This window comes from Lolium perenne, chromosome 7, assembly GCF_019359855.2.
Source record: "Lolium perenne isolate Kyuss_39 chromosome 7, Kyuss_2.0, whole genome shotgun sequence".
NCBI lineage: Eukaryota > Viridiplantae > Streptophyta > Magnoliopsida > Poales > Poaceae > Lolium > Lolium perenne.
Window position 1 is genome coordinate 220,638,616 of NC_067250.2, and position 70,497 is coordinate 220,709,112.

Consider the following 70,497-nt stretch of genomic DNA (forward strand, 5'->3'; position numbering starts at 1 on the left):
AATTGATAACAAAATCACCAGCTATTTTAACACAACAATTTTGGAATAGTCTTGGCTAGTACAACATGATTAGAAGACAAAAAATGGCTAGCTAGTAGTACTAGTACACGGAAGCTTATACTACTCATGGCCGCCCACGGTTGGAAAAGTCAAAAAGCCATATGACTACACGGACCACTCCACGCGGAAGCACTGACGCGACGTAGCAAAGCTAGGTACTAGCAGCAGTAGGGCCGGAAGGGAGCGACTGAGCGAGTCACAGAGTCATTTGCATGCGCAAGCGGCGACCACAGGAAAGAAAGGCGTGCCGGACAGGCGATCGATCTTTGGCGCTCGATCGGTCGGCTGATTTCAAGCATTTTCCTTAATACAACCAGCTCTAGTACGCCAAGGTTTAACCGGCTCCGGTGATAGAAGGATGGCGATGGCATCGTATTTTAGTGCTTGTAGTTATCGCTAGATGGTCCAATGTATTATTTACATATTTTATTACTTACAATGAGAGATGACATGCAGCAAAAAAATTTAAAAAATCAAAGTCGGAAGATAGGTAGGTAGATCTGGGAGTAATATATTTGTTCTTCATGTCGATACAAAATCACGTCCTTGGACTGTAAACATATCACCACCCACTCAACTCATTCTGTCTAACACAAGTGTACTACTACTACTACTACTATAGACTGGCAGCATGGATCCATCGCATCTTGATGGGCTATTACCGACTCTAGCTTAATTAACATGGAAAATTATTGTAATCTTCGTTGGACTCCTACGTGTACGCGTACACGTGTAGCCCGCCGATACAACCATCCATCCGAACAGATACGCAACTGATCATTCCGAGTGATCGATCTTCTCTGATCACACGGGCACCGTCCTGGCGTGCGCCGGCGCCGTCGTCTCGTCGTCGTTCTCGCCGGAGAGCTCCTCGAGCGAGATGCCGTTGGACTCGGGCGCGAGGAAGGTGAAGCCCATGCCCAGAAAGTTGCAGGCCGCGAGGATGAAGAGCGAGTTCCTGACCCCGATCCCGGCCTTGTAGCCATGGTCCACGAGCTTCTGGTCCTGGTTCTGCGCGAGGTAGAGGAACCCGAAGGAGCCGATGATGGCGCCGAGCTTGCCCGCGGCGGCGGAGATCCCGTGGCACGTGGAGCGGAGCCTGGCCGGGAAGATCTCGGCCGGCACGATGAAGGTGGTGGAGTTGGGCCCGAAGTTGGCGAAGAAGAAGGTGAGGCCGTAGAGGACGACGAAGCCGATGTGGTTGCCCGGGGTGGTCCAGTGGTGGTACGGGAAGGCGAGGCCGAGCATAAAGACGGCCATGAAGAAGAAGCCACCGAGCTGGATCCAGAAGCGGCCGATCCGGTCGATGAGCGCCACCGTGAACCAGTACCCCGGCACGGTGCCGCAGAGCGCGATGAGGGTCTGCGCGCGCGCGATGCGGTGGACCTCCTCGAGGGCGCTCATGGTCTTGGCCTTGGGGATCCAGTTGATGGCCGTGAAGATGTCCTTCTGGAAGAGGTTCTGCGAGTAGAAGGCGATGTCGAGGAGGAACCAGCAGGTGGCGGTGCCGAGCAGGTGGAGGCCGTGTCGGTGCAGGAACTCGCTCGAGAAGAGGCCGAACGAGTTGCGGTCCGGGCCGCCATCGTCGGCGGGGTCCTTGGAGTCGGCGGCGATGTCGACCTGGAGGACCTTGGACATGTCGGCGGCGGCCTGCTTGGCGTTCTTGGCCACAAGTGCCGTGTAGCGCGCCGTCTCGGGCATCTTCATCCGCCAGTAGTAGGTGAGCAGCGCCGGGATGGCGCCGAACATGAGGATGATGCGCCACACGTAGTCGGCCTGCGGCGGGGTGGATGCCACGGCGCCGTCCTGGTACGCGGGCGCGTCGAACGCGGCGCGGAAGGCGGCGGAGACGATGAGGGTGACCACCCCGCCCGTGAGGATCCCGAACCCCTGCATGGCGAACACCGCGGCGATGAAGGCGCCGCGGGTCTTCTTGTTGGCGTACTCGGACATGATGGTGGCGGAGAGCGGGTAGTCGCCGCCGATGCCGAAGCCGAGCCAGAAGCGGAAGAAGCAGAGCGTGGCCATGACGCTGGAGGGGGTGGACCCGAAGGATAGCCCCGAGGCGAGGGAGCAGAGCACCATGCACATGAGCGTCATGCCGTAGACCTTCTTGCGTCCCATCCGGTCGCCGAGCCAGCCGAAGAAGAGCTGGCCGGAGAGCGTGCCGCAGAAGGCGACCCCGTTGACGGCGGCGGCGACGTTGGGCGGGAGGGAGCCCGGGTCGAGGGAGCCGGCGCGGTAGTAGTAGACGCGGCCGAGGAGCTTGGTGACGAGGGAGATGCAGAAGAGGTCGTAGGCGTCGGTGAAGAAGCCCATGCCGGCGATCACGATCGCCGTGAAGTGGTACCACTGCGTCTTGGCCGTGTCCAGGGCCGACAGCACCTCCAGCTGCTCCCGCGCCATGGCTGCCGGCGGCCGGGTGTCGTCCCGAGATCGGTCGAGAGCTCCTACTGGTGGTTTCTGTTGAGAGGAGAGGAGGGTTAAAGATGAGATTTTGTTTGGGGTAGCCCGATGGATCGAGGCTTGAGTTGAGAGGCAGGATAAATAGGCTCCAGGTTGTTGACTGCTCATGGAGAAAGGAGAATAAACCGTTTACATCTTTGAAAGAAGAAGAGAATAAACCGTTTACTAGTACTACGTATTTGTTCCGATTTAATGGCAAGGTTTAAAAGGTGCCAGCTTTTTTTTCGTTTACATTGCGTGGAGATAGAAAATATTCCGGCAGGATATTCTTTTGTATTCATAATTTCGAGTAATAGTGCCTTGAAAATATTTCCACACTCTTAAAAATATTCCGAGAGGATATTCTTTTGAGTAGTTTGTTACGCATACGATTCAATCGTGATTTCGGAAAAATCTTGTGCAGTTATTGTTGAGTAAAACGAGGAGAGAATTCAAAAAAAAAAAAGTTGTAAAACGAGGAAACAAAGGTGTCATCATCAAGGAGACACGCAGGTCTCCGTTAGTTGGGGAGGCGACAGTGACAATGTAGTCAAGACCTCCCAAAAGAAAACAAAAAAGCTCCATGGAAATCGAGTTCCGTGATTTTCTTTTTTCGCGAAACAGTTCCGTGATGCTTGGCGATGGTGGGGACAGATGCGACTTGTTACATGAGGAGAGGATGGGTGAAGAAATCAAAATCATAGGTTTCGTCGATCTGATGCGCCTTTTTTAGTTTGGGATACTGCCTCCACTCACACAAACTCCTATAGCTATAGAGAAAGGCTAAATTTGGAAGATTCTTTTGGATTGGCCTGGCCATCTGGCTCGTCATGTGATGCCATTTAGTACAAATCAAATGGGACCCCTGGTGTGAATTCTCCCCACCTTGGTGAACTTGGTATATATAAAAATTTGAAAATTCAAACGATTCTGAAATAAGTTTTGTGGACACATGCACATGTTCTCTAAATGTTTGCCTAGTTTCGCTAAATAATACATTACTAATTTTTTTTGCTACACGGAGATCACAAAATTGTGGCTGGGAAAAGGGAAAAAAAGTCTATTTTGCTTTAAATATTTGTCTTTTTATTCATATACCACATATAAATATATTTTGATGTAAATTTGGTTGTACATACCAGACAATGGTTTTTCAGATTTTTTTTGAGATAAATAACGTTTTTTTGAATTTCAGAAATAACAACCTTACCGCAGCTCCGGAGCCAAAAACACTTTCCGTCTTGTGGGTAAATGGTGAGTAATAGTACTGCATGACTGGTTGATGAGTAATTATCATATAAATACGCTATCGCGAAAGAGGAAAGCTGATCGGCCGCAAAGCATACACCAACGGGTAATTATTGAAATCCATATCATGATTTGCATGGAGATTTGCAAAAGTAAACGTCAAATATTGAGAGATAAAACATTAAGTCTATTGAGGACTCACCAAGCGGGAGAAAAGCTAGTAGTAGCTTGCATGAAGGGAGCAATGGATAAGAAGAGCTTTGTTAGGAGTTGCAGCGAGCTAGAGGAAGAAGAAGACTATGATCATGCTACTCCGGATTGCTATGAGGATGCTGCTGGCGGGAAGCCTCTATTTATCTTAAGAGAAGGAGAGCAAGTAGAGGAGCTACATGGCCCACATCGCGTATGATAGGAGTAGTTGAAGTACACTGTCACATGTACACGTATAACGGAATATTCGCTCGCTATTCCCGTTGTATTAGCAGTCAACTACGACGACGACGACGATGACTAGCTAGGTAGCTTCCTAGGCGCCGTACGTGGCCGGAAATTTGGTCCCGGCTACCAATTAATAAGGCTCTCTCGAGTCCACTCCTCCGGTCACCGGCGTCCATTCTTCAACTCCTGTCCCGTCTCTATCAAATGGTTCAAGATACTCGCCTCTATATTGAGATTATGAACACATCATTTTTAACTACTTCTTCCCTTGCATATTTGATATTTAATTCGTTCTAAAATAAGTGTCTCAGTTTTTAGAACGGACATATATACTCCTTTACTTAACAAATATTTTCGATAAAGGATGCTTTCATTACTTTTATAAGCAATTACATCCAGCATCTGCATAACCAGGATGCACACAGCCGTTTATGTTGTCACAGGTTCGAAAATGATAAAAGCAAAAACTAGGCGAGATACATATCAAGATGAAACATATAACGCCTAAGAAGTAGGTGGAGCATCTATCCGTAGACTATGCTGCCACCCATGTTGGGAAAAAATATCCCTCGCCGTAGCCTCCAACCGTGTATAGACCTCCGTAAACAGGTCTCGGTTCTCCACTCGCTGAAGAGGTAACCACGAACGGAGAATACCTGTACATCTGTAGATGACCTGCAACAAAGAGCAATTTATATCATTAAAAATCTTGTCATTTCTATATAGCCAAAGCGCCCAGATAACTGCTAGGTCCCCACCCTAAGAAGCAACTTAAACCTTGAGTCGACACCATGAAGCCAATTACCAAAGACATTGGCAACACTAGTCGGAGGATACAGGGTAGACGCTACTTGGATGACTGACCATATAGATCTCGCGAACTGGCACTGGAAGAATAAGTGCTTGATTGTTTCGTCCTGATGACAGAAAACACATCGAGTACTCCCATGCCAATTACGCTTAACAAGATTGTCTTTGGTGAGGATTACCCCTCGACGAAGTTACCATCCAAAAATTTTAATTTTTAATGGTATCTTCATCTTCCAAATCTTTTTATTATTATCAACTGGTAAATCAGAAAGAAGGATCGCGTTGTAGAAAGATTTCACAGAGAAAGCACCATTGGCATGAAGGTTCCATCTAAATTCGTCCGGTTCGTCCGATAATTGAATATCCCCGAGCCGTTGAATTAAGGTATTCCATGCCGCAAGTCTTTGTCCAAGTAAAACCCGTCTGAACGTCACATTCGGGGGTGAGGTAGCCATTACGGTAGCAATGGTATCACCTTGACGACGAGCAATCCTATAAAGAGCTGGATACTGTTCACTTAGGGGTGCATTGTCAAGCCAAGCATCTTCCCAGAAACATATTTGTGCTCCATTTCTGATTGAGAAAGTGCCATGGCGAAAAAATTCATTTTTTGTCGCCATTAGCCCGGCCCAGAAGTGAGAATCCCCTGGTTTCCAAACCATTTGGGATAGTGTCTTCGAACCGATATACTTTCGCCGAAGGATAGTCTGCCAAGTCCCATCCTCAGTGAGGAGCTTAAACAGCCATTTTCCCAATAGGGCCGAATTCTTGACTGCCAAATCATGAACTCCAAGCCCACCTTGGTCTTTGGGACTACAAACTATACTCCACTTAACCAGTCGATATTTCTTTTTCTCGCTGTCCCCTTGCCAAAAGAATCTGGATCGATAATAATCGAGTTTATGCAGAATTCCTTTTGGTAGGATGAAAAATGATAACATATACAGTACCATATTTGTGAGTACTGAATTAATGAGTACCAATCTTCCACCTAGGGACAGCAACTTGCCTTTCCAACTACTAAGGCGTTTTTGTAGTCTTTCTCCCACTAATTTCCATTCCGCGATTGTAAGTCTCCGATAATGAATCGGAATACCCAAATAACGAATCGGAAATTGGCCTTGCCCACAACCAAACAACTCTGTGTACAGAGTCATATCATTTTGGGCATCACCGAAACAGAACAATTCACTTTTATGGAAATTGATTTTCAATCCCGACAATTGCTCAAAAGCCGCCAAGATTAATTTCAAATTTTAAGCTTTTTCAAGATCATGATCCATAAATAGAATTGTATCATCGGCGTATTGAAGTATAGATAAGACACCATCAACTAGATGTGGAATCACTCCTTCAATCTGGCCATCAGCCTTAGCCCGCTCTATGAGTATAGCCAGAATATCCGCTACGATGTTAAACAACATCGGTGATAACGGATCCCCTTGGCGTAACCCTTTTCGTGTTTGGAAATAGTGGCCGGTGTCATCATTAACCCGGATTGCGACACTACCTCCATACACAAAATCATTTATCAGAGCGCGCCACTCTAGAGAAAAATTTCATCCTGAGTGTTTGCTGTAGAAACGACCACTTAACTTTATCATACGCCTTTTCAAAATCTAGTTTTAAAATAACCCCATTTAATTTCTTAGAATGCATCTCATGTACCGTCTCATGCAAGACCGCCACTCCATCAAGGATGTTTCTTCCTTGCATAAAGGCCGTCTGTGATGGCTGGACAACATGATCCGCAACCGTATTAAGTCTAATGGTGGCCACTTTCGTGAAAATCTTGAAACTTACATTTAAAAGGCAGATAGGTCTAAATTGTTGAATCCTTTCTGCCTCATTAACTTTCGGTAACTAGATTACTTCACCAAAATTTAGACAAAATAATTCTAGTTGTCCAGAGTGTAGGTCACTGAACAAATCTAGAAGGTCCGATTTAATCGTATCCCAGAAAGTTTGATAAAACTCAGCTGGGAAACCATTAGGACCCGGTGCTTTGTTGCATTCCATTTGGAAAACTGCCTTCTGAACCTCTTCCTCAGTATAAGGTGCGGTTAGTAGACCATTTTCCTCAACGGAAACTTGGGGTATATCGGCCGTTAAATCCTCATTAAGAGAGAAAGTACTTTCCTCCGGAGGACCAAACAAGCCTTTATAATAATTAGTAATGTAAGATTTGAGCTGCTCATGGCCTTCAATCACCCCTTCATCTTGTGTAAGAGAATGAATACGTTTTTTCCGATGCCTCCCATTGGCTAAAGCATGGAAATATCGCGTATTTGAATCTCCTTCCAAAATGAACTGGGCTTTGGATCGCTGGTACCATTTGAGTTCCTCCTCACGAAGAAGACTCGCCATCTGCGCATTTGATTGATTTTTGAGTTCAATCTCCTGCGTCGACAACGGTCTAACCTCCGCAAAAGCCTCAAGCTCATCAATAACATTTGATAAGCGAGCCTTCTCTTTTTTAAGGATACCAGCCGTGTGGGCAGCCCAACCACAGAGATGTTTGCGCATTGACCGCATCTTATTGTTCCATCTCAGAATTGGAGAGCTGCCTCCGACCGGTCTCTCCCAAACCTTCTTAACCATATCATGAAAACCCTCTCGATGTAACCAACCAAGTTCAAATTTGAACGGCCGCTTACACACAGGACGGGGATTCCCAGTGGTTAGGAGGATGGGGGCATGGTCAGACAGATTTACAATACGTTCTAGTGCACGGACAGACACCATAGGGTATATATTTTCTCATTCGGTGTCCATCAACACGCGATCTAGTTTCTCGTAAGTGGGTTCAGGCAAGCTGTTGGCCCAAGTAAACTGCCGACCAGACATGAACACCTCCCTTAAATCAAGGCTGTCAATGACAGCGTTGAACAGAAAAGGCCAATGTCCATCAAAGTGGCCTTTACTTTTCTCGTGAGGAAATCTCAACAAATTAAAATCGCCTCCGATTAAAATCGGATAGGGATTATCTTTTGTAAGATTTACCAATTCACGTAAAAAGTCAGCCTTAAACGCATCCTGAGCGGCACCATACACAGCGACCAGACTCCACTTGAACCCGTCTGCTTTATTCTGAATGTCGAGCTTAATGTGATACTCTCCATCAGAACTAGCTAAGACAGTCATGGTATCAATACGGACGCCAAGTAAAATGCCACCGGATCTACCACGAGGTGGGCGAGAAAATCACTGAAAGTTAATTCCGCCTGATAATCGGTCGAGAAAACTTTGTGTGAAATTTCGCCTACCCGTCTCCGATATAGCAATGAAATCTAAATCATAATCTCTACAACCATCGGCAATGTGAGAATGCTTAGCCAAGTCACCAAGACCTCTGCTATTCCGAAACATGCCGTTCATCGAGAAACTATTTTGGATTTAGACTTTTTGCCATATCTACGAGATTTCTTTCCAGCCGATGATCTAGAACCACGTTCAGAGGCAGAGAGGTCATAAACTGAACTAAGCTCTGAGTGGTCTAAATCAACTTCTGTCACACTTCCAACTAAAGCCGAGAGAATATGACCATCTAGGATGCCATCATCTTCGTCATCGTCAATAATGGAAGTAGCCAGCTCAGTGGATCCATTTGGAGCAACCGTTAAACGGTCAAGCTCCGTCTGTCTCAACACATGAGCTGAAGCTAAAATCTCATCCGAACCTCTACCCAAAGAAATACCTACACTACTCAAATTCGAAGAAATTCTAGTATCAGAAAAAGAAGTGAAGGACTTGGATGAAAACCTAGTACCTGCCGTGTCGAGGTTCTTTTCCGCCTTGCGCCGCATAGCCCTCTGCATCACGTCTTCATCCGTAGCCTCCACGCCATCCTCCGTCGTAGCGAACCTCCCACTCCTCCTCACCGGCGGCTGCGCAACTGGTGGAGGAATAGTGGGGAGAGGTTGCAAGACGGCTGGTGGCGGAGGCGGAGACAAGCGCGGTGAAGATGACGGTCCAGACGCTGGTGAAGAAGATTTCGATGCAGGGGTAGATGGCGATGAAGCCCCCTGCACCGAACCCTACCGCGACGCCGAAGCCCCCCTAGGCGGAGAGGGCGCCGGGGACCGGCTGGGGCGCCTGATGTCTACGTTCCCCCTCCTTTCCTGTAGACAGTGTTGGGCCTCCAAGAGCAGAGGTTTGTAGAACAGCAGCAAGTTTTCCCTTAAGTGGATCACCCAAGGTTTATCGAACTCAGGGAGGAAGAGGTCAAAGATATCCCTCTCATGCAACCCTGCAACCACAAAGCAAGAAGTCTCTTGTGTCCCCAGCACACCTAATAGGTGCACTAGTTCAGCGAAGAGATAGTGAAATACAGGTGGTATGAATAAGTATGAGCAGTAGCAACGGTGCCAGAAAATAGCTTGCTGGCGTGTAGTTGATGGTGGTAGTATTGCAGCAGAGTAACGCAAAGAAAACAAGAAACAAGCAGTAGTAACGCAGCAGTATTTAGGAACAAGGCCTAGGGATTACACTTTCACTAGTGGACACTCTCAACATTGATCACATAACAGAATAGATAAATGCATACTCTACACTTTTGTTGGATGATGAACACATTGCGTAGGATTACACGAACCCTCAATGCCGGAGTTAACAAGCTCCACAATAATGCTCATATTTAAGTAACCTTATAGTGTAAGATAGATCAACAGACTAAACCAAGTACTAACATAGCATGCACACTGTCACCTTCATGCATATGTAGGAGGAATAGATCACATCAATATTATCATAGCAATAGTTAACTTCGCAATCTACAAGAGATCATGATCATAGCATAAACCAAGTACTAACACGGTGCACACACTGTCACCTTTACACACGTGCAGGAGGAATAGAACTACTTTAATAACTTTGCTAGAGTAGCACATAGATAAATTGTGATACAAACTCATATGAATCTCAATCATGTAAAGCAGCTCATGAGATTATTGTATTGAGGTACATGGGAGAGAGATGAACCACATAGCTACAGCGGAGCCCTCAGCCTCGTGGGTGGATTACTCCCTCCTCATCATGGAGGCAGCGATGGAGGTGAAGATGGCGGTGAAGACGGCGGTGGAGATGGCTCCGGGGGCAATTCCCCGTCCGGCAGGTGCCGGAACAGAGTTCTGTCCCCGAATTGGAGTTTCGCGACGGTGGCGGCGCCCGGAGTCTTTCTCGGAGTTTCGTCAATTGGTACTGCGTTTTTAGGTCGAAAGGGCTTTTATAGGCGAAGAGGCGGCGCAGGGGGCACACAGGGCGCCACACCCTAGGCCGGCACGGCCTAGGCCTGGCCCGCGCCGCCATGTGGTGTGGTGGCCCCCGGCCCCTCTCCGACTCTTCTTCGGTGTTCGACGCTTCCGGGAAAAATAGGAGGTTTGGCGTTGATTTCGTCCAATTCCGAGAATATTGCCCGAACAGCCTTTCTGGAACCAAAACAGCAGAAACAGAACTGCACCGTGGCATCTTGTTAATAGGTTAGTTCCGGAAAATGCATGAAAATGATATAAAGTGTGAACAAAACATGTTGGTATTGTCATAAAACAAGCATGGAACATCGGAAATTATAGATACGTTGGAGACGTATCAGCATCCCCAAGCTTAGTTCCTACTCGTCCTCGAGTAGGTAAACGATAAAAGATAATTTACGAGGTGACATGCTACCAACATAATCTTAATCATACCATTGTAAAGCATATGAGATGAATGCAGCGATTCGAAACAATGTAAATGCAATGAGTAAACAAGTGAATCATATAGCAAAGACTTTTCATGAATAGTACTTTCGAGACAAGCATCAATAAGTCTTGCATAAGAGTTACTCATAAAGCAATAAATTCATAGTAGAGACATTGAAGCAACACAATGGAAGATTAAGTTTCAGCGGTTGCTTTCAACTTGTAACATGTATATCTCATGGATAGTTGTCAATGCAAAGCAATATAACAAATGCAATAAGCAAGTATATAAGAATCAATGCACAGTTCACACAAATGTTTGCTTCTTGAGGTGGAGAAAGATAGGTGAACTGACTCAACAATAAAAGTAAAAGAATGGTCCTTCAAAGAGGAAAGCATCGATTGCTATATTTGTGCTAGAGCTTTTATTTTGAAAACATGAAACAATTTTGTCAACGGTAGTAATAAAGCATATGTATCATGTAAATTATATCTTACAAGTTGCAAGCCTCATGCATAGTATACTAATAGTGCCCGCACCTTGTCCTAATTAGCTTGGACTACCGGATCATCACAATGCACATGTTTTAACCAAGTGTCACAAAGGGGTACCTCTATGCCGCCTGTACAAAGGTCTAAGGAGAAAGCTCGCATTGGATTTCTCGCTATTGATTATTCTCAACTTAGACATCCATACCGGGACAACATAGACAACAGATAATGGACTCCTCTTTTATGCATAAGCATGTAACAACAATTAATAATTTTCTCATATGAGATTGAGGATATATGTCCAAAACTGAAACTTCCACCATGGATCATGGCTTTAGTTAGCGGCCCAATGTTCTTCTCTAACAATATGCATGCTTAACCATAGGGTGGTAGATCTCTCTTACTTCAGACAAGACGGACATGCATAGCAACTCACATGAAATTCAACAATGAATAGTTGATGGCATCCCCAGTGAACATGGTTATCGCACAACAAGCAACTTAATAAGAGATAAAGTGCATAATTACATATTCAATACCACAATAGTTTTTAAGCTATTTGTCCCATGAGCTATATATTGCAAAGGTGAATGATGGAATTTTAAAGGTAGCACTCAAGCAATTTACTTTGGAATGGCGGAAAATACCATGTAGTAGGTAGGTATGGTGGACACAAATGGCATAGTGTTGTTTGGCTCAAGGATTTGGATGCATGAGAAGTATTCCCTCTCGATACAAGGTTTAGGCTAGCAAGGTTGTTTGAAGCAAACACAAGCACGAACTAGTACAGCAAAACTCACATAAAAGACATATTACAAGCATTATAAAACTATACATCATCTTCCTTGTTGTTCAAACATCTTACTAGAAAATATCTAGACTCTAGAGAAACCACTCATGCAAACCCAAATTTTAACAAGCTCTATGTATTTCCTCATTAATGGGTGCAAGGTATATGATGCAAGAGCTTAAACAAGATCACAACAATTGCCAAGTATCACATTAGTCAAGACATCACACCAATTTCTACATGTAGCATTTTCCAATTCCAACCATATAATAATTTAACGAAGCAGTTTCAACCTTCGCCATGAATATTATGAGCTAAGAACACATGTGTTCATACGAACCAGCGGAGCGTGTCTCTCTCCCACACAAGCATTTATTCAAACACAAACAAAAACAAAAGCATACAGACGCTCCAAGTAAAGCACATAAGATGTGACCGAATAAAAATATAGTTTCAAGAGAAGGAACCTGATAATTTGTCGATGAAGAAGGGGATGCCTTGGGCATCCCCAAGCTTAGACGCTTGAGTCTTCTTGAAATATGCAGGGATGAACCACCGGGGCATCCCCAAGCTTAGAGCTTTCACTCTTCTTGATCATAGTATATCATCCTCCTTTCTTGACCCTTGAAAACTTCCTCCACACCAAACTCGAAACAACTCATTAGAGGGTTAGTGCACAATAAAAATTAACATATTCAGAGGTGACACAATCATTCTTAACACTTCTGGACATTGCATAATGCTACTGGACATTAGTGGATCAAAGAAATTCATCCAACATAGCAAAAGAGGCAATGCGAAATAAAAGGCAGAATCTGTCAAAACAGAACAGTTCGTATTGACGAATTTTAAAATGGTACCAGACTTGCTCAAATGAAAATGCTCAAATTGAATGAAAGTTGCGTACATATCTGAGGATCATGCACGTAAATTGGCTTAATTTTCTGAGCTACCTACAGGGAGGTGGACCCAGATTCGTGACAGCAAAGAAATCTGGAACTGCGCAGTAATCCAAATCTAGTACTTACTTTTCTATCAACGGCTTTACTTGGCACAACAAAACACAAAACTAAGATAAGGAGAGGTTGCTACAGTGGTAAACAACTTCCAAGACACAAAATAAAAACAAATTACTGTAGCAAAATAACACATGGGTTATCTCCCAAGAAGTTCTTTCTTTATAGCCATTAAGATGGGCTCAGCAGTTTTAATAATCCATTCGCGGGAAATAGTATTTGAAGCAAAAGAGAGCTTCAAGAGGCAAATTCAAAACAAATTTAAGTCTAACATGCTTCCTATGAAGAGGAATCTTGTACACAAATGAATTCATGAAGAACAAAGTGACAAGCATAAGAGGATAAAACACGAGTAACTTCAAGATTCTCAACATAAAGAGGGGAAACTTAATATTATTAAGATGCATATAACCATATTTCCCTCTCTCATAATAACTTTCAGTAGCATCATTGATGAAATCCACAATATACCCATCACTTAAAACATTCTTATCATGGTTCATATGCATAGAAGTATCATTAAATTTGGCATAAGAAGAGTTATTCTCATTAATAGTAATTGGAGCAAGATTATTATCAAGAATTTGAACATGGTAAATAAGTTGCCTATTAAGGGAATTGTTTTTGGTAACCCAATCATGACTATGACAAGTTTCATAAGGATAGTTAGAACCTATATCATAGCATTCTTTGTAATAATCATCAGAGATCGGAGGCACAGTGTCATCATAGGAAATAGAATAGTTATCTTTCACAGTCGGTTTATCTGTGCCCACACCATCATTGTTATTAGAAGGAGATGTATCAAGAACATAATGACCAGTAGCTAAAGGATTTTCAAACACCTCTTCCCCAAGCTTAGAGCTTTCTATATCATTATGGGAGGAAGCATGGATAGCACTGACACTATGGCAATTATTATCATCATCATTTTCAGAATTAATTTCCCAGAGATTTGCAATATCAAAAGTAGTGTGCTCATTCAAATCATGATTTCTAATGTATGTAAAGGGCATAGGAAGATCATCATATTCAGATTCATTATCACAATAATCATTAGGAGCAACATACTTACGGTTACCTAGCGTTATCTCATTCACGCGGGGATACGCCGTTACCTCTTTCTTTTTATTCTCCTTCTTCTTCTCCTTCTTCTTCTTTCCCTTCTTCTTCTTCTTCTCTTCCTTCTCCTCGTTCCCTTCTTCAGGAGGAAGAGGCTTGAAGGGTGGCTTGTCCGCATAACCTGATTTACTTTCAGAAACAATAGAAGAAACTTGGGAGGATCCCTCCTTTTCATTAATTAGTTGAAAACACACAGCGGTCCTATCATATTTTGGCAAGGTGTCATCTTCTAAAATATTTTGTATGTAAGTATTTGTATGGCTATTATCAATGCAATAAGAAAAACACCCATGCAGGACATCATCAATATCAAGATCACTCATATGTAACAAAGAGATTTTTCTCGACAGTTCTTCACACCCCAAAAATAAAGTAAGTTCATCATGCTGATTAGGAGTAATTTCATCATCACAATACAAATTTGCAGCACTCATTGGGTTCAAATTATCATTGGAGGAGCATTGAAAATTAAAATGACCCACTTCATGGCAAACTTCACAAATAAAAGGATAGAGGGCGCAAACTTTTTTACCAAGATCATCTAGAGCCCTAAACCACTTTCTAGTTTTTTCATTAGCATGATGGATACAATATTCATCTTTGATTTGATTAATTCCACAAGGTCTATGTATTCCACAAAAATTAACATGCTTATAGGAAATGGCATTCTTAGGAGTTTGAGCATGCTTATTGCAATAATTAACAACAATTTCATTCTTCATGCAAGCCTCTTTAAAAGGTTCATGATACTTATCAAAATTATTTTTAGGCAATTCAAAATGAGAAGCAAAGGCTTTATAAAGATTTGCAGCAACTTGAGAGTCAAGACCATAAGTAGCACTCATATTTCGATATTTATTTCCAGATTCATAAAAGCTTCAATGCATTCATAATCATAATTTATACCGACTCTTTACCTTTGTCGTTCTCCCATCCTTCAACGATGTCCTCAATCCGATCAAGAAGATCCCACCTAGCTTCAACCTCCTTGCTTGTGAAAGATCCCTCCGAACACGCGTCCGTATAGTCCTTGTGTTGTCCTGAAAGCCTCGCATAAAAATTGTTAACAATAACATTACGGGGAGCTCATGAATGGGACATTTGAGCATTAGTGACTTCAGTCTCCCCACGCTTGAGAAATACTCTCTCCATCACGAGGATAAAAGTTATAAATATAATTCCTATCAATATGCACTTCATGAGGAGGATAAAATTTAGAATAAAAGAGAGATGCAATTTCCTCCCAACCAAGAGAATGTCTATTCTCCAACAATTTATACCAATGCGCCGCTTTACCAGACAAATAAACAGAGAATATCTTCTTCCTCACTTCATCCATAGAGATACCTGCACACTTGAATAACCCGCATAATTCGTGCAAAAACAGTAAATGATCTCTAGGATGGACAGTTCCATCCCCTTTATAGTGGTTGTCCATAACACATTCGATAATTTTCATAGGTATTTTATACGGAATACTTTCAGCAGGTGGATTTAAAATATCGTAAACATCATTAGAGTTATCGCATATGGGAGATAAAGCATTATCGTAGCAAAATATTTCTTCCAAAGCTGAGGAGCAAAAAGATTATTCTTATATAAACTAGCTTCCCCAAGCTTAGACTTATCCATAGTATTAGCAGTAATTGCATTCATACTAATAACATCGCTACTAGCATGCAAATAAGGTTCCATAGGTTTTTTAATTTTCGCATCAAACAATTCTAAATCAGGAAAAAGATTAAAAAGCTCACCAATTTTTTTGTTGTTTTCCATTATGCCTAACTAGTGTAAACAAGAAACAAAAAGATGCAATTGCAGGATCTAAAGGAAATAGCTTCGAGCACAAACACAATGGCGCCGTAAAAGTACTTTACCTGGAACCGAAGTATGAGTGCCTTTTACCTTTCCTCCCCCAACGGCGCCTTGAAAAGTGCTTGATGTCTACGTTCCCCCTCCTTTCTCAGAGACAGTGTTGGGCCTCCAAGAGCAGAGGTTTGTAGAACAGCAGCAAGTTTTCCCTTAAGTGGATCACCCAAGGTTTATCGAACTCAGGGAGGAAGAGGTCAAAGATATCCCTCTCATGCAACCCTGCAACCACAAAGCAAGAAGTCTCTTGTGTCCCCAACACACCTAATAGGTGCACTAGTTCGGCGAAGAGATAGTGAAATACAGGTGGTATGAATAAGTATGAGCAGTAGCAACGGTGCCAGAAAATAGCTTGCTGGCGTGTAGTTGATGGTGGTAGTATTGCAGCGGTAACGCAAAGAAAACAATAAACAAGCAGTAGTAACGCAGCAGTATTTAGGAACAAGGCCTAGGGATTACACTTTCACTAGTGGACACTCTCAACATTGATCACATAACAGAATAGATAAATGCATACTCTACACTTTTGTTGGATGATGAACACATTGCGTAGGATTACACGAACCCTCAATGCCGGAGTTAACAAGCTCCACAATAATGCTCATATTTAAGTAACCTTATAGTGTAAGATAGATCAACAGACTAAACCAAGTACTAACATAGCATGCACACTTTCACCTTCATGCATATGTAGGAGGAATAGATCACATCAATATTATCATAGCAATAGTTAACTTCGCAATCTACAAGAGATCATGATCATAGCATAAACCAAGTACTAACACGGTGCACACACTGTCACCTTTACACACGTGCAGGAGGAATAGAACTACTTTAATAACTTTGCTAGAGTAGCACATAGATAAATTGTGATACAAACTCATATGAATCTCAATCATGTAAAGCAGCTCATGAGATTATTGTATTGAGGTACATGGGAGAGAGATGAACCACATAGCTACAGCGGAGCCCTCAGCCTCGGAGGTGGATTACTCCCTCCTCATCATGGAGGCAGCGATGGCGGTGAAGATGGCGGTGAAGACGGCGGTGGAGATGGCTCCGGGGGCAATTCCCCGTCCGGCAGGGTGCCGGAACAGAGAGTTCTGTCCCCCGAATTGGAGTTTCGCGACGGTGGCGGCGCCCCTGGAGTCTTTCTGGAGTTTCGTCAATTGGTACTGCGTTTTTAGGTCGAAAGGGCTTTTATAGGCGAAGAGGCGGCGCAGGGGGGCACCTGGGGGCGCCACACCCTAGGCCGGCACGGCCTAGGCCTGGCCCGCGCCGCCATGTGGTGTGGTGGCCCCCTGGCCCCTCTCCGACTCTTCTTCGGTGTTCTGGACGCTTCCGGGAAAAATAGGAGGTTTGGCGTTGATTTCGTCCAATTCCGAGAATATTGCCCGAACAGCCTTTCGGAACCAAAAACAGCAGAAACAGAACTGCACCGTGGCATCTTGTTAATAGGTTAGTTCCGGAAAATGCATGAAAATGATATAAAGTGTGAACAAAACATGTTGGTATTGTCATAAAACAAGCATGGAACATCGGAAATTATAGATACGTTGGAGACGTATCAGCGCCTCACAGGGGACCGGCTGGGGCGCCTCCCCAACCTGTCCTGCTCCTCCACCTGCGGCGCACGCGGCGAAGACGGCGCCGCCCCAGGCCCTCCGCACGGCGACGAAGCACCCTGGCCATAGGCCGGCTGCTGCACAGGCGCGCCAGGGGCTGTGCGCCGACCCTCCTCGCCTGTGGCCGGCTGCTGCAGCGCCATCGGGACAGAGGGCGGTGGCTGCTGCACCTCCGTGCCGACGACCTGCTGCTGTGCCGCTAGGCCCCCGTCCAGCTGCTGAAGCCCCACCGGACCATGGGCCGGCTGCTGCGTCGCCGCATCAGCGGCAGAGAGCTGCGGCAGTGCCGAGCCCAAGGCCGGCTGCTGCTGCTCCACCACCACCGCGGCGTGGCACTGCATCCCCGAGTCCGACGAGCCAACCGCCGAAGAAGAAGCCCTCTGAAGCCCCCTCTCCGTCTGAGTCGAGGTAGAAGACGGAGTGGGAGCAACGAAAGGACCACCGAGAGGAGTAGAAGACGAAGACACCGGGCGAGTCCTTCCCTGCATAAAAGTCCGAACACGCGACGGAGGCGGAGTTGCCACCAAGTGTGGCGACACCGTCAAAGCTCTAGCCACAATCGCCTTGCCCCTGTCTGTCGTCGGCGAGTGGTTAAACGGGGTCATGGCGACCTGAGTAACCGGTACCGAAGCTGTGCCAGAAGGAGGCAAAGATGCATGGCCATCAACGTCCATATGTGAGGCCCCTGGTGCCCCCTCTGCCGCGGCATCATCAAAACCATCATCGTCACCATGAGCCGCATCGTCCTCATCTTCACCCTTCCAAAAGAAAGGACGAAACCTAGGGTCTGGCTTGTACTCAGAAGACTCACGGCGAAATCTGAATCTGTATCCATTAAGCTGTAAGCGAGCCAGCACCTCTAAGCATGGTGGTCCGTGTTTAGCCTTATCTTTCTCCAGAACAGAAGTATCTCTCATGGCCACCTGAATACGAACTAACCCTTGACTCCTCAAGGTATACAAATCCACATCAATGGTAGTACCAATAAAAGTACCAACAGCCCATAGACCAAGGAAGTGACGTAGAGCATTCGGAACACCCTCGACATGCACCCAAACAGGCTCCATCACAAACTCTGGCATAACATCCTGCTGAGTCCAAGAAGAAACCATGGCCTGTGCATTAATCTTCGGCACGCTCATCTGCATACTGTCAATCCTCAACAAGTCCTCAGCGGTAGGGATCCCAATCAGGAAAGCATTATTACCATGAGGCTGCGCCTCCCACTTCCAAGTGGGGTTCCCCGGACACATGCGAGCCATGAGATTCTGAATATCTGCCGCTGCAACAGTCCCCTCCCCTGACACCTGTACCAAAGCTGTAGGTCTCCGCTGGATAACATTTGTGGCTTATAAACTGAGTCAGGAACCTGGAGATCTAGCGTGGCATCATTACCGCAACCCACAAAAAAACTCATAGGTCTCGGGGTCTTCAGCACAGGACAGCGAATAGTCGGGTGTGCCCCAGAGTCACAAACTAAGCAGTAATGAGGAACCTTACAATCTTTAGAAGCATGCGTGTTGACCGCGCACTTCCAACAATGACCCGCTGATACGCGTACAGCACACGACCGTTGGGAACCCCAAGAGGAAGGTGTGATGCGTACAGCGGCAAGTTTTCCCTCAGTATGAAACCAAGGTTTAATCGAACCAGTAGGAGCCAAGAAGCACGTTGAAGGTTGATGGCGGCGAGATGTAGTGCGGCGCAACACCAGGGATTCCGGCGCCAACGTGGAACCTGCACAACACAAACCAAGTACTTTGCCCCAACGAAACAGCGAGGTTGTCAATCTCACCGGCTTGCTGTAACAAAGGATTAGATGTATAGTGTGGAAGATGATTGTTTGCAGAAAACAGTAGAACAAGATTGCGATGATTGTATTTCAGTATAGAGAATTGGACCGGGGTCCACAGTTCACTAGAGGTGTCTCTCCCATAAGATAAACAGCATGTTGGGTGAACAAATTACAGTTGGGCAATTGACAAATAAAGAGGGCATGGCCATGCACATACATATTATGATGACTATAGTGAGATTTAATTGGGCATTACGACAAAGTACATAGACCGCTATCCAGCATGCATCTATGCCTAAAAAGTCCACCTTCAGGTTATCATCCGAACCCCTTCCAGTATTAAGTTGCTAACAACAGACAATTGCATTAAGTATTGCGCGTAATGTAATCAGTAACTACATCCTCGAACATAGCACCAATGTTTTATCCCTAGTGGCAACAACACATCCATAATCTTAGAGATTTCTGTCACTTCCCCAGATTCACGGAGACATGAACCCACTATCGAGCATAAATACTCCCTCTTGGAGTTAAGAGTAAAAACTTGGCCAGAGCCTCTACTAATAACGGAGAGCATGCAAGATCATAAACAACACATAGATATAAATTGATAATCAACATAACATAGTATTCTCTATTCATCGGATCCCAACAAACACAACATATAGAATTACAGATAGATGATCTTGATCATGTTCGGCAGCTCACAAGACCCGACAATTAAGCACAATGAGGAGAAGACAACCATCTAGCTACTGCTATGGACCCATAGTCCAGGGGTAGACTACTCACACATCACTCCGGAGGCGACCATGGCGGCGTAGAGTCCTCCGGGAGATGATTCCCCTCTCCGGCAGGGTGCCGGAGGCGATCTCCTGAATCCCCCGAGATGGGATTGGCGGCGGCGGCGTCTATGGAAGGTTTTCCGTATCGTGGCTCTCGGTACTGGGGGTTTCGCGACGAAGGCTTTAAGTAGGCGGAAGGGTAGGTCAGGGGGCGACGCGAGGGGCCCAGGAGACAGGGCGGCGCGGCCAAGGGTGGGGCCGTGCCGCCTGCCCTCCTGGCCACCTCGTGGCCCCACTCCGTTGACTCTTCGGTCTTCTGGAAGCTTCGTGGCAAAATAGGACCCTGGGCGTTGATTTCGTCCAATTCCGAGAATATTTCCTTACTAGGATTTCTGAAACCAAAAACAGCAGAAAACAACAACTGGCACTTCGGCATCTTGTTAATAGGTTAGTTCCAGAAAATGCACGAATATGACATAAAGTGTGCATAAAACATGTAGATATCATCAATAATGTGGCATGGAACATAAGAAATTATCGATACGTCGGAGACGTATCAGCATCCCCAAGCTTAGTTTCTGCTCGTCTCGAGCAGGTAAACGATAAAAATGATAATTTCTGGAGTGACATGCCATCATAACCTTGATCATACTATTTTAAAGCATATGTAATGAATGCAGCGATCAAAACAATGTAAATGACATGAGTAAACAAATGAATCATATAGCAAAGATTTTTCATGAATAGTACTTCAAGACAAGCATCAATAAGTCTTGCATAAGAGTTAACTCATAAAGCAATAATTCATAGTAGAGGTATTGAAGCAACACAAAGGAAGATGAAGTTTCAGCGGTTGTTTTCAACTTGTAACATGTATATCTCATGGATATTGTCAACATAGAGTAATATAACAAGTGCAATATGCAAGTATGTAGGAATCAATGCAAAGTTCACACAAGTGTTTGCTTCTTGAGGTGGAGAGAGATAGGTGAACTGACTCAACATAAAAGTAAAAGAATGGTCCTTCAAAGAGGAAAGCATCGATTGCTATATTTGTGCTAGAGCTTTGGTTTTGAAAACAAGAAACAATTTTGTCAACGGTAGTAATAAAGCATATGTATCATGTAAATTATATCTTACAAGTTGCAAGCCTCATGCATAGTATACTAATAGTGCCCGCACCATGGCCTAATTAGCTTGGACTACCGGGATTATCGCAATGCACATGTTTTAACCAAGTGTCACAAAGGGGTACCTCTATGCCGCCTGTACAAAGGTCTATGGAGAAAGCTCGCATTGGATTTCTCGCTATTGATTATTCTCAACTTAGACATCCATACCGGGACAACATAGACAACAGATAATGGACTCCTCTTTTATGCATAAGCATGTAGCAACAATTAATTTTCTCATATGAGATTGAGGATATATGTCCAAAACTGAAACTTCCACCATGGATCATGGCTTTAGTTAGCGGCCCAATGTTCTTCTCTAACAATATGCACGCTCTAACCATAAGGTGGTAGATCGCCCTTACTTCAGACAAGATGAACATGCATAGCAACTCACATGATATTCAACAAAGAGTAGTTGATGGCGTCCCCAGGAACATGGTTATCGCACAACGAGCAACTTAATAAGAGATAAAGTGCATAAGTACATATTCAATACCACAATAGTTTTTAAGCTATTTGTCCCATGAGCTATATATTGTAAAGGTAGAGGATAGAAATTTAAAGGTAGCACTCAAGCAATTTACTTTGGAATGGCGGAGAAATACCATGTAGTGGGTAGATATGGTGGACACAAATGGCATAGTGGTTGGCTCAAGTATTTTGGATGCATGAGAAGTATTCCCTCTCGATACAAGGTTTAGGCTAGCAAGGTTATTTGAAACAAACACAAGGATGAAGAGGTGCAGCAAAACTCACATAAAAGACATATTGAAAACATTATAAGACTCTACACCGTCTTCTTTGTTGTTCAAACTCAATACTAGAAATTATCTAGACCTTAGAGAGACCAAATATGCAAACCAAATTTTAGCATGCTCTATGTATTTCTTCATTAATAGGTGCAAAGCATATGATGCAAGAGCTTAAACATGAGCACAACAATTGCCAAGTATCACATTATCCAAGACATTATAGCAATTTACTACATGTATCATTTTCCAATTCCAACCATATAACAATTTAACGAAGAAGAAACTTCGCCATGAATATTATGAGTAGAGCCTAAGGACATACTTGTCCATATGCTATAGCGGAGCGTGTCTCTCTCCCACACAAAGAATGCTAGGATCCATTTTATTCAAACAAAACAAAAACAAAAACAAACCGACGCTCCAAGCAAAGCACATAAGATATGATGGAATAAAAATATAGTTTCAGGGGAGGAACCTGATAATGTTGTCGATGAAGAAGGGGATGCCCAAGGCATCCCCAAGCTTAGACGCTTGAGTCTTCTTGATATATGCAGGGGTGAACCACCGGGGCATCCCCAAGCTTAGAGCTTTCACTCTCCTTGATCATGTTGTATCATCTTCCTCTCTTGATCCTTGAAAACTTCCTCCACACCAAACTCAAAACAACTCATTAGAGAGTTAGTGCACAATCAAAATATACATGTTCAGAGGTGACATAATCATTATTAACACTTCTGGACATTGCAAAAAGCTACTGAAAGTCAATGGAATCGAAATATCCATCGAACATAACAAAACAGGCAATGCGAAATAAAAGGCAGAATCTGTCAAAACAGAACAGTTAGTATTGACGAATTTTATTGAGGCACCAGACTTGCTCAAATGAAAATGCTCAAATTGAATGAAAGTTGCGTACATATCTGAGGATCACTCACGTAAATTGGCATAATTTTCTGAGTTACCTACAGAGAATTTTGCCCAGATTCGTGACAGCAAAGAAATCTATTTCTGCGCAGTAATCCAAATCTAGTATGAACTTTACTATCAACGACTTTACTTGGCACAACAAAACACTAAACTAAGATAAGGAGAGGTTGCTACAGTAGTAAACAACTTCCAAGACACAAAATAAAAACAAAGTACTGTAGTAAAAACATGGGTTGTCTCCCATAAGCGCTTTTCTTTAACGCCTTTCAGCTAGGCGCAGAAAGTGTGTATCAAGTGTTATCAAGAGACGAAGCATCGTTATCATAAGCTCCCCCATCCGTAGTGGTACTAAGGGCTTTGTCAATTTTAGGCCTATAATAATACTTCTTTGGTTTAGGCACTTTAGAGACATACATAAACTTTTGCTCCTTACCCACATAAGCTTTCTCCTTATATTTAAGAGAAGAAAAAGTTGAACTCAAGGTTCCCATAGCTTTTTCAAGTTCGTCAATCCTATTGGTTTGATTATCATGGACAACACAAGTCCCTAGGACACTAATTCTTTCATCAATTCCTCCTAAGGATTTATCAAGTTCATCAGTTTTATCAAGTAACATTTCCAATTTAGTTTCAATACTTGGAAAAAAATTCTCTATGGTTTCCAATTTTTTCATAACATCTTCAAGAGAGATTTCAGTTTTAACTTCATCAACAGGGGGTATTCCAAATAGACTCTCAATAATGCAGCTAGCTTCTAATGCAGGAGTACTTAGGAAATTACCTTTTGCGAGACAATCAAGAACATACCTATTCCAGCTAGAGACACCAACATAAAAATTCCTGAGTAAGATAGTGGTGGAGTGTTTCTTAGTGCACCTATTATGGGCATCACTAATTCTATACCAAGCATCTCTTAAACATTCTCCCCTCGTTGCTTAAACGTACGAACTTCAACTTCAGGATTACTCATTTTAGCAGTAGTAAATAAAATAAACTAGATAAAGTAAATGCAAGTAACTAATTTTTTTTGTGTTTTTGATATACAGTGCAAAACAGTAAATAAAGTAAAACTAGCAACTAATTTTTTTTGTATTTTGATTTAGTGCAGCAAACAAAGTAGTAAATAAAATAAAGCAAGACAAAAACAAAGTAAAGAGATTGGGATGTGGAGACTCCCCTTGCAGCGTGTCTTGATCTCCCCGGCAACGGCGCCAGAAAACAGTTGCTGGCGCAAAGTTGACGTGGGAGTTAGAGATCCCTGTGATATAACTTTTCTTCAGGTCCCCGGCAACGGCGCCAGAAAACAGTCTTGATACCCGTACAACACGCGACCGTTGGGAATCCCAAGAGGAAGGTGTGATGCGTACAGCGGCAAGTTTTCCCTCAGTATGAAACCAAGGTTTAATCGAACCAGTAGGAGCCAAGAAGCACGTTGAAGGTTGATGGCGGCGAGATGTAGTGCGGCGCAACACCAGGGATTCCGGCGCCAACGTGGAACCTGCACAACACAAACCAAGTACTTTGCCCCAACGAAACAGCGAGGTTGTCAATCTCACCGGCTTGCTGTAACAAAGGATTAGATGTATAGTGTGGAAGATGATTGTTTGCAGAAAACAGTAGAACAGTATTGCAGTAGATTGTATTTTAGTATAGAGAATTGGACCGGGGTCCACAGTTCACTAGAGGTGTCTCTCCCATAAGATAAACAACATGTTGGGTGAACAAATTACAGTTGGGCAATTGATAAATAAAGAGGGCATGACCATGCACATACATATTATGATGAGTATAGTGAGATTTAATTGGGCATTACGACAAAGTACATAGACCGCTATCCAGCATGCATCTATGCCTAAAAATTCCACCTTCAGGTTATCATCCGAACCCCTTCCCGGTATTAAGTTGCTAACAACAGACAATTGCATTAAGTATTGCGCGTAATGTAATCAGTAACTACATCCTCGAACATAGCACCAATGTTTTATCCCTAGTGGCAACAACACATCCATAATCTTAGAGATTTCTGTCACTTCCCCAGATTCACGGAGACATGAACCCACTATCGAGCATAAATACTCCCTCTTGGAGTTAAGAGTAAAAACTTGGCCAGAGCCTCTACTAATAACGGAGAGCATGCAAGATCATAAACAACACATAGATATAAATTGATAATCAACATAACATAGTATTCTCTATTCATCGGATCCCAACAAACACAACATATAGAATTACAGATAGATGATCTTGATCATGTTCGGCAGCTCACAAGACCCGACAATTAAGCACAATGAGGAGAAGACAACCATCTAGCTACTGCTATGGACCCATAGTCCAGGGGTAGACTACTCACACATCACTCCGGAGGCGACCATGGCGGCGTAGAGTCCTCCGGGAGATGATTCCCCTCTCCGGCAGGGTGCCGGAGGCGATCTCCTGAATCCCCCGAGATGGGATTGGCGGCGGCGGCGTCTCTGGAAGGTTTTCCGTATCGTGGCTCTCGGTACTGGGGGTTTCGCGACGAAGGCTTTAAGTAGGCGGAAGGGTAGGTCAGGGGGCGACGCGAGGGGCCCAGGAGACAGGGCGGCGCGGCCAAGGGTGAGGCCGCGCCGCCTGCCCTCCTGGCCACCTCGTGGCCCCACTCCGTTGACTCTTCGGTCTTCTGGAAGCTTCGTGGCAAAATAGGACCCTGGGCGTTGATTTCATCCAATTCCGAGAATATTTCCTTACTAGGATTTCTGAAACCAAAAACAGCAGAAACAAAGAATCGGCACTTCGGCATCTTGTTAATAGGTTAGTTCCAGAAAATGCACGAATATGACATAAAGTGTGCATAAAACATGTAGATATCATCAATAATGTGGCATGGAACATAAGAAATTATCGATACGTCGGAGACGTATCACCCGCCTTCTTCGGCTTCACCATAGGTGCAGTCGCCACAGGTGCAGTAACCACTGGTGGAGCAATCGGCATCGGTAGAGGTGCAGGAACCGCCTCCAACACGGGCGTAGGAATACCCGCCGGTTGCGGGTCCTGCATGAGACCCTGGACCATAGCCGGTGGCACAACATTGCCACCTCCCGCTGTCCCTACCGCTGCGGCAGGTTTCTTCTTCCTCCTCTTCTTCTGCTGTCCAGGCTGCGTCGGCGGGTTAACCTGCTGTGGTAAATGTGACACCACCGGCTGCTGCGCTGGATTAGTAGCGGGGAAAAATTGACCTTGAAACTGAGCATACTGCTGCTGCGGCGGGTACTGAGGGTACTGCTGTTGCGGAGGATACGGCGGCTGTTGATGAGGCATGAAAGGAGCGGTCGGTATGCGCGGCTGCGGCGGGCGGTAACCCACCTGGGGTCGAGGTGGCGCAGCAGGGGCCGGTGGTATGAGGGCCCCCTGCGGCCATCCTTGGAACCCCGGAGGGCCTTGGTATCCCCCGCCGACCGACGCAGCAGCCGCCGCCTGCGGACGAGCCGGCGCCGGAGGAGCAGGCGCCGTCCCCGGAGGAACGGAGCGGGGCGGCCCGGCCATGGGACCAGAGGAGCCCGACGCCACCACGTCGGCGAAGGAACGATGAAGCTGAGCGCGCACAAGGGGAGCAGATGATGGCGAAGGTCTCGGACGTGGGTCAGGAGGGAGGGGCGGCGGCGAAGATGGAAGCGAGGCGGCGGCGACGTGACTGCGTCGCGAGCACGGTCGTGTGATCGTATCTACAACTAAAATGTATCTTTTAGATAAAACTAAGACACTTATTTTAAAACGGATGTTGTAGATACAACGGCCTTGCCCCTGTACTGAGGTTATGAACACACCAATCTTAACCACTCCTTCTGTTACACGTTATCGACGATTTAGTATAAATTTATATTAAATCAGTGACAACCCGATGGAGTACATCACTAGAAAGTCCTTATTTTTCGGAAAGGCCGCTACTATACTAAATCTTGATACAGCATTAGGGAGTTCTTTTTTTTTCTGAAGGTCACCACTATAGAACTCAGCCTCTTGTTGTTGGTTTCGCCCGATTTTCTACATTAAGCATTTTATATTTAATTAATAAATGAGATAAAGCATTTGCCTCCGTTTTTTTCCTAAAAAGAACTATAGAATTCAAGATTAAAAATGCATCAAACAGCGCCTTGCAAACTGTGCACATTTGAGAAGAGCGAATTGCATGCGGAATACATCACTCTTCATCGAGAAACTATGTATCAGGTGAAAATGGACCGATTTAACCCTTTTATGAATCTTCAGCACAAAATGAACTTGTTTTGGAAAAAAAAAAATCACAAACCGACCCCTTTAGCATGATGCCTTGGCATGGGGCACCACGGTTACATTGCATGACGCCATGTTGTAGGGCGTCGCGGTCTGAATCCAGATCTGATACCATGACACTACCTATGGGGTTGTCCAATGTAACGTGGTCGTGCAAAATGATTACATTACCAAAAAGAATCAAAACTTATTTATTTATGTTGAAGTTTTAGAAAAGGGTCAATTTAATCAATTTTCGTGTACATGGCTGATGGTCGACGCAGCGGCTTGTGATCAATAATTGGTACACCAAAAGTATAGAGTCAAGTCAACCATGTCCTTGTCTCCGGCGGGCTTGCCTTTCAAGCTGATCAGCGATAATCAATCGGTCCTGCGACTGCGACTAGCTACCATTTTCCAACGCAGAGTGCAGAGCAGTGCATGCACCGCGTTCACTGCCAGTCGCTCATCAGTCGGTCAAGCACGCGGCATGTGTAGACAAATGGGCCGAGATCTACTTGAATTTCATTTGAGGATCTTGTTAAAAAATATCTGCATCTTCACTACGCATGCTGATTTTCTTCAATCGCATATGTGAAGTCTTTGGTCGCTGTCTTTTCCCCTTTGTCTAGGGCTGTCTCCATCCATGTTATGCATATGGCGGATGGAAAAAAAAGAAAGACATTTTAGCGTGTAAGCTCACTCATTTTGGTCTATATCTAGTTCACTACGAAATGTCTAAAATGTCTTATATTAGTGACTAGAGGAAACAAAAAACAAACATACACCATGTTTCGGTCATCAGTGTGCTAAACACATCGAAATACTCGTAGTTAACAACAGGTCTACCAGATTGTCCAGAAATTTTTCTTTGATTATGTCACAATAAACGATGTCAAAGAGTGCAAAGATAATTCGCTGAAGATGACCATGAAAAGCAGATGCCTACCAGATGCTTAACAGTATGGGAATCTGGTACACGAAGCCACGAACTGATCAAACTACTTTTACAACAACATGCCATTGGCGAAATTCGACAAGCTGCATCAGGAACATAGCGTGTCACTGTACTAATTACAATGCTAACACAGCGACGCATGTGCAAACCATGTCGTCAGATATCCCTGGACAGTCCTCATGTTACACGGCACCGTATGCAGCCACGCTTATCAGTCCTCGTCCATCATATCAAGAGCGGGTATTCGTCTGAAGCGTGCGCCGTGCCTTGGGTCCCCTGATATTGGTGACCTTGCTGCCTCAATCCTTCTCTTCTTAGGTGTAGAATATTCGCTGGTTACTGACTCGAACAGTTCCCCCATACTTGAAATGTTGGGCCTCTTCTTATCAGGCTCCTCTTTCAGGAAACTGAAGACATGCACCCACAGAAATGCTTGCATGTTACATGTCTACGTTCAGATAACTAAGCACTGCTTCACGTAGGCAACAGCTCCACCCAGAAAAAGAAATCGGTTCAAAGGAAAGCAACAGAATGTACCTCTCTCGGATGATCTTAAATGCTGCCATTGTTGCATAAGGCAATCCCGTCTTTGGGTCACGGTATCTACAAAAGGTAAATCCCCAAATAAGACCATCACTTGGAATACACAAATCATTGAAGACATAACAGTCTCCGCCCTAGCACAATGCATCAGTTCTGGTGTACTACCACTGTATGACTATGATCATTTCAAATTTCTCAATCAAGCAAATTTGCTATTTCATCACAACAGAACATGCTGAAAAGATAACAATAGTTCAAACAAGGATGCACACAAACATAATACAAGCAATGCAAATTATAAGGGATTGTCTGAGTATACATAGTTGAGTAGTCTCTAAGCAGCCAACAAAGTACATCCTGATAAAACAAACCACTAAGAACAGACACTCGGCTGTAAAAACATGCAGCTATTAAACAGAAGGAACGTGTATGCATAACTTTAGTTAAGTAAAAAATGTACTTGTATAAACAAGGGTAGAGAGTACATTTTCACATACAAGCAAAATGAACATGGAATAAGGAATGAGTTAATCAGTGTACAGAAAGCATACTTGGCAGGAAGTCCTGTCACAGCACAAACAGGTTTCTCTGGATCTGCAATAACAAAAATTAAAGCAACAGTAATTTGAATTCAAACTGCCACACACGAACACACCTACACTGCTACACATGCAGTTTATGGTAATTGCCAGAGAGAAATAAAATTTACAGCACCAACAAGATTCCAGAGCTTACAAGGAGTCGAAGTTGTACAAAGTTCAGACCCAAATGATGCCCCATTGATAAATTCCAGATGTGAATTCCCTAAATTCAGCATGACCATAATCAGTAATCAACACATGTAGGATTTGGATGATCGCTATAACAGGAACAGGAAGCACAAAAAGAAGTAGCTGCTAAGTTCACTATTTGCACGTAAGCAGATAGGTAGAGGAGTTACCATCTCTTGAGTAAAATCGAAGTGTAGGACCCTCATAAACGGCTTTCTGAACAACAGCCTTTTTCTTCACCTCCTCCTCTCTTGCCAGTACACGTTCAAGATTTCTCATGTTCATGATCTCTACATATACAGACATATGCGATAAACAAAATAGTCGATCAACACTCGCAGGTGCCAGCGATACCATTGAGAAACGGTAGAAAGAAAAACAGGGCATACCTGTTTCAGCTGCTTCTAAAAGCATCTCTTCTTGTGTCATACGTTTTTCTTCTCCCTCTTTTCTCTTCTTAATTGGCTGGAACAGAGTAAGGGCAAACAGTCAATTACTCGATGAACCACAAAATGCCATATGTTGGGTACAAGTTTCAACTGTCCAATTGTCCATGCACACTAATAGTAACATCATACAATGCAATGCAAGAAGTTAAGGGTTTGGTGAATGGATACAAACCTTAGCGGTCGCTTGCTTTTCAGCACGTATTGCTTCTCTTTCAGCTTGTCTCACGACGACAGATGTTCTGGTTGATTTCCTGGTGGTCTTCTCGAACTCCAAGTCATCGGGAAAGTCCGATTGTTTGGATGTAGTAGCCCTATCAGCAGTCTCGTCGATTGCACCTTCATCTTCCACTTTGATGACCTTCTTCATCTTCTTCTTCTTCTTATTGGCTTTCATCTTTTTCATGGTTTTCCCAGGAAAAACTAATCGCTTCTTAATAGGTAATCTGGTCATAGTTGGGGCATGAGTAGAACATATAGTGTGACTACTAGATAGCGGATGATTGCATTCTGATATGCTTATACAGTTATATTAACTAGCATGTGTACCTCTCATGTACTTCATTCTCTGGGTCACCATCAGGTTCAGGTTCCTGGAAAGGAGTTTGATTAGCACCAAGCAGTGAGAGATTTTACTTCGAGCAAAGAGAAGACCAACTAAAGCTACAAAGAAAGAGAGAATGAGTTAAAGAGATTGGAACAGGGATCTCACTTGTTCACTGAAATCACTGTCGAACTCATCGCCAGCATCCTGCTCTTCCTGATAGTTATCATCCTCTTCGTCCTGCGAGAAAGGAAAAGAAAAAAACAGAGCAGTTCAAGAACAATCCTGAAGGGGAAGAAGAAATTGTTCATTTGCAACCGACAGACCTCCTTGAGAGCTGCTTGGCCCCAGAAAGCCTCGTCATGCTCGACCTCCTCTTCAACTAGCTTGGTTATCCTGCAATCGAGGCGAGCAGACAGCGTAAGAACTAGGAAGAGAGGTAGAGGGGCAGGGCGAGGGAGGAGCAGGCAAGCCACCTCTTGCCTCGGGTGGCGCGCGCCGCGCGGTCTAGCAGGACCGGCGGCTCCTCCTCGTCTGGAGCGTTCGCGGCGTGGTCGGCCATGGCGGCTTCACCGGCGGCGAGATGGCGAATTGGGTTCGGTCGCGGCGGCGAGTGGGGATGGGAGGAGAAGCAATGGAGCACGATTGGGGTCGAGTAACGGCCCAAAATTAAGTCGCTGCTACCGGCCCAAATAATACAGCCCAGTTTTCTGTCTCCCCAAATGAGAAATGTTCGACTCTGTAAAAAAAAAAAGAGAGAAAAGTTTGGCTTATAGCCTTAAAAAAACATAGAATTTCATCTAAAAAACACACGATTTGGCCAAAAAAAAACCAAAATTTCTGTGGTTGTGATTAAATGATATTACATTCAAAACAAAATATATGTTGATAGGCTTCATTAAAAAGTTATGACGCGTACAAGGGTGGATGGAAAAGCCAATAAAGGACAAAAAAATTGTTTCCACGATCTCTTGGCAATCACACTTTCGAGAATCATAAGAGTGTTTATTTGTTCAGTACAGGGGTTCGAGCCAAAAGGTTACATGTCGATGATGATGAAGTTCCTTGGTTTGATCACAAGATCATACAACTCTATTACAAGGCGGGGTCTCATAGGATTGATAGATGCACTCGTAGAGATGAGATCTGGCTAGGGTTTACGCCTAATGAAGACTAAGAAGACTTCCGCTTGAATGTCACTTAGGGTTTGGCGGACACCATCTCGAAGGGCCATGGCCCTCACCGTGATTCGTGCAACCGCGGGCTCACTGTCGCATGATGGATGGGTCCATCCTACCGGAGAGGATTTGGCTGGAGTCTTGGCACCACGGTGGCCCCGAACATCGAGTTACTAGGTTTCAGCCTTGGACGAGCCCCCACACGTAGTACATAGGTGGAAGATGGATAAATTAGTTAGACGTTGGTGTGTGAAAGCCTTTTCTATTTGTGACAATATCTATTGGTTCTCCCAAAAAAGGAAAAGTCATGCATGTTGAACTAACCTCGTGTAGCTATGTCCTAGTATATATTTCTCATTTGGGTTCTCATACTATTCATCTATATTTTTCTCTTATATATACAAAATATATTCCAATATAATGCAACAAATTTCCCCAACAAGGCATGTTGTTTATTTAAATTTTATTCCATTCGAGTTATTAGACTATACATCTATTTTTTTTTTGTTCCATACAACAAAATATACTTTGTGCATAAAATGGTGTCAAAATTTTGTCTAAATTTAGATGTATCTAGACACTTTTTAATGTATAGATACTACGAATTTGGAACATCCTTTTATGGATGGAGGGAGTAATCCAAATAATACAACAAGTTTCCCCAACAACACAGGGTATTTGTAGATATTTTATTTCGTTCAAGTTCTCATACTATTCATATCTACTCCGTCCGATCCATATTACTTGCCACTAGTATGGATGAATCTAAAACGAAAATATAGCTAGATACATCTATATTAATATAGCAACTAATATGGATCGGATGGCAACTAATATGGATCGAGGCAGTATTTTTTCTCTCTTTCATACAACAAAAGCTAATTCAATGCAATGCAACAAATTCCCCCAACAACGCGGGGGTATTTGTATAATTCACATAACAAACATCCATTCCAATGTGTCTTTTATGTGCACACTAATGAGTTGAGAGAGACACATAGTGTTTGTAAACATTTCCAGATAATAACCTCGATAATCCGTGTAATGGAACTAGTGGCTGCCTGGCGGGAGGGAAGGAGAGGAGCCTAAGCGATGGAAATAAGGATAAGCAAGCAATCCATGGCCACTGGAGTCTGAAGCCAACATCAGCCATGCAACAACCGCAGGTGCAGCCTCGCCCCAGCGCGCGCGGCTTCCTCCGTGCCGCCGTCACGTTCAAGCCCAGGAACCCATTCCTCCCGCACCGTCCGGCCGCGTCCGCCGGGATCGGCGTCCAGCTGACGGTGTCGGACACCGAGCTAGCATCCCGCGGCTTCGACGTGCGGCGCACCGCGGAGGGCCTGGACGTGGCGGCCCTGAACCAGGTGTTCGCGCGCGTGGGGTTCCCGCAGCGGCAGGAGGAGCGGCTGCGGCGCGCGCTGGAGCACAGCGAGGTGGCGTGGCTGGCGTCGGCGGCGACGGGCCGTCCCGTGGCGTTCGCGCGCGCGGCCGGCGACGGGGTGTTCAACGCGGTGGTGTGGGACGTGGTGGTGGAGCCGTCGTGCCAGGGCCTCGGGCTCGGCCGCGCCGTCATGGAGCGGCTCGTGGCGGAGCTCCGGCGCAAGGGCGTCGGCAACATCGTGCTCTACGCCGAGCCCAGGGTGGTGGGCTTCTACCGCCCGCTCGGGTTCGCCATGGACCCCGACGGCATCCGGGGCATGGCGTACTACCGCAGCAAGCAGAAGACTGCTGCACAGTGATCACCGTCCATCTGTGCTGTGCTGTGCTGTGCGTTTCTTTCTTTCTTTTTGTTTTTCTTCCTGGTTTGCTCAGCACCGATTTTGGATCGATCCAAAATGTCAAAATATGATTAATACAACTCACATTACATAGTGACCGATGAACAATTGATTGGTGATCGAACACCGTACACCACAGAGAACAGGAATATATGAGATGGCACAGTTTCATGCACGACCAAACCAAAGTAAAGTAGAGAGCACAATCATGATATTCGAAAGCATTGAGCCCGGCCGACCGATGAGTTGTAGCCTAGCATGGTCGGCGACGGATGGCGCACGCGGAGAGGAGGACGAGGAGGATGAAGACGAGGACGGCGAGGAAGGAGGCGACGACGGAGCCGCTGGTGCGCTCGCAGAAGCCGTGGAAGTTCATGCAGATGGGCACCCAGTTGGCGCGCATGTTCCCCTCGTGCGCCACGTACACGATCGCCGCCGCCGCGGACGCCGCCGCCGTCACGAGCACCACCATCACCGTGTCGCCGATGAGCAGCAGCAGCCTGGCGACTGTGGCCTTCGGCCGGATGATCCCCACGACGAAGGGGAGCGACAGCACCAGGTACCCCGCCGCGATCGCGTTGGCGGCCACGAAGAAGGTGAAGGTCGGGAAGTCGTCGAACCTGGCCCGGAACTCGAAGTGCTCGGTGAAGACGGAGAGCGTCTCGTTGGAGGTGGCCGTGGCGATGGCGGCCGCCAGCGTCGGCCCGAAGGCGACAATCCTTAGCAGCAGGTCCACGAAGGCCATGCAGCGACGGAAGCCGTCAGCACCGCCGCGTAGGAGGAATGGCACGCCACCGGACTTGCGCTGCTGCTGCTGCACCGGCGCGGTTGGGGCTGCTGGTGGTGGCGGCTGAGCTGTAACCGGGGCCTTGCCGGTGGTGTCGTCAACGTGGATGACGGTGGCTTCATTGGTGCTGCTCATGATGACTAAGGTATAACTAGCTGCTCTGCTCAATTGCTGCTTACTTGGGATGTGGGATGGAGATGAAGATTGCTTGTTGCATAGAGATCATCATGCAGTGCAATATATACACATAGGCAGCTCAGGTGTAGATAATGGAATTGTTGGAAGAATAATTGAAATGCCTAATTGTGAACAAGTTGAAAGGTGTAGTAGTGTGGTTGGGTTTGCAGGAGTGGTTGCTTAGTTTGCTGGAATTTGCTTTTCTAACTGCTCTGCATTTCACAGATATTGGAACTGGACACAACCAGGAGCAGTTGAACTAGAAAGACATACCATACATTGCGGATATTCATAGCAAAACCAATCGTCAACGAAGTTGATTGGCGTTGTAAGGATGTAGCACAAATCCTACAGCTTTCAGCAAGTACACCAGAATAGCAAAAGCCATATCAAGGCCATTGATCATCCCAGTAACCAATCAGAAATTCGTTCTAAGACCTAATACAGCTTCCTCGCTATGCATATATTTCAGGACTAACTGCATTCAGATAAGCAAGGAATCTCCTTTCGGAATCAACATTCAGAAACCTCAACAATTGTCATGCTTCGAAGTAAGACTTCACTCATGCATGTGCTGTTTGCATATCTTAGCAACCCCAATTGAAAATTTTAAAAAACCAATTGAAAATATAAGAAAACATACATCAAAGTATTTTGACTTGTCATGCATAAATTTCATTCCTAGATTTCGTTACATATGGTAACTTCCTTAACGCCAATATCTTTTCCAGAAAGAGTATTATACAACATTAATTTCTATGAACAGGAGCATTGAGCATTCATAACCAATGTCACGAGATACACAAATCTTGCACAAGGGCAATGGCTGCAAAAGATAAGGAAGATGCACAATTCATGCACAGAACCACCACTTTCAAAAAGATAACTACATCAAAGTGTAAACATCCACCTAGTTCAGGTACATGAAAGACATACTGTACATGCAGATCCTGTTTTGTACAAACATTTCAGATTGACTTGTATGAGTAAACACTCTACTGAGAACTCAACTGCGAATCTGTCCCTCAAAACAACAGGTTTAAACTTTGGAAGCTAAGCTGGAGCTCCAACTGCAGTAGATCCATAGTGTTTTTTATGATCTGCATGATGAAAGGGCTAGGCCACCGCAGAAAGCAGCAATGATCAAGTAAAGCAGCAGCACAATGACCACAGTCAACACCGCTCTGCAACAATTCCAGGACGAAAAATATCTCAGAAACTGCCAACATGTTAAATTGACATGTAGAAATCACAAAACAGGACTCTAGCAAATAGTCAACCATTAGTTAGCTGCACCGGCAAATATTTGCTAATTACTAGATTTGTCTGCCAAAAGAGCAGGGGTTTCACCATTTTCAGCTATGACACACCACAACACCATTTTCTGTAGTTTTTTTTATATTTAGTTCAAATTGCCAAAGCTCCTCTAAAAGTACCCATTATCAGGCCAACCCTTTCATGGAGTATTTTACTCTTATATCTATATAATTTCCCTATTAATTTCTTTAATGGAAGCACATAATTCACCATCTCACATTTTCATAAAAAACAGCTCTTTGTTTAGAAATGACAATTTTCGACCAGATTGAATCTGGAGACATGGAAAAAATTTACTCGGTGAATCATGTGCTTCCATTAAAGAAATTAACCATCTCACATTCTCATAAAAGACAGCTCTTTGTTTAGAAATGACACTTTTCCAGCTGGATTGAATCTGGGGACATGTAAAAATTATAACTGGCAGTAGTACCACATCTGGAAGTGTTTTTTGATAGCAAAAGGGAACTTGCTCCCTGTATATAACAGTTCTTTTTATTCAGGAATGACACGTTTCCTGCCAGATTGAATCTGAGGGAACATGGAAAATGATAACTGGCACGAAACAAGCGCAAGTAGTTCTGCAGAGACCAGATCTGGTAGTGTTTTGCGGTAGCAAAAGGGACTTGCTCTCTGTATGGTTAAACTATTGCAGAAGAATAATTTTTATAGTCAATAACCACGCGACGCGGTTGATCCGTAATTGACGGCTAGTGTCCACAAAAACTAACAACAAGGAAAACAATGCAAGCTACGGAGGATATGGGGATGTGCAGCACTTACAGAAGCTTGGCATTCTTCATCCAGAGAGCTCTCCTGAGCCTCTTGGACTGCTTGCGGAAGTGGAAGGCGCTGTCCTGCATGGTGGAGGTCCTGTCCACAAGCAGCGAGATGCGGTCGCCCCTGTCCAGGATCTTGTCTATGTTGTCAACCATGACAGTGTGTATCTGCAGGTGCTCGAAAACACAATCACGGTAAGCTCAGCGCGCTAAACGCCATAAACATGGACTGTCCTAAGTTTTGTGGTGCTTGCCTCGCTGACTTCTCCGCGGAGGCGGTTGAGGGTGTCGGCGCTGGGGTTGCTGGAGAAGAACTCCATCTGGTGGTGGAGCACCCTGGAGAACTCATCGTTCATGGCGTAGGCGAGCGCGGAGTGCGCGACCCTGCCGTAGTTCTTCATGAACCTCATCTGGATGTCCTCCAGGTATATGAAGGGGACCCTCCCTGCGTCGTGAACGAATGGCGTGGTTAGTTGAGTGTTAGCGGTGTGTGCAGGATGGTTACAGTCTTACAGATAAACTGGAAGATGGCGGCAATATGTAATGTTGTAGAACAACAGGTTGCTTCAGTATGCAAACGTTGGTAGAAATGATCTGAGTAGTACTGCTAGGCTAAGTAAGAAGAGTAGAGTGGAGGAAGGGAGGGGAAAGAAACTGACTTCCGAAAGTGTCGTTCGCCATGCATAGGAAGGTGAGCCCGTCGGCGGGGGAGCGGAGGACGTGGAAGATGTAGCGGTCCTGCGCGAAGCAGAGTCGCGGCTCGGCGTCGGCTGCGGGGAGCTTCTCGAGGATGCGGCGCGCGACGGCGCCGGCGTTGCCCGAGACGGCGGCGAACTCGGCCAGCACCACCGTGCCCCGCGCCACGAGCGCGTACACGATCGCCATCCTCGCGCCGCTCACGGTGGGAATCGAAACTGGAATTTGGAAGCGGCGGCGGCCTGATCTGATCTGCCTTTGGGTCGAGGAAGGGGGGCGTATGAGTATGATTGGGAGCGGTTGTGTTTGGGGATTTGGAGCGGCGCCGTGCCGTACTGCCGTCGCCTACTGCTTTCTCTATTCACGATTTTCTCGACTCATCCATTTTTTCTGATTATCTTTCCTCCCTTGTTGCCGTGTACTCCATCCGATCTCTTTTAATCGACTCGGATTTACTATATTATTATATTAAATTTGAGTCAATTAAAAGAGAGAAGTAGTTAAATCTCACTTAAGTTAGATTCACTGATAATATCATATTCAAACAGATAATAATACGTAAATGAACCTACAACCACAAGGAAAACAACAAACGAAAATAATATTATAATTAAGATCGCATATCCCCAAAATCTTTGCCAAAGCCGCAGCTCAACTCATCATGGTTGCGCTGCCATAGCTCTATGGACACCATCGAGGGATTACACCACCAAAATACCTAAAAAGACCTATATAGGACCAAACCTTGTTGAACAGTTGCATAGTAGACTTTCACATATGATAGATATTGTCAATCAACGTCAAGCATGTCAGCAGGAGAAACAACCCGATTGCGGCAGATGATGCCACTAATATCCTCGCACCAAGTCGTCGATCTTGCTCACCAATGGTCTAGTTGCTATGAGGAGCATGTTCATGGAGTCGCGCTGACAACAAAGAACCAACCAATCCCTCCATGAATAATGATGATGAAAACAACTCGCAATCTCCTCAGTAGCGGCACATCAAGCAAATCTAGATGGTGTTGGATCTGGAGGACTTTAATTTGACATAACACTGCCATCTCCATTGGTGCAACACCATCGCGATACCAAAACTGCACCATAGATCTTGTTACACAACTTGCGAGAGAGGAGCATCCCCTCCTTTCTGTCCCATGACGTCAAAGTGGTGACCGGAGGGGGAGGGGGTGATTGATATGGAGGGTGGCACTAGGGTTCCTTTCTAGAACTGTCTAGCGGCATACTGAGTCTCTGCTTGTACATGGGCCAAAAATCTCTCATGTCATTGGATTGGGAGTCGAGGGAAAAGAACTGCATCGCGAAGAAAGTGGATCTTTAACGAGAAATTAGGGTCGTGACGCAAATCATTGTCAACACAAGGGAGGTGATGGCATCAAAGGAGAGGAAAAAAAGTCCTCACCCACATCAGTGGCGGAGCTTGCCAGGAATTATGGGGGGGCAAAACATAAAATATCTATATCTGGGGGGGGGGGCAAAGTGCTAAAAAAATTATCTTCTAAGCCTTGTAAAAAAAATTCCTTAAAAGTTGGGGGGGGGGGGGGGGGCGGTGGCCCCCCCTGACTTGTACATAGCTCCGCCACTGACCCACATCAATTAGATTCAGGAGGCAAAACCAGTCGTTGACGGTATAGATTGTGCGCCAAATATGCTGATTTCGGAGGAAGCAACCACCTATAGCCATTCATAGTGGCATCACGATGGAGAAGACTGAAATTGTTGGAAAATCAACTAAGATTATAGGAAATCAAATATTATAAGGTTTAAGGTTCACAACAACAGAAAAATGGACATTCTTATGACACAATAATGATTAGGAAAACGTGAGAGTTTTGTGTGAGAAAAAACAAAAAGATATTGGTTTCATTGTTCACCTTTTTTTTTTCTTCTTCTCTCAAATACACGCCCAAAGCATGTATCTATGTATATTAGAAGAAAAACCTTAAAATTTAATCTTACCTTCTACGAAATGGTCAAAATTAATCTTAGCATCAGGGTGCCAAGTATTTCCAAATGACAAACGAGGATCCATAATTTTAACAGTACAGCTCTTTGGACTTAATTTCGATAACATAAATTTGAATACATTTTGGATGTTGCGCTCTTCAGTTTTTTGGAAAAAAAAATTGATGTTTGCCAAAACACACCGGCCGATTGTGTTTTTGCCAGATATTATTTCAATTCTGTGACACATTTGCCAAATAAAACCACCCAGATAAAATGGAAAGTTTTACATTTTATCTTCAAAACCAATCATAGTATGGTCATCCTAGGCAAAAGTGCAAAACTTTCCATCAAGTGGTGTGTTCCAGCAAATGTGTCACAAAATTGTAATGGTACCTGACAAAGATATAATTAGGTTGTGTGTATCAGCAAACGCCGGAAAATAACAGTGCCCTATAATCTGTAGCAAAAATTCCATTTTTTTTATTTAGTAGCAGAAGGAAAATAATAATAATAAGATCCCCTAACTGATCACAACAGACCAGAAAACGAACTGTATGTTACATGCCATTTCATGGCGTATGGGACCAATATAATAGCCCATGATCTGTTCCGAATAGAGCCTTCTCACATACATACAAAGCTCACACTGCACCCAAAACTAAATCATTACAGAAGAATTCAGCAAATCTTCTCTCCACTACACTCTAACAATACATGACTCTCAAATCACTGTGCCCAGCTGAGCTGAGGACCAAGACAAGAGCAAAAAGACCAATCAACACTTGCTCTACAAACCCTACAACCTATGACCATCATAACATGATCTGACGAGGATGATTGACAGATGAGATGCACTGTAACACCTTTTCTTCATCTCCATCTCCTCGTTCATGCGGCAGAGTGAACTGGGTGAATAGGCTCTCTCTTGCCCTCTCTGCAGTATATTCTAACTATGTATATTTTTCATATATATACATAAAAAAATACTATGTATCACAAGGCTAACTGGCAGTCTCCTTGCTCCTAAGCCAAATTAGACCTGCTGTTGTCTCCAGCAAGTGAAGAGCACATGAACAACAACGTGTAAGATTCTCACTACAATGACGGTGAGGAAACTCAATATCAGAAAGATGCTACGCTTCTCAAATTCCTTCTTCCAACACTCAAGCACTGATCACAAAGCTTGTAATGGTGTTACATTTGCTTGAGTTTTCTCATCTGTATGCGAGGACGACAAGCTCAAACTGTAATTTACACAAAATTATACAAAAAAAAATCAATTTCCCTAATTACCCTAACCATTTTGTACAAACTGGGGTGTTTTTTTCTTTCTTATTTTTCATAATCTAGTACCTAAGTTACCATGCTATGAACATGCAGGTAGGTGGTAGCGTTATCTTTCTGAGGGAGGGGGGTACCTGCTGTTCAGCTATACATCTTTAATGGACCCTACTCTTTGTCTCTACAGCTGCACCCTCGTGGAGTGCTTCCCGAGCTTCCTTCTCTTTTCCCAATGAAAACAGGGCTGCAGCCTGAAGATAAAATGCAGTCGGCCATGTAGGAAATATCGCCAGAGCTTGGACGGCATCATTCAGAGCTTGTTGCGGCTTGTCATTCATGAGATATGACAAGCAACGCCTGGCATAGATTGTTGGCGATATCATGGTACCAACATCAATGAACTGCACAGCAATTAAAATAATAATCAAAATTGACCTCCAGGAACAGAAACTTGTGAAGCCAATACAAAGTTACAAATAGTTTGAAGCTACATTTGTCCAAAAGAAAGGCATATGGTCAAGCAACTTAGTTAGGGTCATTGCAGAAGATGGAGAACACCATATTTAAACTGTTGCATATAAATCATGCACGGTGTCCTGAATTAATTATGACAGTTTGAAACAATTGACAACTTAAGTGAAACCCAATAAGCAGATGAAAGGCAACCTGAGAGTAGCAACCAATGGCCATGCTAAAATCTTTTTGTCGAAATGCACTATCGCCCTTCTTCTTCGAGTCAATGGTAGTTTGCATTTGATTAGTCCACATCTGAAATGAGAGCTACCGCCAAGAAGAAATGAGTTAGGCAAAGCGCTCACAGAAATATTAAAAACCACTAATAAACACCAATATATTGCTCCCAAACAAATTTCGCTAGTAACAAAATATAGCATAACACCTGGGGGTTTAGATTAAGTACAGATCAAATACCTCATTTGCTGTTCCCTCGTCATCTCTATAGCCAGTTGACTCTAGAATTTCATGTATTGCAGTAAGATCCTGTCTGGAGCAAGCTTCAGCAAGAGGAGAAAGATGGATCGATTGAAGGGTAAATGTACCACCACGGGGTTTATCCATCAGATCGTAAGATGGAGACTGCAAAGCATATTGGTATTATCAAAAAAATTCTCAAGATGAACCATCTTGACTAGAAAACGTAAGGACACAAATAAAGGAACAGGAACATGCTTTAATGCATACTGGAGATGTATGATGAGATATGTATTCACCTCGACATCCTTCTGAAGAGAAACCAGCGCAAGAACCAAAGATCTTACATTAGGCCGTTCTCGTGGTTCATAATGCAGGCACCTTGAAGCTAAACGCAGCAGTTCTGTTCCTTCCTCATTAGAAATTTGGCCCTCTAAACAGGAGTCTATGAGCATACTGAAGTTTCGATCTCGAATCAGATCAAGGGCCTGGACATATTTGCAGTAACCAGTTGAAATAACCGTAACCACAAAATATCAAATTCTGTTTGTTCTCTAGTTTTACCAAATTATTAAATATTTCCTACTCCATCCAACTCTTGCTTTTCTAGATTATACAAGCTGAGGTGTGTACAGGCGCATCAAGGTTTAAAGTAAAATACTGCTTTGTTCATTTATCCCATAGATTCATCATTACAACACCCTTCAATATGCTCCCAACTAAGTAAGAGATGTTGATATCAATTGCAAGTCCCTTATACTTGTAAAGAGTCTGAACACAGTAGAAACTGTGCAGACAAAAAACATTTAATGTACTCTGCATTGCTCAATGAAGCAAATAGACAACAGCAAGCAATTTCACACTATATGTAACTGGATTTAGATATAACTCTTGTATAACATTGATGTAGAGCATAAAAATACATGATTATGAGTTTATGACAGAACCACAATGCATACTGATAAAGAAATAAAACCAAGAAATTTTACATGGCTAGGAGGAATATGCTTCCCACTAAGAACATCCAATAACAATGTGCCGAAGCTGTATATGACACTTTCTGGAGTTATTCTTCCTGCAGGTAAAACCGAAGTGTAAGGCAAACTAGAGCTTTGAAAGCTCCGCGACGACTAAAATAAATCTTCACATGTGCAGTAGGACAAAACAGTACAAGTTAGAAAGTGAAAACTCCATCCATTGCAGTCTCTAGTCTATATTGTACTAGTAATAAATTCAATTGATAATAAGAGCAAAATGGTATTGTGCAGTCGAAAGCATGCATCAATCCCCATGGCAAAAAAAAAGCCATAACCCTGGTCGCCTTTGGCGCCGAGGCCTCCAGCACCACCCACGCTGCTTGCTCTGCGACCAGGAGATGGAAACCATCCAGCACCTGCTCTATGCCTGCTGCTTCTCCCGTCAGGTCTGGCACGACGTCCTCTCCTGGCTGCGAGCAACCTGCAGCCCCAAACCGCTGCACAAAGGTCTCGCCTCGATCGCGCTTCTCACCCCATGGCTAATCTGGAAGCAGCGCAACAACTGTGTGTTCAACGGGGCAGAACCATCCGTCCACAATGTCGTCGCGAAGATCCAAGACGAAGGTGCACTTTGGGCCAGGGCTGGTGCGCCGGGCCTGTGTGTTCTCCTGCCGCACACCTGGGATGTTCACTGAGCTGTACCTTTTTGTTTTCCTTTCAGAGAACTGCGTCTTAGGAGGATTGTAACAACAAACGATTTCCCCCCTTCTTTTCAATGAAATGAAACGCAAAGGCTTTTTGCGTTTTCTCGATTTTTTTTAGAGTTTTTGCCTCCTTCCTATGTGTACAGAAAGCTATAATTTTCTACGCCAAATACATAACATACTGTTGTAAGCTAATTTCATATAATCATCAGATATATGAACGGGGAATAGACTAATTCAGGTGCAAAGACACGAAATTTCTAATAATCCTGACACCGTCTCAAATTTAATTCTAATAAAAAGGTAGCACATAATTAGTGGCTAGTCATATCTACATAGAAAGATAGCCTGGTCACAAGACTATAGACAGACTTTAAAACATCACATTAAGGGCATCACTTAGCTATTTTTAGCACATTCTGGAAATTAAGGACTAACCAGTCCTCATATATTCAGGAGGAGTAAATGCCAAATTGGTGCTGTAACTTTTGCCATCCCGGCTGTTCTTCATTAGACCAAAACATGAAAGCCTAGGGTTGCAGTCCTGCAGGGTGTCAAGTGTTAACGATCTCGGAGGTTTCAAATAATACTGAGAGTGGCAGGTGATGCCAACATTTCAATGACAATAAACTACACGATACTCACATCATCAAACAAAACTCTATAGGCATTAAGATCATGATACAGATCCCGGCCCTTGCTTATGCAGTAATCTAAAGCGTCGACGACATACAGAACAACCCGTAATCTCATGGGCCATACCATTGCCTGTGATTCCCCTGTGAAATGGAAAATGTGATGTGAAAAAATAATCGCCTATTTATAATCATCAAAGGAAAAAATGAGGATCACATAAGTAGTACTGTGGTCATTATACTGTGGATTGTGAATGGGTTGCTCTGGACCACCTGGCTCAGCTTTGCAGCTCACAGAGAGAATGTACGACATGTGGGTAAATAGCGTGTTGTGAAGAAGTTATGCACTTCACAGTGAAAAAATGTTGACATTTCATGGGCATATTGTTACAATGAGAAATATTTGGGATTTTTTTAAAAAAAAGAGCAATCAGCATAATCACTTCTACATACTGCAATAAAGCTTTCGATTATTATGCACATGTTCAGTTAAAGTGCATTTTCACATAGATTTATGTGTCAACTGCCAAAATTTACTTGTGGCACAAATTTAAAATTAAAAATCATAATGGCTGCCTCCTACAGAAACATTCTCAGGAACAGGTTCAGCAGAAACAAAGGGAAAATAGATGAAACTTCACAAAGACTTAGCTACATCATCAAGAGATCAACTCACAATGGAACAGATGCTTTGCCAGAGTGTCATTGGGCATGTACTCAGCAACAAGCAACCTTTCATCAGCTTCGCAGCAACAACCAAGCAAGTTTACGAATCTTTTGTTCCGGAGCTGGCCAACAGACTTAGCTTCTTCCTGGAAGTACAAAAACATTTCCCAGGGGCATCACTCATCGGTTCTGAATGCTTTACCAGGCCAGTTGCAAAATTTGAAGAATCGTTCTACTCTAGGCAAAAGGACACAAATTGATGTTATTGTGAACTTCCTTTGGGTTGAGTTTGCCAATGTGGAGTAAGATAATCCGAGGCAATATAGCAGCTGCTGCATATGTCCAGATATAGCAAGGAGTATGGATCCATCTTAACAACACAGAAAAGGACAAGGCACATTTTGGTTACACTGGAAACCACCACTTTAGTAGTGTAAAGGTGTGATTCAAGTTATTCGGCAACTAAGTATAGCAGTGCATGCATTGCCAAGTCCTAGAAATAGTGAGGAAACTACTCCTTTATATTTCACACTTGAGAGCGTTTGGCAGTTTGGTGTCTAAATACTAGAATGTAAAGCTTCGGGTACAATGTAAGACCTTGTGGCAAGCTAAAACAGCTTGCCAAAATGTCTTATATTGTGGGACGGAGGGAGTAAATGTCTAACAGACAGGGTGAGACAAACAGAGATAAAAAAAAAAATCAAACTTTTTGGCAGTTATCGTATAAAAATTAGGGTGTTTTCATCTGCAAGCTGTCTTAATCTTGGTCTATTATATTAAAAAAAGAAAGCACAAGACATTCCCATCCCATCCAAACTGTGTGTGGATGCCTCTACTTCAGGATGAACGAGAAAACTTGTGAAGCAGTTAAAAATGTAGCCTTTCCGAATAACTCAGGGGCGCGCGGGGCGTGAGAGTGGGAACACCCACCATGAACTGGCGCGCGTCGGGCCATGCGTTGCGGTGGAATCGCTTGACGGCAATCCGGCGCTGGGCGTCGAGCTTGCCCCTGTAGACGACGTTGGGCGCCTTGTCGCCGCCTTCGGAGACGATGTTGTCGGCGGCGAAGCCCGCGGTGGCTAGGCGCAGCTGCTGGAAGGTGAACTCCTGGAACGGCGGGAGGTCGTACCACTCCCCCCCTGCCGCCGCCGCCGCCTCCCCACCTGCAGCAGAAATCCTCAATCAAAATGGGCACGGAGAGGAGGAGATTCAAGACCGAAATCGGACACGCACCGGCGCCGTCGGGCCTGAGCTTGGCGTCATCGACCCCGGTACGATCGGAGTCGCGGCGGCAGCAGCAGCAGCAGCAGCACAGCAGCCTCCACGGCCCCGCCCCCATTCTCCGGCGAATCGGGGCAGAGGTGTGGGCAGATGGTTTTGCGGGATCTGAGGAGGAGGAGGAGGCGAATTGCGGTTGAGGAAATCCGAATTGCAAGGCAGGCGCGAGTTGACGGGGAAGTCGTGCGCGCCGTTAGGAGTTAGTGGGGTTGGCGGCGGCATACGCGGCCCGGCGTGGACTTGTTCTTGTTCGACTCCTTCAACTTCAAACTGCTTTTTCGGCTGATGATGTTTCTTCAGCTTCAGAGACTTTCAGGTATGAACTCCTCTTTTGGTCGTGGGATCCACACGGAGAGAGAGGAAGCAGCTGCGTGAGGGCGGCGGCGGGAGCGACTTGGGTGCCGAGAATTGCCCGCCGTTGATAAGAGCATTTCCAACCGTCTCTCCGACAAGATCCCAGCAGGACGTCTTTTTTTTTCATCTGGACCAATTGCGTTCCCGCCTTATCGTTTTCGTTCGGATTAGGCCTTTCATCCGTCCAGAGAGCCCAGGCCATCCCAGCCCCCCGGGGAGCGCTCGGGGACTCCGGACGAGAGAAAAGCGGGGACGGGCCCGCTCTGTCGGCGAGAGCACAAACGAACCCCACCACTTTGTCGACGCAAATCCCTCCTCCCCTCCCTTTGCTCTCTCGCCGCCGGCACCACCCCTCGGCAATCCGTCGGCGGGTTGCCCCAACTCCGCCGTTCCTCCACCCAGCAGCCTATATTCCGCCGTTCCTCCACCCTCTACCTATTTTCCGTCGCCGGGCAGCTCCCGTCGTTCCTCGTCGACACGCCCGGCAGGTGTTCGTCCAACTGCCTGGACAGACATGGACTCCGACGAGGAGGAGGAGGAGCAGATGTTCGCCGAGCTTCTTGAAGAAGAAACGGCTGCCGCCGCCCAAGACGAGGAGCACCTGCTCATCCTCGCTTGCATGTCCGGCTTGTACGCCGAGTCTGTCATTGGTCGCCGTGGTGGGTCGGCACCAGGTCACCGGAAGTGCAAGCCGAGGCAGCGAATGGAGGAGTATTGCATGCTCTACGCCGACTACTTCACCGACGATCCATTGCACGGTGAAGCTCTTCCTGAAAATTGTGTATGCCCTTCGAGACTACTACTCCTATTTCAGATGCAAGTTGGATTGCACCGTCATGGCAGGGTTTTCCGCCCTCCAAAGTGCACGGTGGCTATGCGGATGCTGGCATATGGAGCTCCTGGTGATTCTGCAGATGACTATCTTCTGATGGCGGAGTCCACGGCCCTTGATTGTTTCTACCGATTCTGCAGGGCGGTGATAGCAATGTTCGGGGACTTCTACTTGAGATCACCGACTGTCGAAGACACTGCTAAGATCCTCGCTGTCAATGAAGCTCGAGGATTTCTAGGGATGCTTGGAAGCATTGACTGCATGCATTGAAAATGGAAGAATTGTCCGTTTGCCTGGCAGGGAATGTACAAGGGTCACAAAAAAGGCTGCACTGTGATACTTGAGGCAGTGGCTATCCATGATCTCTGGATTTGGCACTCCTTCTTTGGTATGCCAGGATCCAACAACGACATCAACGTTTTGCAGTGCTCGCCGGTCTTCTCCAAGCTTGTTGAGGGTCATGCTCCCCCGGTTAACTTTATGATCAATAGTCGGCGGTACAACATGGGATACTATCTTGCATACGGTATCTATCCAAAGTGGGCAACATTTGTGAAGACTATCTCAAGTCCCGGCCTTCCGAAGGAGAAGCAGTTTGCCAAGGAACAAGAAGCTTGCCAAAAGGATGTAGAGCGTGCATTTGGTGTCCTCCAGCAGAGATTTGTTGTAGTCCGGTTCCCCTCTTTGACTTGGTCGAAAGATCAGATGTGGGAGGTGATGAACTGTTGTGTGTGCTTACACAACATGATTATCGAGGATGAGCGGAAGCATCCGGTCCCTCTGAGCGAATAAGCTGCACCATATGACAGAGAGGGTCCTCTTGCACAGCCTAACCGCCAGGTGCCAGCATCGTGGGATGCGTTCATCGCTATGCATCAGGAGATTTGAGACTCCACAATGCATCAACAGCTGCAGGATGATCTGGTGGAGCACTTATGGACGCTTCGAGGCAACACCAACTAGTTTCCATTTGATTTGTTTGAAAACTTGTCTTGTTTTGTTAAACGGTAACGTTTATTTGTAAAAATAAGCCAAATGTTGGCCAAACTGGCCAAATTCACCGAATTATGCATGAAATTTGTCATTTAGGGATGTTTTTCTCTAAAAAACGGCGAACCCCGGGTGTTCCAGGCAGGGAGACGGCTGGAACTTCGGCGCTCCCTGGGCCAAAGTTTCGTCCAATCCGGCGCTAAATAGCGCCGGATTTCGGCCCGGGGAGCCCCAATGGTTGGGGATGCTCTAAAGAATGTGTGGCACAGCTTCCCCAAAATACGGCTAAGAGCATCTCCACCGGCGCCCCGATAGCGATTTGGGGCCGGGAGCGAAAATGGGCTCGCACCGGCACGCACCAAACGGCGCTGGTGATTTTTCGAGCCCAATAGAAGCGTCGGCAACCCCGTGCCGACCCCTTCGCCAAGGGCACGAATCGGGCGCACCGGCACCTCGCGAGGCTGAAAATTTTGGGCATGGGAGCCGCCTGTCAGGCACACAACGACAAAATATACATCTTCTCCCCCAAAATCCCATCCCCTCCGCCGCTCATTTCTCCCGCCAGCTGCTCCATCTCCCATCCAGCCTCCAACCCGAAAAACCCTAGCCGCCACGCCATGGCACCGAAGAGAAAGGCTCCGGTGAAGGCAGCGAAGGCGCCGACGAAGGCACCGCCGAAGACGCGCACCATCGCGCCAAAGGGGAAGCTGGCGACCATGTCGCAGGAGGGAAGCTGGACAAGGAGATGGAACGCCGCTCCTCTAACAATATTTGATGATCTATCTTGTTACATATGAAATGATGATCCATGTTGTTACATATGAATTGATGAACCATCTTCTTACATATGAAATGATGATCCATGTTGTTACATATGAAATGATGATCCATGTTGTTATACATGAATTGATGAACCATCCTGTTACATATGAAATGATGATCCAACTTGTTCTATATCTATTTGATGATCGATCTTGTTACATATCTATTTGATGATCCATCTATTTTCATATCTATTTGATGATCCAACTTGTTTCATTGTTTTGCATCATATATTGTTAGATGCTCCAAACTCTCGAAATGTACAAGCACCAACACGAGGACAAAGACTTCCCGTTCGTGCATTGCTACAACAAGATCCAAGGTTGCAAGAAATGGGACGACCTCCTCCATACACTACTGAAGGACGGGGAAGATGGGCCGGTCGATCCAGCTGGCGCCTCCACTGGGCGCCCCATTGGCAACAACAAGGCCAAGACCGAGAGGAATGCGGCGCCAGTATTGGCAGCCATGGATGCCTCCATCGATAAGATGATCACCTCATTCTCGGTGGAGAACAAGGAAGTTTCCGATAGGGCCTCCGTTGTGTGGAAGGCAATCCTCGACAAGCAAGACATGAAGATCGAGTTGGAGAGGGAGAGGGTGGAGGCGGCGAAGATGGAAGCTCACGCTGCTGCCATGAAGGCCACCAATGAAGCGACGCAACTATCATTGGCCAAAATGTCTCAAGATCGAAGATCTTGATGGCCGACATGGAGAAGATGGACCCGTTGGCGCGGGCGTGGCACGAGATGTACCGCGAGCGCATCGGCCAAGAGGTGATGGCGGCGCGAGCTGCGTCGGCGTCTCCCCCGGCACCGTCTACGTTCATGTCTACCCCGGCACCATCGACGTTCATGTCTCCCTCGGCATTGTTGACGTTCATGCCTCCCCCGGCGACCGTGGATCCTGTTGCAGAAACGGAGCTGCCACCGGCCGCCGATGAGGAAGTCGTCGAGGTTGAGCTGCCCGTGACCTCCTTCATGTGATCATCTGGCTTGGAAGCCTTTTTTTTTTGCGCCGGAGACGGCGATCTGGTGGCCGTGTGTTGGTCCAAACTTCTTATTCCAAAACCTATTCGAATTTGGTGGCCGTGTGTTGGCCCAAACTTCATATTCGTAAACTTATTCGAATTTCTATGCTTGTGTTTGAGTTTTAAAATTCAAATTATCTATTGGGGCTGTCGTATGAGGCGCGTCGGTGAGGGAACAGCTCCCCAAAATGGAGGATGTTGTGCCGATGTCCCCCATACGACAGTGTCGGCGCCTGCCAGCGACTATTTTGGAGGCGCCGATGGAGATGCTCTAAGATCCCCAAAGCCTCCCCCAAACACGCAGTTTTTTCTGCCGCGTTTGGCGCGTGCTGCCCAGTTGTTCCCAACAAAGAAATTTAGATTTTTTAACTTAATCGAAAAGCAGTTAAATTCATTCAAATTTGATATATATTACATGGATTTGAACGAAATTTGATGAAATTTAAACCTAAAACTAAACTAGTAGTACTTGTGGCGCCCAGAGGGGTCGTAGTACTGGTGGAAGTTGTACATGTTGTCGTCGATGACGTCCTTCTTGACGCGCTTGCCAGGCTCATCGACGGGCTCGTCGGTGGGCTCATCCTTCACGGCGCCGCTAGGCCCAGCTTCGCCGTAATTTGTGAGGTCGACGAGTGGCATCCCAGTGTCGTGGATGGACATGGAGATCGCCGCATCGATGTCACCCCTCCATACGTCCTTGTCGTCCAAGGACGCCATGGACGTCTGATACGTCTCAAACGTATCTATAATTTCTTATGTTCCATGCTACTTTTATGATGATACTCACATGTTTTATACAAACTTTATGTCATTATTATGCATTTTCCGGCACTAACCTATTGACGAGATGCCGAAGAGCCAGTTGTTGTTTTCTGCTGTTTTTGGTTTCAGAAATCCTACAAAGGAAATATTCTCGAAATTGGACGAAATCAATGCCCAGGGTCTTATTTTTCCACAGAGCTTCCAGAAGACCGAAGAGGATACGAAGTGGGGCCACGAGGTGGCGACACACCAAGGCGGCGCGGCTAAGGAGGGGCCCGCGCCGCCCTAGTGTGTGGGCCCCTCGTGACTCCCCCGACTCTGCCCTTCCGCCTACATATACTCTCCGTCGCGAAAACCCTATTACCGAGAGCCACGATACGGAAAACCTTCCAGAGACGCAACCGCCGCCAATCCCATCTCGGGGGATTCAGGAGATCGCCTCCGGCACCCTGCCGGAGAGGGGAATCATCTCCCGGAGGACTCTTCATCACCATGATCGCCTCCGGATTGATGTGTGAGTAGTTCATCCTTGGACTATGGGTCCATAGCAGTAGCTAGATGGTTGTCTTCTCCTCATTGTGCTATCATGTTAGATCTTGTGAGCTGCCTATCATGATCAAGATCATCTATTTGTAATGCTACATGTTGTGTTTGTTGGGATCCGATGAATATGGAATACTATGTCAAGTTGATTATCAATCTATCATATATGTGTTGTTTATGTTCTTGCATGCTCTCCGTTGCTAGTAGAGGCTCTGGCCAAGTTGATACTTGTAACTCCAAGAGGGAGTATTTATGCTCGATAGTGGGTTCATGCCTCCATTGAATCTGGGACAGTGACAGAAAGTTCTAAGGTTGTGGATGTTCTGTTGCCACTAGGGATAAAACATCAATGCTTTATCTAAGGATATTTGTGTTGATTACATTACGCACCATACTTTATGCAGTTGTCTATTGTTTGCAACTTAATACTGGAAGGGGTGCGGATGCTAACCCGAAGGTGGATTTTTTAGGCATAGATGCATGCTGGATAGCGGTCTATGTACTTTGTCGTAATGCCCTGATTAAATATCATAGTAGTCATCGTGATATGTATGTGCATTGTTATGCCCTCTCTATTTGTCAATTTCCCAACTGTAATTTGTTCACCCAACATGCTATTTCTTATTGGAGAGACACCACTAGTGAACTGTGGACCCCGGTCCATTCTTTTACATCTGAATACAATCTACTGCAAACATTGTTCTTTACTGTTCTTCGCAAACAAACATCATTTTCCACACCATATATTTAATCCTTTGTTTACAGCAAGCCGGTGAGATTGACAACCTCACTGTTACGTTGGGGCAAAGTATTTTGATTGTGTTGTGCAGGTTCCACGTTGGCGCCGGAATCCCTGGTGTTGCGCCGCACTACACTCCGTCACCAACAACCTTCACGTGATCCTTGACTCCTACTGGTTCGATAAACCTTGGTTTCTCACTGAGGGAAACTTGCTGCTGTACGCATCACACCTTCCACTTGGGGTTCCCAACGGGCGTGTGCTTTACACGTCATCAACGTCGCATGCAATCCTGGGCAGTCCTTAGGGTCATCGCTGCTGGTGATGAGGCGATGTCGCCGCTCGTACTCCACCATCTTCGCGGTCTTCGCGGCTTCCTCGTCGTCTTGCTCCTCCTTCACCTCCGGCTTCAAAACGAGAAGGGATCTGCCGACAGGCCTCTGCTATTGCCACGCTGGTTTGCGGATGGTGATGTCGCCGCTGTTTCCGCGCCTACAAATCACGCGCGGTGTCGCGTACTGATGACCCACAAGTATAGGGGATCGCAGCAGTCTTCGCGGGTAGTATAACCCAATTTATTGATTCGACACAAGGGGAGACAAAGAACACTTGGAAGCCTTAACAGCGGAGTTGTCAATTCAGCTGTACCTGGAAACAGACTTGCTCACAAGAGTTTATCAGTAGTAACAGTTTTATAGCGATGCGATAGTAAAATAACAGACGTGAGTAACACAGACAACAGTAGTGATTATAGTAAACAGCAGGATTAAAATACTGTAGGCACGGGGACGGATAACGGGCGTTGCATGGATGAGAGAAACTCATGTAACAATCATAGCAGGGCATTTGCAGATAATAATAAAACGGTGTCTAAGTACAAAGCAATCAATAGGCATGTGTTCCAATTATAGTCGTACGTGCTCGCAATGAGAAACTTGCACAACATCTTTTGTCCTACCAGCCGGTGGCAGCCGGGCCTCAAGGGAATCTACTGGATATTCAGGTACTCCTTTTAATAGAGTACCGGAGCAAAGTATTAACACTCCGTGAACACATGTGATCCTCACATCACTACCATCCCCTCCGGTTGTCCCGATTTCTGTCACTTCGGGGCCATTGGTTCCGGACAGCGACATGTGTATACAACTTGCAGGTAAGACCATAAACAATGAATATCATGATGAAACAATAACATGTTCAGATCTGAGATCATGGCACTCGGGCCCTAGTGACAAGCATTAAGCATAACAAGTTGCAACAATATCATCAAAGTACCAATTACGGACACTAGGCACTATGCCCTAACAATCTTATGCTATTACATGACCAATCTCATCCAATCCCTACCATCCTCTTCGGCCTACAGCGGGGGAATTACTCACACATGGATGGGGGAAACATGGCTGGTTGATGGAGAGGCGTCGGTGGTGATGATGGCGATGATCTCCTCCAATTCCCCGTCCCGGCGGAGTGCCAAAACGGAGACTTCTGGCTCCCGAGACGGAGTTTCGCGATGTGGTGGCGTTCTGGAGGCTTTCTGGCGACTTCGACTTTTTTCCGTGCGTTTTTAGGTCGAAGGCAATAAGTAGTCCGAAGGAGGGCGTCGGAGGCCGGCCGAGGGGGCCACACGATAGGGCCGCGCGGGCCCCTCCTAGGCCGCGCCGCCCTATGGTGTGGGGCCCTCGGGCCTCCACCTGGCTTGTCCTTCTGGCTCCGCCGATATTCTGTGAAAATAGGGCCTTCTGCATAAATTCCGAGGATTTTCCTGAAAGTTGGATTTCTGCACAAAAACGAGACACCAGAACAGTTCTGCTGAAAACAACGTTAGTCCGTGTTAGTTGCATCCAAAATACACAAATTAGAGGCAAAACAATAGCAAAAGTGTTCGGGAAAGTAGATACGTTTTGGACGTATCACGTACTCGTGCTCCTCCTTCACCTCGCGTACTCGTGCTGGAGGAGCCGAGGCCTAACGAGAAGGCGCAGGAGGACTTACATTAGCATCATCATCATTACGTCCACTAGGACTCGACTCCGTTGTTGCCATCAGATCTTCATTTATTCTCCTACGATGCCTGGAGGCGAGAAGTGCGTCATCTTCAGGAGCTTCACCACCCAAAGCATCGCTATCTTCAATGGCATTAGGATTATCTTCGGTTTCTTCAGAAGCATCATCGTCTTCGGGATCTGCTCTGCTTTTGGGTGTTGGAGGGTAACACTGGACGATGGTAGAGGGTTGTCGAAGACAAAACATAAGCATTAAAATCAAGTACAAAAGGATGACATCGATTGCGAAGCAATTAAGTAAATACCACGGAAGGAAGGTGGCTGAGCCCGAAGGGAAGATGAGCTGAAGTCATGGCTATGACGTCCTTCTAGCTGAAGCAAGTCAAGCATCTCACTTCGTCCCGAAGTTCGCTCTCCGTGAAATCAGCTGCATTGATCCGGGTTTGATCGTCGGGGCCAGTATATTTCCAAAGTTGATGGCTCCTCGACATCACCGGCTGCACCCGACGTTGTAGGAACAACGCAACAACTTCGGTTCCACTCATTGTTTGACATCCTGCACTCTTCAGATCTAAGATCTTCTCGTACAGTTGGTTGGCCACCTCGCTCTCTTCGGCAGTCAAAGTGTTTTGTCAGGATTTCTTTGGCACTACCTCGAGGACGTCTTCGAATGGTGGCAGGTTGGAGCGGTGGCCTGACGCTGGGCAGTCCCTAAGATAGAACCATTTTTGTCACCAGCCCTGGACGGACTCCCTCATCGGAAAGTTGAAGTAGTTAAGTTCCTTCCTAACGATGAAGCCGATGCCACCGACCACATGGGGACCTTCGCCTCCGTTGTGGCGCTTGACATAGAAAATCTTCCTCCAAAGGCCCCAGTGGGGGTCAATGCCGAGGAAAGCTTCGCATACCGTGATGAAAATGGAAAGGTGGAGGATGGAATTTGGGGTCAGCTGCTAGAGCTGGATCCTGTAGGAGAAAACAAGGAAGCGGAGGAATTCGTGGGCTGGAAGAGAAAGCCCACGCTGCAAAAAAGTAGAGAACATAACAGTGAAACCCTTCGGGGGCTTCGGGCGAGAGGCAGAACCTGGATGAGCGAAGTCTGACTCGACGGGGGAGATGATCCCTAACGACCTCAGCTTTGTTCTCATCACGCTTTGAGATGGTGGACGCTGCCCAATCGAGATTGGCAGCAGCGCCCACTTTGCGCGACGCGGTGGATTCCTTGGCCTTGGTTGCGCTTGCAGCAGTACTGGAACTAGCAGTCATCCTCTTCTTACCCATGGTCGCGTGAAGGTTCTTGGACGCAGATGCAATGGCGAGGTGGAAGTAAAGGAAGAAGATGAGCATTATGGGAGGCGTAAAAGGTTAAAACAAAAACACCCTCCTCTTATAATGAAAAGTGGCCAAATATCATGGTCGTTAATTTCGCATCATGGGTAAGTGGGCGAGGATCCAATCGCACACGTGTCAAGAAGGGAGAGGAACCGGCGGCCCATTACCCCCACTACGCATGACAAACGAGGAAATGCCTCGGTCAACGTGCAAGGATCAGTCATTTCCTAATTGACCGCACAGAAGTAGGGTGGACCCATTAAGTCACGTCCTGTCAATCGAGCCGCCGCAGAAGCCACGTCACTGATGGTGTCACCAAAAGTATCGACTCCTCATAAAGCATCCGAAGGAATCTGCAACATTGAGTTGCTTGACTTGAGTCTACGCACGGTTCCAAGCATCCATCCCTAGCCTTGGGGGCTACTCCCATCGGGAGCGCTGGACGCGCACCTGATAAACATTATTGAAGACAAAAGACCCAAAGATTTCAGAAGATCCAGGATCAAGCCCGCAGACTTGATTCTGAGTAGAGTAACGATTGTTTTGCCATCGGCAGTTTACCCGCATCGATTTATCGAGTAAGACTGGGCACGTACTCCTATCCCTTACGCACTATCATATTACATGACTTCACTCGAAATTTTAAAGGACCCGATATAGCAAAAGATGTCAGATGATTAAGACAATTTAGAAAACATTGGCATCAGAATCTTCGAGTAGTACAACTTGAGTCTACGCATGGTTGCAAGCATCCATCCCTAAACTCGGGGGCTACTCCCATCGGGAGCGCTGGACGCGCACCCGATAAAAAGCAGTTTCAACTTCAAAATGATGAGAAAGGATCAAATCTTTTTGACATATATGGACATTCAACAGAAGGCAATTATAGTCCCTACCCGAAGCTTTACTTCGGCCAATCACTCGAGGCTACTGATGTGGGCATTATCCTTCGGGTAACCAACATTAGGCTACCTCCTACGGCCCAACCAGGGGCCCATGAAGATTGCCCAACAACTAAAGTGGGCCCGTACGTCGGTTCCAGTAAAGGAGAGTCACCCGAAGAAGGATTCTTGACGAACAAGGCAAGAAGGCGTTAAACAAGGAAATATTAGAATAGATCTCTTTGTAACCTAGTCGAGTCTGGATAGAACTCTCGGAACCTGGCCTACAATATAAGGTCCAGGAGAGGGTCTGCAGAGACACAACTTCAACACATATATTCGCCGCAAGTCAAGAGCTAGAACCTTAGAATCTTAGCCTCTCGACGAGATCATAACCGTAGCCTTCGGCTACCCCATTGTAACCCGATATATTCGATAATCAAGATCAAAGAAGCAGGAAGTAAGGGTTTTACCTCATCGAGGGCCCCGAACCTGGGTAAATCTCTCTTCCCGTTTGTTTGGTATCCGATGTCTCGTGTCAGCCTGTAGGATTTCATCAACTCTAAGCCCCTCATGGTGGGCATTGCCGGGGAGCACCCTCGTCACTTCCCATCGAAGATTTCAGCGATTCGCTATACTTGTGGGCATCACCGCATTGACAACATGGCCGCGGGGTCGAGTGGTTGCCATTTGCAAAGCTTCCATGTGATGAGCTTTAAATAATTTTTTTTTGCTACAAGTACTGCAATAACACAAGTTTATGCAAAAATCCAGTCATCAATAAGTATGTTCACTCTAAAACACTGTCACTAGTCCCCTCGGAACCGGTAGATTCCCTTTTTGTTTTTGAAAAGAGTATATGAAAGTAAAAGAAGACTTCTTGAGTAGAGGTTATTTAGGAGAGGCCTCTTTGTCCCAACAATATCTCTCATTATATAATACTAGCACAAAACCCGTGCGTTGCTACGGTGGGAACCGCTGAGCGTTCTCTAGGATCAAAAATCCCGATCCCCGGGTCCGCAACTGTCGGATCGTGCAACAACCTACAGAGATTCAGAGCTGCCGGTGTAATGTTGAACATACAGTAGAAGAACAACCTTACCAATTAACCATGGAAATAACTAAATAGTATTTTTAACCATGTTCAGGCTAACAAAATAGTGATGTACAAAATTAGTCACCATTATTCGTGTTTCTATCTTGTAGGAAATCTATTCCACCGGTGTATAATGAATCAATTCGAAGCAGATCTAGCACATCAACTGGTTCAATCAGCAGATTCTGGAATTATATAGCTTTCATGAACATGTTGGCCTGGAGGTGCACCCGCTTCGCTGAGACTTAGCTCATCTTTGCTGAGCTAATTACTTCCAGGATACTTCTTTCTGTCGGATCGATCTCTGTGTGTATACTTGCAGTGGCCGGATTCGATTTATCATGTCCACCACTAATGCTGCGGGGCTGTGCTTCCTCAGAGTCCTGATGGGCGATACCGGACGCGCTGCTGGGTTGCCTAACGGCCAGCCATGCTTCAATCAATATCCGCGTGCGAGCAGGCCTGAGTCGGCCCACGCCTGATCGACCCTCTCACGGTATCGCGTCGATCCATTATCTAGAAAGCTGCACGAAGAGCATCACTCCTCGACCATAGCCAGCGCATGTCCGGTATTTGCCAGCTGCTCCGTCACGCCCCTGCTCAATCACGTAATCCATCGAGCTGCTGATTGCAACCGAGTCGATCGGCACGACGCTGGTTCCGAGTTTCGCCATCATCGTACCTATCGTCGTCCCCACATTTGCCCACGCACGGGATGATGGACTGGAAAAAAAAGAATAAAATGGTTTGGTGGCAATAGTGCGTTGTATGTGATTTGGTGGGAGGGTAAATAGGTCCAAAAAAGTGTTGGACCAAGGAAACAATCCTCCCTTTATTATTAGGTATAGATTGTCCAAGAAAACAAGTTGCAGCCGCAACAGTTGGTCCAAATTCTAATGCATGTTCAACTATCAAAGGAAGAAGATGTTCTTGTTTGGGGCTAACTTCATCAGGTAATTTTTAGCCAAATGTATGTATCTTGGTATTCTAAATGATAAGCCAAATACTCACAAAAATATGTTTAGAAGATGAAAGTACAAGTGAAAATTAAATATTTACGGTTGTTCCATCACCGCAAAGTCCTTTTCACCAAGGATAAATTGGCGAAGAGGAATTGGTATGGAAGCAAGACTTGTTGTTTTTGTGATACAAATGAATAATATTAACTCCTTTTTATTAAGTGTCCTTTTGCAAAAGTCATTGGTGAATAGTTCACATGATCTTTAGTATCTTCACCTACCAGTATTATAAACTTGTTTGAGAATTGGCTACGGCGTGTTACAAAAAATTATCTTTCTCAAATTCGGGTGGGGGTATGTGGGGTCCTTTGGACAATATGAAATGTGCAAAATGATTATGTTTTTTTTTATTTAACGGAGAGCTCCTTCCTTTTGCAGTTCATTTCTTTGGCTACCAATTAGATTCATATGTGTTTGGGTTCTATGTCCAACCGGTGAAGCAGCGCCGCAGCGGCGAGCCATGGATTTTGGGTACAACAAATTGGGCTTGTGTTATCACCCGAATTTGACCGAGTCAGAGGTGGGCCGCGATTAAAGATGAGCTTGAAGAACATAAATGGAAGGAATACATGAATCGGCCTTATATGCAAAGTTTGGGCTAGTTTGCCCGTGTATCTGTAAATATAGTAGGATACGTGTCGGTTAGTTAGAGTTTGGCTCGTGCATGGTTGGGATTATTCCCACGTTAGAAAGTCCACGGACTATAAATATGTATCTAGGGTTTATGAAATAAACAACAATCACGTTCACCACAAACCAATCTAGGCGCATCGCCAACTCCCTTGTCTCGAGGGTTTCTTCCGGGTAAGCATCATGCTGCCTAGATCGCATCTTGCGATCTAGACAGTACACGTTCATCCGTTGTTCATGCGTTGCTTGTACTGAAGCCTTTTTGATGGCGAGCAACGTAGTTATCTTAGACGTGTTAGGGTTAGCATTGTTCATCGTATCATATGCTGTCGTCGTGCAACCCTGAGACGTCTAGCCGCCCTTACGCCTATCTTAGGTGTAAGGGCGGCACCCCGCTTGATCTTTATTTAGTAGATCCGATCCGTTATGATTGCTCCTTGTTCTTCAAGGATTAGTTTAATATCTGCATAGTTAGGCCTTACAAACGGGTTGAAGGATCCAGTGGCGCGTAGGGTGTAGTTTGCTAGCCCTAGACAGGATGTTCCGGGGATCAACCTCGTGTTGGTTTTTAGGCCTTGTCTAGGGTCGGTTTACGATCACCGTGCGTGGCCGCCAGGCTCAATCACGAGTAGGATGTTCCGATTATGTGGTGAAAACCCTAGATCGTAGTAGGTCGTTTTAGCTTTATTCTGATCAAGCAGGACCACCATATATTCGTACACCTCGTACGGATCATGGTTGGATCGGCTCTTTGAGCCGATTCACAGGACAACCTGAGAGCCGATCGAGGCTCGTATTTAATGTTTACGTGTATGCCATGCAGGAAACTAAGCGAGGCACATCCATCACCTTCCTGACCAGGTATAGGTCAGGTGGCACGCCCTTGCACCAGCATCGGACGTGCGTGCCGAGTCTTTGCGGGCCGTCGCTCGGAGGGACCAGGGCCAGCCGCAGTCCTGGGAGCCTCCCGGCTCTACCGTGTTGCCCGTCGTTGCTCGCCGGTGGGTTTCTGACCGCAACACATTCTGGCACGCCCGGTGGGACAATCTTCGACATCAACCGCATCGCCATCTACATCTGAGATGGCGGAAGGCACTCCAGTCACGTACGAGGATCTGACCGAGGAACTCAAGAAGAAGTATGACGAGGTCAAAACAATCCTCGAAGCCGACCTCATCGGCTCTTTTCACAGAACCCGCTCACATGGCATCAGGTGGAAGGGGTTCTCACCTGAAGGCGCGCTCGATGGAGTGGACCTGTCCGCCCCGTCAGAAGAACGCACCAGGTCCCTGCGTCAGGAGGTTAACTTCATGGTAGCTCATTCGCTACACCGCCATTCTGAGAGCCTGGTGAACACTTTGGAGCGTGTCGCTCTTCGGGTGATCCAGGAAATCATGAGGCATCAATACTCTCCGTCAGGACCAGCTCTCGGGACTTACCAAGGAGAGATGCCACTCCAGTCCCGTCCACCGCTGCCATTCGCGTTGGCAGCACCAGAAGTGCCGAATTCACCGGCATACGTCGTCTACAAGATCGGTGGTGACCCTAGTGACTACCAGTTCTTGCATGAGGCGCCTAAGGAGATCCCTCACGGATACACGTGCACATACGTGCCGACTGCGATAGCTTGGGCACTCACAAACCAGATCGCAGCAGGGACTTCTGGAACAGCAGGAGGAACTTCAGCAACAGATCTTGAGAAGCAGACGTGGCTGGCTAAGTATGCCACTCCGACAAACCTCCAGAGCTCAGCTCCTGCAGTTGGCTCAGAGCTGGAAAAGCAAGCATGGCTGGCTAAGTATGCCACTCCGGCGAATCTTCAGAGTTCGACTCCTGCAGCCAGCACCGCGGATCAAATCAGTACAATCCTGAGAGACCAGTTCGGCATGGTGCCGAAAAGGAGGACAATCGGCTATTCCAAGCCGTACCCCAACGAGTACGAGTTGATCCCGCTACCACCCAAATATCGGCTCCCTGATTTCTCCAAGTTTAATGGATCAGATGGTTCCAGCTCCATCGAGCATGTGAGCCGATATTTGGCACAGCTGGGCACGATCTCGACAGCAGATGAGCTGCGTGTGAGGTTCTTCGCACAGTCCCTCACAGGATCGGCTTTCGGGTGGTACACATCGCTGCCACCAGACTCAATCCGGACTTGGAAGCAGTTGGAAGAGCAGTTCCACATGCAGTATCACTCAGAGGCTTCCGAGGCTGGCATTGCCGAGTTAGCACAAGTACGTCAGAAGCACGGAGAAACATTGTCAGAATACGTCCAGCGCTTCAGAACTGTTAGAAACCGATGTTATTCGGCTCGTGTGACTGAAAAAGAAGCAGTCGAGTTGGCAGTGGTGGGCCTTGCATCACCAATCAAGGATATGGCCTCCCAAGCAGACTACCCTTCACTAGCGCATATGGTTCAGAAACTGACGTTATATGAACAGCGCCACCCAGATTTGTACCAGGACAAATTCAAGCGCGCGGTAGTCTTGGTTGAAGCAGATGAAGATGAAGGGTCCGCGGGAGATCAAGAGGTAGCAGTAGCTGAATGGACTCGGGGGGCAACCCCCGTGTCCTGCAAATGGGTGAAGCCACAAGGTCCTCCCAGGGGGTTTGACTTTGACGTAACCAAAGCCGAGCAAATTTTTGATCTCTTACTCAAGGAAAAGCAGCTGAAGTTACCCGACGGTCTCAAACTCCCCACAACACAGGAGCTGAATGGAAAGCCATATTGCAAATGGCATAACACGTTCAGCCATAACACTAACGACTGCAGGGTGTGGCGGCAGCAAGTCCAAATGGCGATAGAACAAGGGCGTCTAATTTTCAGCCAGTACGCCATGAAAATCGACACACACCCTTTCCCCGCCGTTAACATGGTGGAGTGCACTTACCCTGGAGGGTGCCAGCCAGGATTCTCGTTCAACATCAACATGGTAGCACCTGGACACCACTCTGGTAAGGACGGAGACGAGGGCAGCTGCTCTCGTAGCAAGGACACAGAGGAAGCCGTTCCACGCGATCGGCTCCGTCACGATGGCAAGCGCTACATCACAGAGGGAGACGTGAGGAATGTGAGATATCAGCGACCTCTCTCTGATCACCTCCTCAACAAGTATGTGAGTCAATATGACCAACGCCGACGACCCAACGGCGATGATGAAAGAGATCGTCTGGCTAGGGACGCCAGGAGACATCGTCGGCATGATCGCGACGAGGAGAGATATGAGCGCCACGCCAAGGAAAAGTCAAGAGAGCAAGACGACGAGGATAGGCACTGGGACTGCCCCTTCTTCAGACACTGCTGGGATTCAGGAATGAGCCGATTGCCTACAATCGGCAACTGCCCAGAATGTAGACAGAAGAGGAAGGATGCAGCTAACGTGTCCGTGTTCAAACGTCTAGGGCCTCTCCCGCCTCGGAACAAGCACGCTGAATCCTCTCGGGTGGAAGATCTCGAGGAATTGGAGGACGATGAAGAAGAAGAAGATAAGTACCACCGACCAAGGTGGTGCCCTGATGGACTCAGCCGTTCCCAAAAGCGTAGGGTTCAGCGACTACGTGGTTTGGAGGAAGCCGAAAGGTTATACCTGCACACGTTGAGGAAGGCGCGGCCTGATCTGGCCGCTAAAATTCAGCGAACCCTGGACGAAGAAGGTCGGCCACAAAGGAAAGAGTGGCGCCCCAGACAAAAGAAAGCCGATGATGAAACATCGGCTGGCACAAACATGGTGTTCATCCTTCCGACGAAGTTTAGTGCTCCAGGATTAGACGAAGCACCTGTGGCACAACTTGACTGCGGCCCACGGCCAGTTATCTTTGAGAAGCCACGAGAAAGAGGCTACAGACATCTGAAGGCCCTGTACTTGCGAGGTTATATCGATGGGCAGCCTGTCAACAAGATGCTGGTGGACACCGGAGCGGCAGTCAACATTATGCCATACTCCATGCTACGTCGGTTGGGACGCTCTAGCTCGGATCTGATCAAGACCAACGTGACATTGAGCGATTTCAATGGCCAAGCGTCTGACGCACAAGGTGTTGATCTGACCGTAGGAAGGAAAACCATCCCTACGACGTTCTTTATTGTCGATAACAAGAGCACCTATGCTGTCCTGCTAGGAAGAGATTGGATCCACGCCAACTGTTGCATCCCATCCACGATGCACCAATGCGTAATACAGTGGGATGGAGATGAGGTAGAGGTCGTCCATGCAGATGACTCAGCCGAGATTTCAACGGCTGGCATGAACGCTTGGGAGACAACAGGCCAAGAGCCACTCTCAGGCATCAATTTGGACGACTGCGAGCGCATCGACGTGACAAAGGATGGGGTTAGGCTGGTCTTATCCACCGGCCTGACCGTATAGCAAGAACAAACCTATGGACAAACGTGGCGAGGCCGATTCTTGGGATCGGCCCCAAAGATCTATGGAGGACCATTGCAAAGCCTTCATTGAGCGATTCGATCAACATGGAGGCCGATTCCAACAATCGGCCAAAATTATCCTCACCATACGTTCTGCCTGTGTCCAACGTCGATCTAATGGGCAGCGGTTTTACGTCGGCTGATGAGCTGGAAAAGGTCAACATTGGTCCTAACGGAGCCGACGTTCAAATACAGTGCCTTGGCTAGCTACAGAGCCAATATCCGCAGTTACCTGGCAGATTCGGCTCGGGGGGGCACTTAATCAGATGAACATGTGCGATACATGTGCAGTGAAATATTGGGGGCCGATAGAAAAATCGGCCAGTAAAAAAAAAAATCTCTCACGGTATACAGCCGATGCACGGACATCGACTTTAGAGCTAAGAAACAAAGCCGATGCACAGCCATCGACTCTAGTACAAATTACACAAGATCTACCAGCTGCGTGTTCGAGACGCGGATTTTCACCAAGTCGGTCTTCAGTTCAGCTTCAAGGCCTTCTGCTTCCTTGAGGGAGTGAACAATGAGAGCTTCCTCAGCCGCAATGAACCGATTTTGGTGCCCGAACTTTCTCTTCGAGGACTTCCAACCCTTTGCGCCAGTTCAGCAGTACTATCAGAAGCGTCAGTTTTGGCATGCAGGGCAGCCTTTTGCTCATTAAGCCGTTGGTGTTTCGTCTACAATATCGGCTTTCAACGAAAGAAGAGGCGATCGATGGGGGCAAGTTTGGCTGGCTCGGCATGGTGGCTGTCTCAGAATTACCTGAGTTCAAAGTCCTTTGTCTGATCTGTGCATCCTCACCGCTATTCTCGCCTTGACTGAGGCTCGGGGGGCAGCTGGCCTGGTAGATGCTCTGTTTTAGAAGCCGATTGGGGTGTCATCGGCTGATCCTTCGTCGCAACCTTCTTCAAAAATGGTGAGTTCTTGCAGAAGAGGATAACTGGAGCTGGTGGGAGAAATTTAAGGGCTCTCTTGGAGGCAAGGGTCTTCCACATTATCCACCAGATCTCAAAGTTATCAGTCGAGGAGTTGAAGGATAGATTGTGAAGGACCGATGTGTTGCCATCGGCTCACTGAGCATTGGCTAAGTGAACAAATCGGCAGAATCAGTATGAGGGGGAATCGGCTAAATTAGCCTAAAGGAAATCGGCAAAATCAAATTGGGGGAAATTCTTCATTGATAAACAGGATTTCTTACATAAAGAGCTGATTGCTCTCAAAAGGAAGTACTAGGGGATACATTGCCCCATCTACTACTACTGATCCTATGCTAAGGGTCCTATCTACGGGCCGTCGCTGCCCTCGTCGTCGCCGTCATCGCCGCTGTCGGCGCTACTCCCGGCGGGCTCATCGTCGCTGCTGCAGCGGCCACCGGCAGGGCCCTCGTTGTCCTCGTCAGCATCGTCGTCGCTGTCGAAGTCGCTGAGGTTCCCCGGCCAGGGACAGAAGCGCTTGGCCGGCGGTTCGTCGGAGGAGGTGTCGTCCTCCTCCTCCTTCTCCTCCTCCTCCTCCTCGGGGGAGGTGAAGTCATCATAGGAGAAGCGATCGTCATCGCTCTCCTCCTCCGTTTCCCCGTCGGCAAGGAAGCGGAGGTCACTTTCCCCGTCGGTCAAGGACTTGTCGTCCTCGGACCAGACGGAGAAATCGTGACTGGACTCCTCCCCGGCTTCGATGGCGCGGCGAATGTTGGCCACATGGGCCTCCTCCGGGTTCCATTCCGGCGTCGGCTCGCGGGAGGAGGAGGATTGGGTGGAAAAACCCGATGAGGCAGAGGAGGAAGAAGACATGGTGGCGCAGGAGGGCTTTTGGAGTGCTAATGCGAAAGGGATGAAAAAGCAAACTGTTTGGAGCGGTTAAATAAAAGGGGATATAGTGGAGATTCAATGCCGCAGCAGTTTCCGAGGAGGTGGTGCCCAAAGAAAAAAAATTGCTAGGTCACGCGGAGAAGTTGAGAAGGCAAGGCATCATGATGAAGGATACTGCGACGGTTCTGCCACGACATGACCCGACGAAGAAAAAGCAGAGTGATTTTGGAATTATCACCAGGGGGGCATGTGTTATCACCCGAATTTGACCGAGTCAGAGGTGGGCCGCGATTAAAGATGGGTTGAAGAACATACATGGAAGGAATACATGAATCGGCCTTATATGCAAAGTTTGGGCTAGCTTGCCCGTGTATCTGTAATATAGTAGGATACGTGTCGGTTAGTTAGAGTTTGGCTCGTGCACGGTTGGGATTATTCCCACGTTAGAAAGTCTACGGACTATAAATATGTATCTAGGGTTTATGAAATAAACAACACTCACGTTCACCACAAACCAATCTAGGCGCATCGCCAACTCCCTTGTCTCGAGGGTTTCTTCCGGGTAAGCATCATGCTGCCTAGATCGCATCTTGCGATCTAGGCAGTACACGTTCATCCGCTGTTCATGCGTTGCTCGTACTGAAGCCTTTTTGATGGCGAGCAACGTAGTTATCTTAGACGTGTTAGGGTTAGCATTGTTCATCGTATCATATGCTGTCGTCGTGCAACCCTGAGACGTCTAGCCGCCCTTACGCCTATCTTAGGTGTAAGGGCGGCACCCCGCTTGATCTTTATTTAGTAGATCCGATCCGTTATGATTGCTCCTTGTTCTTCAAGGATTAGTTTAATATCTGCATAGTTAGGCCTTACAAACGGGTTGAAGGATCCAGTGGCGCGTAGGGTGTAGTTTGCTAGCCCTAGACAGGATGTTCCGGGGATCAACCTCGTGTTGGTTTTTAGGCCTTGTCTAGGGTCGGTTTACGATCACCGTGCGTGGCCGCCAGGCTCAATCACGAGTAGGATGTTCCGATTATGTGGTGAAAACCCTAGATCGTAGTAGGTCGTTTTAGCTTTATTCTGATCAAGCAGGACCACCATATATTCGTACACCTCGTACGGATCATGGGTGGATCGGCTCTTTGAGCCGATTCACAGGACAACCTGAGAGCCGATCGAGGCTCGTATTTAATGTTTACGTGTATGCCATGCAGGAAACTAAGCGAGGCACATCCATCACCTTCGACCGAGGTATAGGTCAGGTGGCACGCCCTTGCACCAGCATCGGACGTGCGTGCCGAGTCTTTGCGGGCCGTCGCTCGGAGGGACCAGGGCCAGCCGCAGTCCTGGGAGCCTCCCGGCTCTACCGTGTTGCCCGTCGCTGCTCGCCGGTGGGTTTCTGACCGCAACAGCTTGATAACAGAATTACGAGCTGTTGTTTATTATCTCTTGATGATTGATACATGTATATGCAATAACTGAATTATCCAGCAAAAAAGATCCCATACAATGGAAGGCCGAGTTCCTTATAGGACTATTTCATACTAGGAAGCAGTGGCACGGCGGCACGCCGCGCCCGTGAGGCATGCAAGGAATGCCCTGCATTAGGGATAGGTATTGATGCTAGGAATAATCATACAGAAGAGCAAGGAGCAGCCAACATTGTTAATAATAGACACTGTTAATAATAATTTCATTGCATGGTTCATTGACTTGGCCTAGACAAAGAGATCACAACAGAGCATAGATACTTGCCCAAATCAGAACATATTCTTGATGACAAATCAGTAAAGTAGGATGGTAAGATGAATGTCTGCCATTGCCTAGTTTCTGAGACTTCAGTAGTCGTTGGAGACGAGAATGATGGCTTAGTCTAGCAGGCATGGTGGAAAAACTAAGACAGGGGATCTTCGATTATACAAAGCCACGTAATATTACAGTAGTTGAGGTATTACTTCATTAGAGGTACTCAATATTACAGTAGCTAATTGGTCTTACCATATACCTGAATTTAGTAAAAGAAATTTGATAACATAGTGGGACTATGAATCACTGAAATCTTCAGTGGCAACCAATAATCTATCAACGGTGCTGCATTTTATAAATGTTGGTTGGTGGGAATATCACTGGACCATTATTACATAAACCATAAAAGACTCTAAAGTCTAAATAAACCCTGGAGATGTATATTGCTGCATCTGGTGTAATTTATTAGTAACCTATCAGTAAATGAAAAGTGAATTTTAAAGGAACCCTTAAATCCGAACTCACAATTCCTAGGTCCCAGCCAGCGGTACAATCACTTTCCATTGATAAGAGTTCAAGGACACGTACTTCAGCAGTATCCCTTCCATTGCTCAGATCGGATCCTACATGAAGTAATGCATGCAAGATCAACACCACACGATTAACAGTTTTGCTTTACAAAGAAAAGAATAACCAAGAAGTGAAGAGTAGGTAAAAGGTAAAGAAAGCTCTATAGTCGCCAAGGCTACAGTAACCACCATGGAATAAATTAGAGATATCTACTCAAAAGAAGACATTACAATCACTTTCCGTTGATAAGAGTTCAAATTATATGTGCCTTCTAGAGCCAGCTTCACATGAACCACCAATAACTGCACATGCCAACCGCTGGCATCAAAAAAAAAAAACTTCAGTGTAAACCACAAATAGACAACAAAACAATGATCACCGAGTTGCTACAAAAAGTCATTCAAATATGTAGTTTAAATAATCAAAAAAATTGTGGAGTAGAAGACTGATATGGAAAAGCAGAGGTAAGTACACATAGGGAGTAAAATGTAAGGAAAACCGAAGAATAGTTTGTTGCACAAATCTGAAAGTTTATTAATTCTATCAGCAAGAAATTCAAGAATACAATTCCAACTGTCATCCAATAGTGTACTAAGAGCAATTCAAAGAGTATGCTGCTAAGTCCATTTCCCCTAAGCACTGCAACAATTTTCAGTACGTAGCAAACATATGTCTGTAATCTTCTTGCATGATTTTAAAAACATTTACCACTCCTTGCTTTCATGTTACCATCAAAACAGTAGATGGAAATACAATTAAACTACAACTTAGAAGTCTGATCCTCACGTCATGAGAAAAATAATGGCTTGTTTAGAAATGTATCTTGCAATTCAAAAAGGATAACTAACCTGAGGTTTCTATTTGATGCAATTGGGGATATGTAAAGTCGTGTGTCAGCAGACATATTTGTAATCAAGGTATTTACGACATCTTGATTCTTCACTCCTGATGCTATTGAATCCAACAGGGTAATCATGTCGTCGTGGACCTTGCCTTTCCTGTACTGAAAACGTAAGGTCACCCAAAAGAAGTATGAGCTTGTACACAAACCATCAAGTTGCTGATAAATTCTATGATCAATGTACTCCTTTCGCCATGAACGAAACACTCTCTCTAGGGTACGGAGAGAGAAAGAGAGAAGTGGCAGCTTGGAATGCAGAATAGAGAAACAGCAGGAGTAACAAAAGAGAGAGGCAGCACGCCAACATACAGAGAAGTACTCTGCATTGGTAGACTTTGTGCAGCGGGACAAAAATGAGATTTAAGATTCTTCAAGGTACAAACAGGAGATACAACACCCAGACAAAAACACGTCAATGATCTGAAGCTGGTCATATCACAATAGTAGCCGTGTTGTAGATTTGATTGCAGTGTCAAGGTACTTGAATCAATGAAAGCAGTATTTGTTTATCTTTGATAGATTGGTTTCAGACTTTAACCCAGAACTCAGTATATTGTTCATATAAATAGAAGGGAAATTTAAAGCTTAATGGTTGAATATCTATGCTAATCATATACAATGTTAAACTATAAACATTGCATACCTCCTAAGAGAATATAAAGAAGTAAAAAACGGAAGCAGCAACTATTTTTATTTTAGTTGTTCCGGAATTATGGATGACTGGCAATCTAACAGGTTCAGTGAATCAGGGGAATTATGTTATTAACACTCCGAACTTATTTTTCAGCATTGTAACATGCGATGTCTTGACAACAAATACATAAAATCAGATGCTAATTACTCAGCACGTGAAAAGCAAGAGACCAAGGTACATGCCTATCAGACTAAACCTAATAGTCCTACATGAATCTTCTGAATCAAAATTATCCAAGCATATGCATCATGAAATTAATCTTGCCTGCTTGTTCCACACACAAAACTCTAGTACATCAAAGCACTTCACAATAATTTATCACTTCATACAAGTTTTTCATCAATTGGACCGGGAAACCAAAAATAGTGGGTTGAATTATCCAAAAAAATACCACAGTTAGCAATAACACGCAATATCACGTGGAATATCTAAAATAACCATTTAAGTCAACCTAAATGGTCCCTTGTTCATTTATCTATCTGTAATAAAATTCATATTTTTTTACATAAATTATTCTTCTCCTGTAGTTGTCACTTTGTCAGCAACATACAGCTAAACATATAATGTTTTTGCATCCAAACCGAAAAGAATATAGAAACATGCTGGTAGCATAAGTAATTTGCCAATTACCTAGGCAAATTCCCCTCTTGTGAGAGTCCATAACAAATGTAAAATTGTAGCTGAACTGGCATCCATCGTTAAAACATTTGGTCCAACACATACCCAAATACTAATTCCTCAGAACAACCAGCAGGGGCATAAATTCCCACATTGTCAGTAGTGAGTCGTGGGCATGAAGGTCTACCATTCAGTCCAAAAGTGAACACAGTGTGATGTCCATCCAGCAGAAAATTGACCAATAGCAAGAACTAAGGGGACTATTATTTCACCAACTGTATGCATCTTCCATGGCATCAATTTCCTGCATATGGATCATACAAACAACAATCAATCGAAAATGCATAACTAAAATTGTATCAAAACAGAGGATTCAGAATAGCCAAAAAGATAATATACATAGAAACTATCTTTACTTCGACCAGAAGAGCAACCTAGGAGATACGGAATCAAAACCAGCATGAAAAAAGACACCACGCAGCAGAGCAATCTATGAGTGACGGAATCAAAACCAGCATAAAAGAACATAGTACATACCAACAGAAGAAATTTTGTCGAGCATCACGCTACCATGGAGAATCTCTCTGCTGAACTGGCCGTCGAGCACACTCACCACACAAGAGGACGATGGCACCACGGCCGAAGCCAAAATTCGTGCGGTGAGGGCGGCGATGACCGAGTGACCTCGCTGGATGAACGCTGCACTGGAGGAGCTCGACGTCGTCAGACCGAGGAGATGGAGGAGGAGAAGGCATGGCTGGCATGCCAGAAGTGCTCGCAGCCGTCGTGGTACTGCTCCCGTCGGCTTCACGACCCGAGGGGGAATTCCGGAACAACGGGCCGCGGTATCTCCGCGACAGGTGAAGTCCTTCCTCACCATTGGCTGGCCCACCAGCGCCACCGTCGTCGCTGCCCGCCGCGCCACGCGCCGTTACACACAGGGCACTTGTAGGGGAGAGGAGAGAACATGCCCCAAAGGGAGTTGTGGGCAGCCGGCGACGTCACCGTGAACGCC

At 45.9% G+C, this 70,497-nt stretch overlaps 6 protein-coding genes and 1 long non-coding RNA gene across 9 annotated transcripts in view; 1 reads left to right on the plus strand and 6 right to left on the minus strand.

Moving 5' to 3' along the window:
• Positions 1-549: 549 nt before the first annotated feature.
• On the minus strand, positions 550-4,111 carry LOC127313593 (probable inorganic phosphate transporter 1-4). The gene is made up of 2 exons (XM_051344082.1): positions 3,956-4,111; positions 550-2,523 (listed from the first exon to the last, which is right to left on the minus strand). The coding sequence occupies exon 2, from the start codon at positions 2,464-2,466 to the stop codon at positions 865-867; it is 1,602 nt and encodes a 533-aa protein (XP_051200042.1). The 5' UTR covers positions 2,467-2,523; positions 3,956-4,111; the 3' UTR covers positions 550-864.
• A 24,092-nt stretch (positions 4,112-28,203) lies between these two features.
• LOC127313594 (SWR1 complex subunit 2) lies at positions 28,204-31,194 on the minus strand. The gene is made up of 11 exons (XM_051344083.2): positions 31,016-31,194; positions 30,866-30,935; positions 30,708-30,779; positions 30,545-30,588; positions 30,171-30,441; positions 29,939-30,014; positions 29,720-29,839; positions 29,515-29,583; positions 29,331-29,373; positions 28,774-28,839; positions 28,204-28,643 (listed from the first exon to the last, which is right to left on the minus strand). The coding sequence occupies exons 1-11, from the start codon at positions 31,099-31,101 to the stop codon at positions 28,448-28,450; spliced, it is 1,113 nt and encodes a 370-aa protein (XP_051200043.1). The 5' UTR covers positions 31,102-31,194; the 3' UTR covers positions 28,204-28,447.
• Positions 31,195-32,764: 1,570 nt separating this feature from the next.
• On the plus strand, positions 32,765-33,621 carry LOC127313597 (serotonin N-acetyltransferase 2, chloroplastic). The gene has a single exon (XM_051344086.1). The coding sequence runs from the start codon at positions 32,869-32,871 to the stop codon at positions 33,454-33,456; it is 588 nt and encodes a 195-aa protein (XP_051200046.1). The 5' UTR covers positions 32,765-32,868; the 3' UTR covers positions 33,457-33,621.
• LOC127313596 (casparian strip membrane protein 2-like) lies at positions 33,604-34,552 on the minus strand. The gene has a single exon (XM_051344085.2). It carries the CDS (start codon positions 34,415-34,417, stop codon positions 33,749-33,751), a length of 669 nt encoding a protein of 222 aa, XP_051200045.1. The 5' UTR covers positions 34,418-34,552; the 3' UTR covers positions 33,604-33,748.
• A 759-nt stretch (positions 34,553-35,311) lies between these two features.
• LOC127313595 (vesicle-associated membrane protein 714) lies at positions 35,312-37,617 on the minus strand. Its single transcript, XM_051344084.2, has 4 exons — positions 37,215-37,617; positions 36,810-37,000; positions 36,560-36,723; positions 35,312-35,643 (listed from the first exon to the last, which is right to left on the minus strand). Exons 1-4 carry the CDS (start codon positions 37,438-37,440, stop codon positions 35,553-35,555), a joined length of 672 nt encoding a protein of 223 aa, XP_051200044.1. The 5' UTR covers positions 37,441-37,617; the 3' UTR covers positions 35,312-35,552.
• A 2,103-nt stretch (positions 37,618-39,720) lies between these two features.
• LOC127313598 (probable serine/threonine-protein kinase BSK3) lies at positions 39,721-46,071 on the minus strand. Of its 3 annotated transcripts, none has more exons than XM_051344089.2 (11): positions 45,645-46,071; positions 45,342-45,574; positions 44,422-44,557; positions 43,756-43,889; positions 43,549-43,654; positions 42,419-42,504; positions 41,729-41,917; positions 41,430-41,594; positions 41,166-41,279; positions 40,637-40,900; positions 39,721-40,436 (listed from the first exon to the last, which is right to left on the minus strand). In XM_051344089.2, the coding sequence occupies exons 1-10, from the start codon at positions 45,748-45,750 to the stop codon at positions 40,658-40,660; spliced, it is 1,512 nt and encodes a 503-aa protein (XP_051200049.1). In that variant the 5' UTR covers positions 45,751-46,071; the 3' UTR covers positions 39,721-40,436; positions 40,637-40,657. The 3 variants fall into 3 exon arrangements, with proteins under 3 accessions (XP_051200049.1, XP_051200050.1, XP_051200048.1); XM_051344090.2 differs by having other exon boundaries at positions 39,721-40,462; XM_051344088.2 differs by having other exon boundaries at positions 39,721-40,900; positions 45,645-46,070.
• Positions 46,072-66,702: 20,631 nt separating this feature from the next.
• Positions 66,703-70,497, minus strand: part of LOC127313599 (uncharacterized) — a 4,199-nt gene continuing 404 nt past the window's right edge. The window contains exons 1-3 of the long non-coding RNA XR_011749283.1: positions 70,020-70,497; positions 68,118-69,786; positions 66,703-67,587 (exon numbers count right to left, since the gene is read on the minus strand). The exon at positions 70,020-70,497 is cut by the window's right edge and continues 404 nt beyond it. This is a non-coding gene — a long non-coding RNA (uncharacterized lncRNA). The remainder of the gene's footprint in view (positions 67,588-68,117; positions 69,787-70,019) is intronic.

Excerpts from the sequence above, each read along its gene's own strand:
- LOC127313593 (XM_051344082.1), bottom strand. The coding sequence starts at position 2,466 with ATGGCGCGGGAGCAGCTGGAGGTGCTGTCGGCCCTGGACACGGCCAAG.
- LOC127313597 (XM_051344086.1), top strand. The coding sequence starts at position 32,869 with ATGCAACAACCGCAGGTGCAGCCTCGCCCCAGCGCGCGCGGCTTCCTC.
- LOC127313598 (XM_051344089.2), bottom strand. The coding sequence starts at position 45,750 with ATGGGGGCGGGGCCGTGGAGGCTGCTGTGCTGCTGCTGCTGCTGCTGC. Across the intron at positions 45,575-45,644 it reads GCTCAGGCCCGACGGCGCCG|GTGGGGAGGCGGCGGCGGCG; the intron begins GTGCGTGTCCGA and ends TTTCTGCTGCAG. Across the intron at positions 43,655-43,755 it reads ATAGAGTTTTGTTTGATGAT|GACTGCAACCCTAGGCTTTC; the intron begins GTGAGTATCGTG and ends GACACCCTGCAG.
- LOC127313594 (XM_051344083.2), bottom strand. The coding sequence starts at position 31,101 with ATGGCCGACCACGCCGCGAACGCTCCAGACGAGGAGGAGCCGCCGGTC. Across the intron at positions 30,780-30,865 it reads GCCAAGCAGCTCTCAAGGAG|GACGAAGAGGATGATAACTA; the intron begins GTCTGTCGGTTG and ends CCTTTCTCGCAG. Across the intron at positions 29,840-29,938 it reads TTTAGAAGCAGCTGAAACAG|AGATCATGAACATGAGAAAT; the intron begins GTATGCCCTGTT and ends CTGTATATGTAG.
- LOC127313595 (XM_051344084.2), bottom strand. The coding sequence starts at position 37,440 with ATGGCGATCGTGTACGCGCTCGTGGCGCGGGGCACGGTGGTGCTGGCC. Across the intron at positions 37,001-37,214 it reads GGCGAACGACACTTTCGGAA|GGAGGGTCCCCTTCATATAC; the intron begins GTCAGTTTCTTT and ends TTCACGACGCAG. Across the intron at positions 36,724-36,809 it reads TCCGCGGAGAAGTCAGCGAG|ATACACACTGTCATGGTTGA; the intron begins GCAAGCACCACA and ends GAGCACCTGCAG.
- LOC127313596 (XM_051344085.2), bottom strand. The coding sequence starts at position 34,417 with ATGAGCAGCACCAATGAAGCCACCGTCATCCACGTTGACGACACCACC.